This window comes from Pseudochaenichthys georgianus, chromosome 21 (genome assembly GCF_902827115.2).
Source record: "Pseudochaenichthys georgianus chromosome 21, fPseGeo1.2, whole genome shotgun sequence".
NCBI classification, from domain to species: domain Eukaryota; kingdom Metazoa; phylum Chordata; class Actinopteri; order Perciformes; family Channichthyidae; genus Pseudochaenichthys; species Pseudochaenichthys georgianus.
Window position 1 is genome coordinate 5,089,071 of NC_047523.1, and position 72,089 is coordinate 5,161,159.

The following is a 72,089-nucleotide window of genomic DNA, read 5'->3' on the forward strand; positions in this document are numbered from 1 at the left end:
CTGGTTCAGACCCATATCAAATGGTCAACATTCTAATATTATTTTGGTAATCCTGTGGAAGAAAATTCATAATTATCAGAAACGGAATCATTTTATAGACTGACCACAATATCATTTACATTTAATATATAAAATATATACATTTTGTAAGTCAAAAACGATACTTTTCTGACAATGGCAACTCATCACTTCCCATTATTGACCTCATGAAACTGACCTTATTTATTATTTCATAATTACAAGTTACTGTTTTATGATACAGTTAGTCAAATGTGTCACCTAACATTTTGATCAGACATATGGATTTTTCTCATTCTTAATGTTCCATCTTTTGTTTTGCTTCCTGGCAGAATTCGTTTTTTTCATAACCCTGTCATGTTTTGTACAGTAGCATGCCTATCTGATCACATGTTAAAGCTCTATCATGGTTACGCGTGTCCTTTTGCTCCCTTAGTTTATTAATTTTGATTGTTTAAATGTACAAAAACATTATAGTACAGATTTGATGAGAAAATAAATAGCCACAAAATAATGGCCTCAGAGGGGATACGTGCCGTCAAAGAACTGCAATGAAACAACGGCAGAAGGACTTATTTTCCATCAGTTCTGAAGTGCTCTCTGACCCGGTGTCTTTGATGATGGAGACCCTCTTGAGGAGTCCAATCAGTCAATTATCTTCCTCTGATGTGTCCTCCTCCCTGAGCCTCTGAACACCCAGCTGTGCAGCCTCATTACGCAGCACCTGGGCCCTGCAGGACCCAAATGAAGTTATTATAGGTGCCTGTTCACAGCGGAGCACAAATGGAGATAAATCAACCTCGCACAGAATGTGTGTTTCAGGTGGAGCTGCCTAATTAATTCAGTTAATTGTATACACACTTTTACATTTTATGAACATTTAATTAAGGGGAGGTATGTTGTTGTTTTTCTCTGAATTCCAACATCATCCATTCAAAGGTTCAAATGTTTTAATGTCATCTAATACACAGCTACAGTCTAGTTGTTTTATAAATTACTTGAGATGAAACAAGTGTGTCCTGTGTTTCACCGCTCATGTTTTCAAGAACAATACAGTATACTTATTATACATTTACAAAGTCAGAATTGTTAAACAAGAAATGTTTTCTAAAGCAGCAATATCTCTATATTGCAGTGGCAAGCCGTGACTTTTATACCTTGGCACTCTGACCCCCACCCCTTCCCTCGAAAAAAAATTAGAAAGTTAATACGTCACAACGTATACTTCAGCGGAACATCAAAACAATGGCCCGGGGTGCAAAACGCATCAATGAAAGCGACCGTCTACCACACAAAACAACACCTGTAAATAACCCAATTTGTGTTCTTTGAAATTGAAAAGGATTGTGTTTGTTACTTTCGTTACAGTTGTATATGTCTTAAGTGTAATTTGGCTTGGCTTCCTATTTTGTATGGACATGCTTTTATTTTGAAGGCGAGTTTACGCTGTTGACAGAAATGCATGGCCTAGAGGAAGTGTGCGAGTCTGGATGATACCAGTCGCAGTTCTCGGAATAGAAGATCTTAAGTTTGAATCTGCCTAAGAAGGTTTTTCTTCACTATCCTCTCCCTCCAGTCTTCACTGTTTCACCCAGATCCAGATGGTGCTCTGGACAGTGGTGGCACTGAGCGCAGCTGCATTAAAAGCAGTTATTCTGCTTTCCTCTTCAGTGTTTGGCTGCCATCTTTGTTTTTTTTGGGCTGACAGCCCAGGAACACAGCGGAGGACCAGGAAGGGGTCACGGGCGGACGGCCCGAGGGGCAAGGTACAGTCCAAAAAGGGGGATTCGGGCGGACTGCCCGGGGACAAGGCCGAGAACCAGGAAGGGGTCTCGGGCGGACAGCCCGGGGTCAAAACAGAGTCCAAGGTGGGGACCATGGAGGACCGAAGGCAGCGGCAGGAAGAGTCAGGGACCCGGGTCCGAGGGCGAAGGCAACGGCAGGAAGAGTCAGGAGGTCGGGCCCGAGGGCGAAGACCGCAGCTCTCAGGGGGCCAGGCACGAGGGCGAAGACCGCGGCTCTCAGGGGGCCGGGCTCGAGGGTGAAGACCGTGGCTCTCAGGGGGCCGGGCTCGAGGGCGAAGACCGCGGCTCTCAGGGGGCCGGGCTCGAGGGCGAAGACCGCGGCTCTCAGGGGGCCGGGCTCGAGGGCGAAGACCGCGGCTCTCAGAGAGCCGGGCTCGAGGGCGAAGACCGCGGCTCTCAGGGGGCCGGGCTCGAGCCGGTGTCGACCGGACAGGATCAGGAGGCCGGGCAGGAAAGCGCTGATGGGCCAGTTCCGGAGATCGGGCAGGACCCGGTGTCGGCCGGACAGAAACCGGAGCCGGTCGGACAGGCTTCGGCAGGATCCCCCACGGAAAAGGACCAGGAGTTGGCAGGAACCCCGGCGAGACCGGTGATGGACATGGGGCTGGCAGGGCCCCCGGTAGAACCTCCAACGGCACGGGATATAGGGTTGGCAGGACCCCCGGCAGAAGAGTCTTCTGCGGGACCTCCCACGGGACAGGAGAAAAGGTTGGCAGGACCCCCGGCAGGGGAGTAGACGGCGGGACCTCCAACGACACAGGACACAGGATTGGCAGGACCCCCGGGAGGGGGGTATTCTGCGGGACCTCCAACGGCACAGGACACAGGGTTGGCAGGACCCCCGGCAGGGGAGTAGACGGCGGGACCTCCAACAGCACAGGACACAGAGCTGGCAGGACCCCCGGCAGGGGAGTAGACGGCGGGACCTCCAACGGGACAGGACACAGGGTTGGCAGGACCCCCGGCAGGGGAGTAGACGGCGGGACCTCCAACGGCACAGGACACAGAGCTGGCAGGACCCCCGGCAGGGGAGTAGACGGCGGGACCTCCAACGGGACAGGAGAAAGGGTTGGCAGGACCCCCGGCAGAAGAGTATTCTGCGGGACCTCCAACGGCACAGGACACAGAGCTGGCAGGACCCCCGGCAGGGGAGTAGACGGCGGGACCTCCAACGGGACAGGAGAAAGGGTTGGCAGGACCCCCGGCAGAAGAGTATTCTGCGGGACCTCCAACGGGACAGGACACAGGGTTGGCAGGACCCCCGGCAGGGGAGTAGACGGCGGGACCTCCAACGGCACAGGACACAGAGCTGGCAGGACCCCCGGCAGGGGAGTATTCTGCGGGACCTCCAACGGCACAGGACACAGGGTTGTCAGGACCCCCGGCAGGGGAGTAGACGGCGGGACCTCCAATGGCACAGGACACAGAGCTGGCCGGACCCCCGGCAGGGGAGTAGACGGCGGGACCTCCAATGGGACAGGACACAGGGTTGGCAGGACCCCCGGCAGGGGAGTAGACGGCGGGACCTCCAACGGCACAGGACACAGAGCTGGCAGGACCCCCGGCAGGGGAGTAGACGGCGGGACCTCCAACGGGACAGGAGAAAGGGTTGGCAGGACCCCCGGCAGAAGAGTATTCTGCGGGACCTCCAACGGGACAGGAGAAAGGGTTGGCAGGACCCCCGGCAGGGGAGTAGATGGCGGGACCTCCAACGACACAGGACACAGGGTTGGCAGGACCCCCGGCAGGGGAGTAGACGGCGGGACCTCCAACGGCACAGGACACAGGGTTGGCAGGACCCCCGGCAGGGGAGTAGACGGCGGGACCTCCAACGACACTTGCGTAGGGGCTTGAATAGGGAATGGAGAGAGACCTCGAGCGGAGACTTGAGAGGGGACTCGAGAGGAGACTGGAGAGGGGACTCCAGAGGGGACTAGAGAAGGGAACACGAGAGGGGATTTGAGAGGGGAACTAAAGAGGGGACTCGAGGAGGGACCAGAGGAGGGAACTCGAGAGGGAACTCGAGAGGGGACTCGAGAGGGGACTGGAGAGGGGACTCGAGATGGAAACAGAGAGGGAACTCGAGAAGGGACTACAGAGGGGACTAGAGGAGTAACTAGGGAAGGGAACTCGAGAGGGGAACTAGAGAGGGGACCCGAGGAGGGACTAGAGGGCCTAAAGGAGGGACTAAAGGAGGGAACTTGAGAGGGGACTCGAGGGGGAACTGGAGAGGGGACTCGAGATGGAAACAGAGAGGGAACTCGAGAAGGGACTACAGAGGGGACTCGAGGGGGATCTGGAGAGGGAACTTGAGATGGAAACAGAGAGGGGACTCGAACAGAGACTAAAGAGAGGACTAGAGGAGAGACTAGAGGAGGGACTAGAGGAGTAACTAGAGAAGGGAACTCGAGAGGGGAACTAGAGAGGGGACTCGAGGAGGGACTAGAGGAGGGCCTAAAGGAGGGACTAGAGGAGGGAACTCGAGAGGGGACTCGAGGGGGAACTGGAGAGGGAACTTGAGATGGAAACAGAGAGGGGACTCGAACAGAGACTAAAGAGGGGACTAGAGGAGAGACTAGAGGAGGGACTAGAAGAGTAACTAGAGAAGGGAACTCGAGAGGGAAACTAGAGAGGGGACTCGAGGAGGAACCAGAGGAGGGAACCCGAGATGGGACCGTGGCAGCCGGGACCAGATCCGGGTCTGGAACCAAGGCAGCTGGGGTCGGGACCATGGCTGCGGGGACCAGAACTGGGGCCGAAACCCTGGCTGCAGGGACCGGAATAGCAGCCAGAAACATGGCTGCTGAAGCCAGAATCCTGTCTATAAGCTCCAGCTTCGACGCCGGAAACACGGCCGTATAGGGCGCTCCGGGAGCTGGGACCATAGCCGCTGGGGCCGGCCCTGGAGCCGGAAACATGGCTGTATGATCCAGCTCTGGAGCCCGGATCATGACTGTGTGGGGCGGACTCGGAGCCGGAAACATGGCTGCGGGAGCCTGCACTGGGGCAGGAACCATGGCTGCTGGGGCCGGGACTGTGACTGCTGGAGCCGGGACTGGAACCGTGGCTGCTAGTCTGGACTTGCGACTCCCTCTCTTAGGAGCCTTTTGGAGGCTCCGTGGGCCTTCAAAAGCCAGAGTTCCAGAGAACGGCTCCTGGACAGGAGCAGGAACTGGGGAAGAAGCAGAGGTTGACTCCCGACGGAACACGCCGAGACGTATGGTGTCAGGTTGGGAATTGGGAGGTAGGGGACTAGCATGCCTGGAGCTAGCAGGCCGGAAAAAAGGTTTGACCTCAACGCTGCCCAAAAAGTCCTCCACCCACTCGGGGAGCAACTCCCTCAACCAGGGCCTTGAGGTTACCTCCTGGCGTGCCGCAGAAATAACTGACTGCCTCTCTTCAGTACTGGAGGCATATCGAAAGTCATTCCTCAAGCATGTTAACTTGTACTTCACCGCGTACAAACTGTCTGCTGGGTCCATTCCTGGTTGGGTCATTCTGTCACGGATGAGTGAAGGAAGCAGGACCCAAATGCAGATAACTCTTGAGAAACCCTTTATTCCAAGGATAATGACAAATACAGAACAGAACACTCTCCGGTGAACTCCGTCACCAACAAACAATGACCCAACACTGAACACAGACAGAGACAAGACTAAATACAAGAAGGGGTAATCATGACAACGAGAAACAGCCGGGCAGGGGAGGAGAAACACAAGGACAACAGGTGAACACAATCGGGTAATCAGGGAGGGAAACAGACAGAAAGCAGACAGGCAGGAAACGGGGGTGAACACTTAACACAATAAGACAGGAAACCCAAAGACAAGAAAAACACCAACACAGACAAAACTACAAACGTGACATAACATGTGAATTGTGACAGTTTCCGTGAACGGCTGACTGTTGAGTGATGGCAAATGCTGCGGCTGCAAGGCATTGTGGGGTAGCACTTTCTCCTCTCCTCTCGGTGAGGGAGGTCCAGCGGTTCCTAAGCTAAAGGAGGTTATAAAGGAAGTTTGAAACCTCCTTTCCTTTCATTTAGAGAATTGGAACGGCACTTATCATGGCTGCCAGTGAGGGACTTCCGGGTCATTTCACTCCGTTAGGAAGGTTCCTAAGCTAAATGGACTATTCGACTTCAGCCCATGTGAGAAAAGGAGAAGCATGGCTGCGAGTGGGAGTGCAACTGCTGCTGCGCCTCGGCTTGTTGACAAAAAGACGCCAGAAGCGAAATGTGGAAGTATTTGAGCTATAGGCCTATCTCTGACAGTGAGGGCAAGCCTACGGACACCACGAGGCCCGTCTGTGAGACATGTTTTAGATCCCTGCAAACCAAGGGAGCCAACACATCAAACTTCGCTAAGCACCTCGCCGACCGGAATCCAGACAGGTTAGCGAATGTGATAGATAACATCATGCTCAGCCCATGCTCTCAAATCTAAGTCAAACAAGTGTAATTTATTTTGTGACAAATTAACGTTTTCGTAGTTTGACGAGGCAATTAATGGCAATGATAACTGTCTAATATGGCTAACTTACCAATGTGGTTCTGGTGTGAAATAAAGCACAATAATTACGTTTAAGACTGTTTCCCTTTTTTCAAGGAAAGTATCGAAAAATAATCGGAATCGCAATTCTTGACTTGGTATCGGTATCGAAACCAAAATGTTGGTGTTGTGACAACACTAACCCTGACTAAAAAGTAAGATGTTTTAGGTTTTATTCTTTTGGCAGTGGTGAGTTATATTTGTATTCGACAGACGTCATTCTGAGTTGGAACCAAAAATGAAAGTACAGCTTGACCTTAATGGTCTCAGCTTCATATAACATTTGAAATCAAAATGATCAACTACTGTCAGCCATTTCCAAGGAAGACTATTCTTACCTTACTCTAAGGTAAGAATGGTAAGGTAAGACCATGCAGATACCATACAGAGTACAAACCGGTTTTATTGTTTTTTCACAAAAATTGAGGATTAATTAATAGATCCAAAATATAAAAGAAAAATACAAATATATAGTTATACATTGAGTTCAATTGATACATTTCATAGAGGCAGGATTTGTAGGTGAGGTTTGTCACGGCCACTTAAACAGCAGATCTGTCACGCTAATGTGGTTTAATCTTTCTTGAGTTTAGTCAAAATGTAAGACTACCAGTTTATATCCTGGATATAGTTGTACTATCATTATCACTCATATTTAATCTGATTTATTTTTTATATTTCATTATTTATTCATTTTAATTTAAAGGAATACTTCTTGAAAATAAATATGTGTGATTGATATTTACGCAATCAAGTTGAATTGTTACTTTAACTGTAGATGTTCTTCCTGATAACAGTTTGAATCGGAGCACAATCTCTCTCAAAATAGAAACATAATAATTCACAGCTCCTGCAACTGGGAGGTAATCAGCAGAGCACTTTGTTCCCTATTGAATTGTTCATGTGCCTGGAGAGCAAGCACAAAGCTAATGTTCCACCCAGAAGTCATAACGCCCTGCGGATTGAGAGCCACTGTACTGTTGTCTGCGGGGCGAATTAGCGCTTTGACTGCTGTCAGCGCTATTCATCCCGATGGCTCATCTGTCACTGGGAGCTAACGCTAACAGCAGGCAGGTCACCGTGCAGACCGTCCTCTAAAGAACAGAGGAGGCTGCACTTGGTCATTAAAGTGATAGATTTGCTCTCTCCACCTCTTTCTGTTTTTTTAGCTTTTTTCGCACCCTCATCTGTCAATCTGTTGAGCTCTGTCTGACACAATCCTTCTCCTTTTCCATCCCTCTTTTGCTCACTGCCTCCCTCAGCCAGCCCACCCCTCTTGTGACTGTGCTTTCATGTCATTCTCCCTTTCACTGCACCACTTTGCTCCCTTGTTTATGAGCTTGAGTAGCACACAGCCAATGTCATCCTGTCCTAATTATCTATCAGCCGGATAAAGGCATTTATCATATGTTTAATTAAAGCAAGCAACAGGAACGGGGCTCGCCTGGGTCCCCTTGGGTCCCCATTAGCCCGAGTTCAGGGGCCCGAGCCTGGGCAGGGAGGTAGAGGAGGTGGAGGAGGAGGAGCGGGGGTATCTTTGAGTGGACAGAGTCATTAAACGGGCCTTCATTCATTATGAGCTGTAAGGCCGTCTGTTCCAGCATGTAATCCCAGCCCCTCTTTGAAGTGAAAGAAAGGAGAGAGTGAATCAGAGCCCGAGAGACAACTGAGGAGATACAAATGGAGGGAAAGGGATGACGGAAGGAAATAAAGCATGTGCTTGAGAGAGAAACAATTTCTACTTCTGCACCTCTTATGTTTACTGTTCAGCTGCTCCTCTTGTCCCTTGTCCTCTGCACCTTCTTCCTTTTTATTGTGCTTCTGTTAGCCAAGCTAGCAGTGGGACTCTATCGATTGGGTGGTGTGGTGGTTCAAAATAAAAGTAAATATTCATACCACCCAAACTATGAATTACAAAGATTTTCTGTACTGGCAACAACTTTACCTAAACACCACAACAACGCCCAAGTTATTTAGTGAACAAGACTCAGAGTTCACAGCCATGCAGAATGCTAACGCTTGCATGCAACGGAGATGTTACACAGGTGTAATGCGTATAGGGTGACCAGGTGCCAAAAAGCCACATGTGGGACAAATAGGACGTTTTTGCGGGACAATGCAGGACATGTTACTGAGTTGCTAAGAGCTAGATTAGATATATATATATATATAATATCTATCTAACCCTTAATTAAGAAGAACATTTCTATTAAACTATTAGCTTATTAATAACAACGCTTTACTTTGGTTTAATGTTTGCACAAACTAAGCAAGTGAAGGAATTAATTATATTTGTTTTGAATGACCGGATCTAGTTTACTGCCACAGCCTGCTGACCTGTGTGCTAAGCGTCAGCTGCTGTTACCTCATCTCTTTTGGTTTCAGGAGGAATACATCCATACATCGATAACTTCTTTATGAGCCAGCCGTTTTTGAGAGTTTCTGGGAAGCGTCGCTTCAAAACATATTCACCTCAATGCGCAATTAAAAAATAAATCTGGCAAATCTGACAATAACTCTCTGGGAATCGCCCCCCACCGACTACACCCATAAATGAATGCATTTCTCTGTTGATTGATTGACATCTGACACAGTTAATGGTGATAGCCCTCTCATTTTCTACACACCTTTGTATAAAAGCCTTGTTTAAGACGAGCGACTGTCAATGAAATGCGGGACATCGGCTCAATGTGTGGGACAAATTATAAAAATGCTGTGCAGGCCCGCACACAGCGGAACACCTGAGGCCTGTACTACGAAGCCGGATGTTTGCTTAGCGAGCTAACTTCAGGGAAAAGTCTGGGTTTCCGGTCCTACGACGCTGGTTCACTTCTTAGCGGGCTAGATCTCCATGGTAACTTATGCTGAACAGCTAGCGGTGCCGGTTAGGTTCCACGGGGCAGACGGGGCAGTGATATCATAAACCTGTTAATGTACGCATTCAAACACTTGTTCTGTTCCCAGCTGTATTCACCTTGCAGGTGCAGCTCTGTGGCTTTGATCCTGGATCAAGTGTTTAAATCATGGATGTTTAAAGTTTAACTTCTTCATATTTGACTAATGTTAAAGTTCACTTTTCATTCAGGAAGTATGACGCTGCGCTGTCAGTGCGCTTCTCCATGTTTGTGATTGGTCAAATGTTTATGTGAACGCGCACATAACTAGATAGGGCAAAGCTGGCTTGAGTTAACGAGTTGATAACCAGCGTCGTTGGACCGCTTAGCGAGAGCGCGTTTGTTTTGGGATTAGGTAAACCGGGTAACTCAAACATATCCAGGTTAGGTTGAACCGGCTTCGTAGTACAGGCCTCAGGTCACCCTACATGTGAGTCATGTTTACCATCTGAGTTTGTTTGGAAAGTCAGCTAAAAAGAAGGCCATTTGTGTTACATTTAACAAACAGGCAAATCAAGGTGAAATTACTCTCCTGAAAATTGTAAAAATGTCCCCCATGTCCAACTTTCGTTCGTGTTTGCCTGCAGAACAACATCCTACATGACAAAATGGTGGGTTAACTTATCCTTTACGTATGGCATATTGTCCTTTAATGCTTGGATGACACAGTGGACCCATTCAAATGCAGATACAGTCAAATGTGAATGTGTTCCCTAGAAACGGGTGCTTGCATCCAACGGGCACGAGCAGTCCATCTGCAGGAAGGGATTTCATCATTTCTGGATTGAATCTTATTTATTTCTCTGTCTCTGCTGATTGTAGAACTGCCCATGAGCTTTACACTTTAGAATACTTCATAGCGTTCTGAAAGTGAGTCTTTGCTAGTCTTCCCCATGTTGTCCGACACTTAGCAATCTTTGCCAGTTCTTATCAGTGTTTGGACATGATGGAAACGGTGGACTGTTCAACACTTTGTCAAGTACCGTAAATAGGTTTGATCAGACGCATTCTCCAGCACATTGCTCTTTTCTCCTGCTTGCTTTTTTCTCCTATCTCTCTTTAGTTTTTTTTCAATCCCCTCATCTCTCATCATGTAAGAACAAGTAAGGCTCGGTGAAAAGAATACTAGAGGTTCTGGAAAGCAGCACTAGCAGTGAATTATGGGCATTACCTAACTTTAGGACTGTTTAGTGGGCAGAGTGAATAAGGCTGGTGTACAGTGGAGCAATCAGACATTTCACAGGCTCGGGAGAAAATGCTCCAAAGTTAGTTCGTCTCTCATAAAACCTATAGCTGTGTTTCTGTTAGGTGTGTGTGTGTGTGTAGCAGTAGCTTCAAGAAGGGACGCTATTTCCATCAGTGTGTATTGTTCCAGCGCACACTGACAGTTTATTGTCCTCAACAGACCGATTATCCGCACCAACAGGGACATCACACACAAACAGTAAAGCAGCCATAATCAATTGTTTGTGTTGCACATTTGTCATTTTAATGAGCAGCAGAAATAGAATAAGTCGTCAAAGACAAGGGCGACATTACCATTCATCGGAACGCAACACACACACATACCAAATATAAACCTCATTAGGGAAATACCTTTTGACCTAATGCATCTCATGCCTATTCATCTTAACGAATGTGTTGCCAGGAAACAGTACAAATGAGATTCATTGCATGAAACGGATGAAGTTATAAAAAAGTATTTTGCTTCTGCAGAAAATGTTTTATTAAAATCCACCAGGAATCCACGTCTTGATGTTCTGGATATAAGGTCATAATCTGAGGATAATAATACATTAGGTTTATGGAGCAGGTTCTTCTTATAAAGCAGATAAGTTATTTCCTTTCATGGTTTAGTTCCTGCTGACGCAAGCCCATAAAGCCAGCAGCAGACTGGCCGGGCAGAGGAACAGAGAAAGGAGGTAATCCCTATTAGGAGATGACAGTGTTTAAAGCCAGACGGACACAGGATCTATCTGCCTTAATGAACCGACGCAGCACTTTGAGCCTGAACTCGCAATTATTCTCAGTTTCCTCCTTACAATCACTCCTTCCTTTACTTTGCAGCAGTGTTCTCCCTATCTGCCTATTAGCTAGCGTAACCTGTGACCTCCTCTCCCGGTATCGTGTAGACAAAACATGATTTATTCATTGTGGCGTAGAGTTCACAATATCATGGGCATTCGGTTACACATTTCTCAAGTGTTTACTTTCAGGAGGCCAATTTTTGCAAGTAAGAAACGTGATTCTCAGGAAGATGTTGTCATGTGTTCATAACTGACATGTTGACATGTTTACCGAGCTTTCCTTATATATTTTAAAGCCCTGCAGCGATGAACAGATAGAGGTTAGCATAGCTTCCTGTCACGATTCTTATGTCATGTCACGGTTTTAGTTTTGTATGTCTAGGTTTGGGTTTATTTTGCTGTTCTGTTCTCCCTGTTTCATGTTTTCCTCCTTGTGTCTTGTCTGGTCCTCCTCCCTGTGTCTTCCTCCCGTCGTTAGTTTCCCTGGTGTGTCTGATTGTCTGATTGTGTTCACCTGTTGCCCTTGTGTTTCTGCCTCCCCTGCCCGGCTGTATCTCGTCTCGTGATTACCCCTCCCTGTATTTAGTCTCTTCCTGTGTTCCCCTGTTGGTTCATTGTTTGTTTTACCTGTCTCCCTTCATGTTGGTCATGATAATCTTTTGGGTATGTTATCTTCCTGACCTATGGATTATCCTTGCCATGTTTTTTGTTGTCCAGCTTTTTTTTTTTTTAAATAAAGCTCGCTTTAGTTTATAGATCTTTATCTTTTTGTAGTCTGCATTTTGGGTCCTACCTTTTTCCGCGATCTAAACAGTGATCGTAACAGAATGAACCGACCTGAAATGGACCCAGCAGATGATCCATTTGAGGTAGAATTACTTAATGTTACCTTTGTATTGGCTTGCCGCTATGATTGGTACAGTTTGTCTCTGTGAAGTCATGCTGTCTGTTTTTCTGTTTGTCCCTGTACTGTATGTGCACAGTGTGTTAGTCTGCAGCACATTACTGCAGCCTCCTTCACAGTCAAGTTCCTTTTGTCTTGTGCCCCATTCTCATGCGGTAAATCAATCCCACACACAACATCCGGCAGGCGGATCGAACTGTTCCCAAGGTACGCTGAACTCATTCCCTCTGAAAGGGATAGTGTTTCCTGTGATCGGGCTCAGAGATCTCCCAACCCGTCTTTGAAAGGTTCCCCTCCGACAGATCTCCTTCCATCAGATTTACAGATTACCCATATCCTGGTTCTGCCTCTTCCTGGCACCGTCAACAAGTGCCACTAAGGAACAGCTGTGAGGGACTAGATCAATGACATCTGCCTGTTCATCATGATAGTGTGGCTTTCATTTGGCAAAGCATTGTCTGTCACGCATCCTTACCGACTTTAGGACAACATGCATTGTTCAGAGCTTCATCTACTTCTATTAGACTGGTGAAATGTGCATGCATTTTTAACTGTTGTATTATTGAATATTACTATTCACCATTCATCTTTTTGCAACTCACATATTTTTCTGTTATTACAATAAGCAGTATTTATTTCACTGTACAGCATTTCATTTGACATTCTATTTTAAGCTCATCTTAATGTATTGTTCCTGCATATTATTAACTTCTCCTGGATTACTTGCACATTAGTCTTGCAACATTATCTGCACTATTTTACTTCTACTACTTCTTATTTCACACCTTATTTTGTGATTGTATTTGTTTTATGTCTTTTATGTTGCATTGTTCGAGGAGCCTGTGACTTAATATTTCAATTGCATAACTACACTGTAGCTGTGCATGTGACAATAAAGCTTTTGAACTTTTGACATTTTAACTTTATTTAAGGAGACTGCAATGGTGAGGTGTGACTAATAAACTTGCAATGAAGTGTGTGTTAAGGTAGGTACTGATTGTATCTGTTTGAACTACTACAAATACATTTCATCAACATGTTTGTGTATTGCACACATTGTTACTGCAATATGTGTCCAACAAAGCCTGACCCTGGACTCATTCCACTATCACAGACCCGGATCCCTGACCCAACAACGTGCCATGCCACATCTGCAGGAGCACAGTTCAACCCATATCCCTTCCTCTCTTTTCCTCTCTCTCTCTCACTCTCTCACACACACACACACACACACACACACACACACACACACACACACACACACACACACACACACACACACACACACACACACACACACACACACACACACACACACACACACACACACACACACACACACACACACACACACACACTCGCAGAAATGTATTTTGTCGGTGTCTGACGGGAACGTGTAATTGGAAGGGCTCAGGGGTGGTGATGCTCAATTAGCCTTGTTGGTGTGTGTGTCAGGGTGAATTGAGTGACGAGCCACGGTGACCGGATCTCATCAGCAGAGAGAGAAGTCATATACAGCATCAGTGACAAGGCCCACCCCCCAACACCAGCCCCACCACCACCACCACCTGTCTCCCTCCACATTACCGAGCTCTAATCAGACTTTCCCAAACAGGAACACACCACTTTTTGATTAAAGTCGAAACATGCAACTTCCTTGCATCTAAGTAACCGACGTAGGTGATTATACATTAACATGCTGTGGCTAAAGACTGAGCACATGGCTGAAGCCCTTTATTCAACAAAAACAGACATCTCAAATATATAAAGGGTTGTCTAATAGTGGTGCAGTAATGACATGTTTTGGAAGTTCAGTAGGATCAGGGACGTGCACAGACATTTTGGGGGGCGGGAGCTCAAGTGAGAAAAAGGGCGCTTCCCATAATCATTTATTAAAAAAAATGTTAAAACAAAAAGTTAAATATAGTTGCATATCTCTGACTTACTGACCAATTTATTTTAATACCCTTACTCCACATAAGTCTACAAAATAATCAGTTAGCACAGAGACATTAAAGGCAAAAAGATCGTTTTTTTTATGTACTTGTACATTTTGTTATTTTGGTCTATTTTGCTTCCATGTTTTCTTTCACTCTAATGGAAAGAAAACTTAAAAAAACACAGATACAGTAAATGGTGTTCGTTTTACTACCATGTCTGAATTCATCTATAGATTTAAAGCTAATCTACATATGTAATATATATTTCAGGGGAACATACTGACTTGACGTTAGTAACTATCTGGGGAAGTTGTGAGGTGTATCCTTTTCACCTGTAATGCCTTGGTAACTGCATGCAAATTAGCGCATTTTAATTAAGATAAGATAAGATAGTACTTTATTACTAGTGTTTGTACCAGTTAACGCCTACTTTGCATATCAATGTGGTGATTTTGATGACGTTATTAGATACACATTTGAACATTTCCTTGAGTGTCTCCCCTTAAGTACAGTAGGCTACATTAGCCTGTATGCCCATGATAAATGGCCTTAGCTAAACCTTGAGCTAACTTATCCATTAGCTAGTAGCCTACCTAACTTAACTATTTGTTTGTGTCTTTTGGCTAATTAGCTGTAAACTCGAGGCACTGGCAGCTTAGTCATGTGTTCATCACCACTCAGGATCATCTCCACATATTAACACCACTTGTGATGTTCAAAGTGTAAATGCAATCGGCAGAGATAAAGAGCTAACATTACCCCTAGATTCCACCGGGTTTTAGAATAAAACGTGAACATCTACTGTGTGTGCTAACTAGAACAGATGAATTGACTCCACCACGTTAACATTACATAACAGTTTCTCTCAGGGAAATAACAATCATTTCAATTGAATAGTGGGATCAGTGGGAAGACAGTTTCATGTGGGACCTTTAGGTAGACCTAGCTCAGCCTCTAAATAATCCTGCACACATCCAGAGAGGACTCCCTAAAATAAATAAATACATGCTGTCTGACAAACAACCGGATAGAGATCTACAATAGCTTCTTGTGTTTTACGTACTATTCCGTTTTCTTTTTAAACACTGGGACAAGTACTATTAATGAAGAAACCACGCCAGGAGCGTAGACTCAAGGACATTTTTAAATATGGATGGTAAAATGTCAAGGGGACATGGGCACGGTTATATCCCCACTAACAAATGTGAGCTGTGTTTAAAGGGTACCCCGTCTGATGCCATGGAAATGAGCTGTAAATAAGGGCTTTAGATACTGGCAAAGTATTACAGACAGTGCACCAGAGTGAACTTCTTATTTTGTTCATCTGTGTGGCTGTGTAGCAGTAGTCATGCTCGCCTTTGTTAAATTACTTTTATTTAGTCTAATTGCAAAATAACCCCCTTGTTAACTTTTTTAACCTTTCCAAACACTCTATCCATTTTTCTTTATACGTAATACATTAGCACGTCATGTCACAATGTGACATCTATTATTCCTTCTCTTACTAATTACCTGCTTATTGTGATTTGAACAGTCCTGCATGTTAATAATTAGTCTGCACAGTGATGGGAAAAGCTGAATGAAAACGCACACGCACACACACACACACACACACACACACACACACACACACACACACACACACACACACACACACACACACACACACACACACACACACACACACACACACACACACACACACACACACACACACACACACACACACACACACACACACACATACATATTAGCAAGTGTTCCCTTTCATGAGCCATTTGAGAGCTACAGAGTCTATGGATGGTCACATATTCCACACATGGCTCTCCCATCAGTTCTGCCCTGCCTCGCTTTCTCTTCCTCTGATTTTCCAACAATGGTGGCCAAAGATGAGGCCCATCTCCCAGGCCTGGGGTGGCGTGTTGACTGGTGTTTGTTTTCAAGGATAACTTCTTCCGATAAAACTTAATAGGTAGACGAAAGGGAAAAAGAGAACTCAGAGGGGATGGAGGTAGCGTCCGACCCCCAATTCTGTAGCTGCCACGGCCGTGCACACATGGTCAGAGTTAGGGCTCAATATGTCTGGCGGCTGACTCTAAATGGAGGCTGTTCCATAAAGGATTACAGTGTGGTGGAGGAGTGATGCAGCGAGGCAATGCCACTCGTGAAATTGCACGGGGCAAAGGGCTTGAGAAGGTTGCCTTACACATGTAATTTGCCACAGACTACCTGTTAAAGCTCTGTAATATGATTCAGAACCATTGGAAGGAGCTTTGTCCTCTCATATTCATTTAATCTGCAGCTATTGGTGAAGCACCAGCTGTGTCAAGTTTCAATAATAACAAATACCAACTTTGGCATCTGTATATCGAAATGATATGATGAGTTGTAAATATTAAGATGAATGATGGCAGATTTCAGCCACTTCTGTCTCAGTTTGTTGGCTCACACCGTCCTGGATTACTGGGACTTTTGAACAGAATGTAGCTATCGTTAATATTATTAGTGACACCTGTGACAAAATGTCGACTGTGCAAAAGGATTAATGTGCTCACCATTAAATTGGGTTGGCATCTAGTAAAAATTTTATTCAAATCTAGGATTTCATCCACTTACTGAATATGTAACCTTTCCAATCCCTCAGGAAATGTAATAAGGGTCGGTTTATAACATGCGAGAGTAATACCAGTTAAAACTAATAGTCGTAAAAGTCAAAAGCCTCAAATCATGATGTGTTGGCCAAGAAGGCAGAAACACTGCAGTACTGACTTAAAGGTCCCTTATTATACTCCTTTTCAACAATTTATTGTTTAGGGTGCCTTTCACAAAATAGTCTACAACAAACAATTTATAAGTGTGGCTATCTTATGTGCATTATTAACATTTATTAAATGTGTGCGACTGCCAACAAGTGGGAATCATCTGTGGAGCGACTGACCAACGGAGTGATTTATAGAGATGCTAGTCACAGCTGACAATGATAAATTATAGCCCACTAAATATATGTGTAATTTATGTAACCTAATATACGGTAATATATCTATGACATTGAAGTAGCAGGTGTATTTTACTTTCTTATATTTTTTCGATGAGTAACATCCTTCAAAGTCTCTCATGCAGCCTGCAGTCCTCCATAGTTGGCCCAAACACTGTATTCTGTCATTTAGCCGTATCTCCATCATCGAACAGCATTACATATGTATGAGGAAGAGGCTTTTCCAATCACGCTAGTATGTCTTTTAAATGACTTCTCTGTTATCACTGCAGATTACAGCCCACTCCTCTTACTGGAATCAATTGCACTCTCCCATGCTACAGATATTACCTGCCTATTGTGAGCTGCTGTCAGTGGGCCGGAGGGTCTCTGAGTTACTGTAGGCCGGCGCATGTGACGCGTTTTAAATCCCAGCATCTGGCTGAGCTGCTGGATGTCATGAAATGCAAATTGTGCAATATAACACATGTGAGCACCTGCGGACTGCTTTAATGCAGATACACGTTGGGGCTCCATGTGAACACAGAAAGAGAGCAACAGTGTTTATTTGATCTGCATTAGTAATAAGTATTGTTCTTATAAAACATGTACCAGCAACATGTACAGTATGTTTAAAGTGTTGATGTTGCGTTATTCTTCTTGTCTCCCCTGGCAACGAGGTCATCTTGTTTGTTGCAGCTACTTTGTAAAAGATGTAAAACAGTCACTGTGTGCCCTTTATGAGCATTACAGTTTAACTACATAGCTGATGACTATCCATAAAATAACACAACATGGAGGAATCGCCCCTTCAAGCAAGGCAAATGTGTTGGTCACATTTACAGCTCTCACTGACATCACACTAAACCATACAGATCAATACTCTCTCAACAACAAAGATTATTCAGAGATGATTTCCCTTCCCTCTTTAATGGTCGCACACACCGTGCAATGTGTTCTCTGCTTTTAACCCATCCTAGTCTCGTACTAGGAGCAGTGGGCAGCTATTGTACAGCGCCCGGGGAGCAATGGGAGTGGGGGGGAAGGGGGTTGTCCAGTGCCTTGCTCAAGGGCAGCACGGCAGGGAAGGGCCCAGGAGGTGAACTGGGACCTCTCCAAGTAGCAGTCCACACTCCATATTTAGGTGTGGTCAGGGACTTGAACCGGCGACCCTACAGCTATGTATGTGTTGAAATAGCAGAACCATTGTACGTAACTCAAGTGTGTTTTCAGTCGACTGAATATGAGAAAAAAGCTGTATGAATCCTTTTGTCGGGTCTGATTAGTTGCTTCCATTGATGTCAATACAAAATGCAATTGGATTCAGAAGGACATCCTGGTACTTTGAGCATGCTGCCATTATATGTAATCACGATGCTGTATCAATGTTCATCCTTTCTTTCCTTTTGTATGTCCACCATGAGTCCAAAGATATTGCAGAAGCCGTTGTGGTGCTAAATTAAATAGTTTTTAATGACGGCCTTTGACAATTCTGGGGACAGAAAAGGCTGTGAATTGTACTGTATCTTTTCGAGAGCAATTCATTCAATACATTCTATACTTGTCGAATCCAAACATATACGAGTGTTTGTTGGCACGGGCAATTTTGAGAAATATGAAGGAGGAAACCCTCCACCATAATGTTATACTTACTGTATCCAGCCAACACGATCTACAGCACTACAGGCTTGATACACTTCAGAGTGTATGCAGGCTGAGTGTGTGGCACCATTGTGTTCCTCGTGCGGCACAAAGCTCCAGTAGGTTACTGATCACATAGTGAGCTGGAACACAACACTGATGAATTAAGTGGATGTGGTGTGTGTGTTTCTGTGTGTGTCCGACTTCTATCTGCATCATTACGTATGTATGTGTATTTAATGTGCCTGCATGGCATGGTTATCTGTTTGTGTATATGTGTGTTTGTGTGTGTGTGTATTTGTGTGTGTCCTCCCTCCAGGTGATTAATCAGCCATGCAATCAAACTGTAAGGTCAAACAGCAGAAGAAGCAGGAGGAAGCCGAGTAGAGGAAAGGGGATTGTACTCCATATGCACACTTACAGATACATATACATACATGCATATACTATTTGCTGACAACAGTATTGAGAGGATCACATGTACACCGTTACATAGACTGAACTGATGTGTGATTTTAACGTGTAGAGTTATCTATTTTATATTCTTGCCCAGTACATGCAATATATGAATAGACATTGTGGGGTCAAGTTTCATGTATTTATTAATATAGTTGTAACTTGAGTCAAACTTACCCGTCCATTTTTCATCTGTTTGTCCAGGGTTGGTTCACATCCAGTTGGACTTTCAATTATCCTCATTTGACAACCTTTAGGTATCCTTATCTGACGAAAAGTTGAAGTTGACCAACTTTTGTAGGACCATAAGTCATGCAGCAAGGCACTGTGCCGGGCAATCAAGTACGTTAGAGTGTAAGTTATTGGTCTCCTTTGCAATGTTTGTGTGAAAAACTTCAATAATGTGCCAATAACTCTCCGAGTTGTGAAATGCTGTCTTATCTCTCGTATGGTGTTCCGGTCTGTGGGACCGGTTTTCATTAATTAGTTAAGACCACCCACTGCACTGGAAATTGTAGGTCCCGTACACCTGTCTGGGCCTTGTGTGTGTGTGTGTGTGTGTGTGTGTGTGTGTGTGTGTGTGTGTGTGTGTGTGTGTGTGTGTGGCCTAGCATTACTATACTTGTGGGGACCTACATCTGTTTACACAGTCACGTGTGGGGACAAATTGGAGGTCCCCATGAGGGGAATCATTAATTTTAGGGTGAAGACTTGGTTAGCTTTAGGATTAGGATTAAACACTGGCTGAATAACAAAAATATGAACACCACACAAGGGTTACTTGGTATTCTAAACCCCCTGAGCAGTGTTTTGACTGGTCTTTAAACTCAATGATCTATTTCTCAAAGTGAACCGGTACCTGAAAAAACATGGCCCCACTAACGCAGATCCTTCTTAAAGGCCAAAAAATACATTTTTATTTTTAAGTACAGGGTTTGTTTTGTTCAGGACACCTGCTTAGACTAGGAAGTGCTGATTCATTCCAGCCTCTTCATCCCCAACAGCAAATTGCTGTATCCACTGGAGGTCAAACGAGACCAAACAAAATCTCAGTGACTTAAAATACATCAAAAAGTGCATTTTGCATTATAGGTCCCCTTCATTATAGGTCCCCTTCCCTTTAAGGAAACTAGGTGTTGCTAGTAGCAGCAAATATAGCCTCGAGCCTCAGATAAGAATGAGACGTTTTCTTTCTGAACTTCATTTTATCTTATTCAGCATCAACTAATGCTGAACCCCGGAACACAGCTTAAGTTTTCTTATCAGATTTAACTGGCACTTCACAGTACCTGCAAAAAGACTTAGGCCCCGGCCACACCAGGACGATAACGGTTGTTTCCGTTACCGTTTTGTGTCATAGAGACCATTCGGCCACACTAGGACGACAGAATACGGCACTAAACGACTACGGTAACGATAACGGGTCCCAAGGTGGATAGAACGGCATACGCAACGCTCTGGGGGGTCAAACGGCTCCGTGTGTACGCCCTATACGATCATTTTCTGATAATGATGAGGCAATAGCCCCGCCTCTCCCCACCTCTGCTGCTCACCCCCGCGTCAAAGTAAACTTCACACTGAATTCAGATTATTTATCTTTCTCGATATGGACATAAACGCGAGTGAAGTCTAATCTGACTTTCGGCCGGGTCACTCATTACTGGATCAGCTGCTGCATGAAACAGACACTGACGCTGTCCGAAGAGAGGGAGGAAAAAGAGAGGCTCCGTGTATTTTATTATTATATTATATAGAGTCGTTATTCATTTGTTTTAAAGCTCAATAAATAACAAAGAAGACCTTTGACCGGCACTTTTATAATTTTGTCCGGAAGATTTAAACTTTAATACACGTTGACTGGCGATAAACTACGGAGCCCCCTAGGGGACATGGAGAAGAAAAAATAAATTATTTGAAAAAAATAAAAAATAAATTATTTAATTAACTCCTCTCCTCTGAGCGGTCATATTAAAGCGACGTCCATTCATTATTACGTGGCAACAGCTGCATCAGCTGTCGAGTGTTTTGTCATAGCCTGTATTTTATAATCTCTGTTAGATCAGCTGAACATTGTTCCCCCATGTATTTACTTTGAATTCATTGAGAGTGCGGTATAATGAGAAGCTGCTTTTGTGGAGGAAGTTACAGCGCCACGTACAGGCTCCTGCATATGTACTGCAGCTTCTCCAGCAGTTGGAGCTAAACGGAGCGGTCTCGTGTGGACAGACACTAGCCGGTGAATATTGCGTGTGGACGGAAGCTTTTTTGCGATTGCGTTTGCGTTAATCCTATGCGTTTAGCCGTTTTCGTCCTTGTGTGGCCGGGGCCTTATATGTGTAACATTTACTAGAGTTGCATAATCACCTTTTACATATGCAGGCATTGAGATATATATTTAAGCAATAGCTCACGACAACCTGTGGCATATGCTCAGTATATCACAGCTAAGGGCCCAACGCGAAGTATGCAGTTTTCTTTTCAGCCCAATCTGTAAACGTAACTACAATTCTACCCGTGGTATACGCTCAGTATATCACGGCTAAGAACCAATCAGATTGCTTGATTTGACTTGTTCGTTTGATAAATTCATACAACCAGTTACAGGTATACAAAATGAACATTCTAATAATGTTGATTCGACAAAAACAAGTAATCTCTGCTGTTTGGGCCTGTTGTCTATTAACCTGTTTACACCTGAAATTAAAATGGATCGTTTGTGATCCTTTTCCAAATAGACTTCTGTCCATCAGTTCACAGCATGCATCAGTATTTGTCTCCACAGGCGTCTTAAGTGAACACTTGGAATTGAGACTCAAACACAATGCATTGTTTTTATAACATGACGAGGCTATAGTGCAACATCCCTAGTCTGCTTGGAATTAAACGAAATAATTACTGAAGTTTAATGCACTCAATATTTTTCTGTTTGGGCTTTTTGAGACTTTCATACGTGGTGAACAATGCCAGTGTAAATTATTTGATTGAGTTTCAACTAAACAATAATCTTAGTTAATAATAGTTCATCCCAGTTAGCAATGACGCAATGTAAACGTCTAGTACTAATGTGAGGATTTAATAAAGATAAATGAAGCAGTAAAGGTCTTGGTTAAGAGTACGGATCCTCTATGTTATCATCATATTACTTTGAAAAGCAATTAAGAAGCAACTGGAGGTGAGTTAAAGGAGAAACATTACAGCAGCTTTGGTGACGTATTTTCTGTCCTTGTTGAGGACGCATCAGTACACATTAACATTAACACTTCTGAAGGTGGCAGGGACGCGGGAAGGGGGGGTGCTGAGGGGGCTGCAGCAACTCAACTTAAAACTCTCCGCCAACAGATGGGGGATCTGTTGGCAGAGAGTTGTAACTGCAACGCCAAAAAGTTCACTAAACAAATCAATACAAAAGTTTTATTTTGAGTTACTCTTTTTGAGTTAGCATTTTAGTGTAAGCAGTCTATAAAAGCTTCACTATATAAGAGGAAGTGATAATGTGGTGTGCTTCTTCTGTTGCTCTGCTATAGAAAATAAGCTCGTCAGTGCAGACAAGATCAGGGATGGGAGTTTTGTGAAAGGAGGGTTTAACAACTGGCGAAAGGCAGGGGAAACATTTAGGGAGCATGAGAAGTCCCATCAACACACAGGCCGTCAACAAACTGGCAGCATTAAAACGAACACCGATGAATGCACTGCTCTCACAAGCTGTTGCTAAAGACCAAATGACTGCATTTCATATGACGTTATTACACAGGGCCGCCCAGTGGCACGGTTAATATAATACATTAACCGTGCATTACCTGAACCTAATCACAAGGACGGTAGTATTGTAATTTCCTGTGTTCAGTGAATGCAACAGAGGTAAGACACCAGACCAATCAGAGAGTTGAATGGAAATAAACATGTCTTATTGGCTGACAGGTACCTATCCTGTGAGCTGTGACAATGTTTAAACTGTCAGTCGGATGCGGAGTTTCTGAAGATGGACATAAGAAAACAAATTCTTAAAAAAGACGACAATTCTCAAGTGGTGGCTCACACAACAACCCCAGATCCACCACTTGAGCCAGGTAAACAAGGTATGTAAACGTCAGTAAAATTCCAAGTTAGGCGAACATGTAAGCAAAGCATAAATTACAGCTACGTTGACGTTACTTTGAATCGCGGGGGTCAGCTAAACCATTAGCAAGTAGCTATAGCTAGCCAGATATATTAAATAAACACTTTGTCATACAATCTAAATGTAATGTTTTTTTGCGTTACCTGGTGAGTTCAAAGAAAGCTCTCTGGGAAATATTGACTTACTGTTCGACATGAAGCTAGAAGCTATCTAACAGTACACAGTTGATCCTGAGTCCTGTCAGTTAAGGTGTTTCATAGTTAGCTTAGCTAAGCATCAACCTAGCACTGAAATATATGGATGTTATGTGACAGTATTTCTGAGAAAAAGTCAGTTGAAATGGTGGCATGTTTGAATGTATTTGCAGCAGTAAATGTGGCTGTTTGGCCACTGACGTTGCCATAACAACACCTGCATTTACATGTGCAACCTATGTGAACATTCTGAGATGGACAGCCACAGAGAATAAATGAAAAACAGTTATGAAATACTATATGACAAAACAAGAATTCAGTTTAAAAGGGGAGTGATTTGTAAAATATAAGAAAAACAAAATATGTTTACAGTTCTGTTTCATATGAGTGTTGAGAGATGTATTCATAGATCTCTTAATTTTGCTCTCAAAATGCACCAGATTGATGCTTTTGACTTCAATATCTAAAAAAAAAAATCACCCCCAACTCTGACTGACTTCCCGCGTCCCTGATACATGGTCAAAGGCAGACCACCCTGGCTTGTGGTTTGAGTGATGGGATCACATGATGTGTTTTAACGTTACTTTTGCATACTAATGGCATTTATAAATTGATAAGATAACTAAAATAAATGAATAAATACATATATATGTCATCATGGTAGCTGTCATGTATTTCATGTGCGCTTCAATGTCACTGTGCACCATTTAGATGATTGAAGCGGGCATGATGACACTGTTGCCAAGTGTCAAATGTAAAGTGTTGGACAACATGTTAATGCAACCTGACAAGCATGGATCAAAGCCTGCGTTACCTCTGATTGTATTTGTGCCTCTACCTCAGTTTACGCCGTTACTGATCAGACAAAACAAGGAAGGCTCACATATCACGGCCACATTTAACATCACAAGCACCTAGCAGGGGAGGCTTAAACGGACAAGTGTAATGGCCTGCCAGTAGGAGAAATGCTGATGTAAGAGATGCAATATACTTCCTGCTGACTTCAAAAAGCAACAAAATCCATGAGGTATTAGATATAAAACTGTCAAAGGAATGGCAGCAGAGGAAGTGAAGATGTGTTTTAAGAGACATTTAACAGAAGGCTCAACTCAAACTGACACCTATCTGGAAGACGTATTAAACATGCACATCACACATATGATCTGCCCAAAATGTCTCACCCAAAACCTTTATTGACTCGTCTTTTTTCCAGTTGTCACACAGAACGATTTTAAAAGCAATGTATTTTTATTGGTAGTATGTTTCGTGCCTGCAACACGTCTTTTTGTCCAGTCGGGTCTTGAAAGACCGGAAGCTGTGTGGTTCATAAAAACATGTTCTTACTCAATATCAAGCCAGGATTATTGTTTTTATTTTAAATCGTATAATGTCGGACTTTTCTTGCCAACTGTGAGGAAAATAAATGGGGCTCAGAATACTGAAATATGTATTTTTTAAAAAACATTTTATTCCGAGTGTGCTTGCTTTTCTCTTTGAAAGTCATCACATAACGGCATTGTAATACACGGTTCGGCTGCATTAAATATTACATATCTGCCGTAGTTCTCTATTTATAGAGCCCTGATGAGAAGACTTCTAGACAAACAGGAAGAACTGCCACCGAAACTGAATATGTGACGTGGATCATAAATATATCAGCAATTAAACAACATCTTCAATTTCTTTTTACACAATACGTCTCCTTGCAGTATCAACACTAATTCGGTTGACTTTTATATTTGATCCAATTGGTAGATTCACAGATAGGTTATATTTACACCATAACGGTGCACAGCTGATAGAAAAGGACTTGTAGTTTTTAAAGATATTACAGATTTTCTTTGAATATAAGAATGTAAATACTGAGTTGAGAGAATGGTCAGGGGATTTGGGTGATGGGAGACACATCTATGGAATCACAATTTAAATAGCTTACCATTACATGACGAATATACCTTTCTGTCTTTGATGTTTTACAAATCAGATATTAATATGTAGAAGTAAAACATGTCAAATAATATAGCAATATCCTGTACAATTATGTGAAAACATTAATACAACTACACATCTTCAGATGTTATACACACATAAGTGTCCTACACTAATAATAACAGGTATAACTTGTTGTATTAACACTTTAAAGTTGACAGTTTTTTAACCTACACCGCCTAGTGGTTAAAGCACGTTATTTATTTATTTTTGTTGAATATGTTATATTTGATGGAAACAATATTAAGACTACATACAAAATAGGGGGAAAGTAGAAGGTCAATGCTAGAAATATAGAATATAAAATATCAAGAAGATACTGTGATCTCTACAATAAAACAGTTTAGTGCCGGATGTACAAAGATATTAATAGGAGGATGTGCAACACAGAAAAACGAATTTACCTTTATTTAAACATTAAAGAATACTTTAGGTTAAGGTCTTCTTTTGGATAAGCAAAAACCTTTGGGGGTATCTATCTACAGATAAATATTAAGCCTGACATTACATTTAATTTAGCTGACGCTTTTATCCAAAGCGACTTACAATTACCAATTACAGGGACATTCTCCCTAGAGTAACTAAGGGCTAAGTGCCTTACTCAAAGGCACACTAGTGGTGGTGTTCCTGCTGGGATTTGAACTCACAGCCCACCTCACTATCCATGAGACCACCACTACCCCTGACAAAGTACTTAACGTCTAATATATTGCTTTTCCGGTGAGGGTTGGCCTCCGCCAGGGCTGTGCTTTGTCACCAATCCTGTTTGTAATATACATGGATCGGATTTCGAGGCGTAGTCGTGGGGGAGGGGGTCTGCTGTTTGGTGGACTAAGGATTGCACCACTGCTTTTTGCAGATGATGTGGTTCTAATGGCTTCATCGGTCTGCGACCTTCAGCACTCACTGGATCGGTTCGCAACCGAGTGTGAAGCGGCTGGGATGAGGATCAGCACCTCCAAATCTGAGGCCATGGTTCTCAGCAGGAAACCGATGGACTGTCCACTCCAAGTAGGGAATGAGTCCTTACCCCAAGTGAAGGAGTTCAAGTATCTCGGGGTCTTGTTCTCGAGTGAGGGAACAATGGAGCGTGAGATGGGCCGGAGAATCGGAGCAGCGGGAGCGGTACTGCAGTCGCTTTACCGCACCGTTGTGACGAAAAGGGAGCTGAGCCAGAAGGCAAAGCTCTCTGTCTACCTGGCCATTTTCGTTCCTACCCTCACCTATGGTCATGAAGGATGGGTCATGACCGAAAGAACGAGATCGCGGATACAAGCGGCCGAGATGGGTTTTCTCCGCAGGGTGGCTGGTGTCTCCCTTAGGGATAAGGTGAGAGGTTCGGTCATCAGGGAGGGACTCGGAGTTGAGCCGCTCCTCCTTCGCGTCGAAAGGAGCCAGTTGAGGTGGTTCGGACACCTAGTTAGGATGCCACCTGGGCGCCTCCCTAGGGAGGTGTTCCAGGCACGTCCAGCTGGGAAGAGACCAAGGGGTAGACCTAGGACCAGGTGGAGGGATTATATCTCTTCGCTGGCCTGGGAGCGCCTTGGGATCCCCCAGTCAGAGCTGGTTGATGTCGCCAGGGAAAAGAAAGTTTGGGGCTCTCTGCTGGAACTGCTACCCCCGCGACCCGACCACGGATAAGCGGGAGAAGATGGATGGATGGATATTGCTTTTCTGCATGTTGAAGCACTTATTTTAACTGATATTATACATATGAATTATACTCTTATAAGATGTATGTAGATAGTATAAGAAATGTGCAGAATATGACAGTTTAATGGTGGATGTGTACACACATATTGATAGATGTCTTGTAATGCACTGTTGAGGAACCTGCGACCCAAGTTTTTCATTCATTGCATAACTACACCGTAGTTGTGTATATGATATGTCAATAAACCTTAGGAAAATCCCTGTTCGAGTCCAGTTTTGGATAGTCTGCCGTGGTTTTATTTCATTTCATAGAGCTGTTTGGCGCTTGGCGTAACCTTGGCACACTGCCATGCCAACATCCAATCACAGAGCTTGAAGGTTAATCACTGGGTTTGTCAAGAAAAGGCAAGGGACTGTAGTCCCAAACGATAGCTGAGGATTATGGGTAGTGTAGGCCATCCTAAACTCAGAAAAAAGTATCTGTTTCTCCGAATCGAAGGGGGAAAACACAAAAGCATTGTACACAATTTAAACCAATCAATGTTGTGTAATTAACAATGATAATCTGGTGTTTTTAGTTGATGAGTACTGCAGATTACTATGCAAACTTCGAGACCAGAAATACTGTTTTCACCCCAAGCTGTTGCCTGGCAACGCAATTTCATATCGCATTAACACCATATACCAACGTGCATTGCCGCTAAAACATCCAATCACCGAGCTTCAACCATAGCTGAGGATCTTGGGTAATCAGTTCAGTGGGTGTGCATCGCCTTTGCCTACGTCTGTTTCCTGTGACTTTATTTTGAAATTCAGTTCCTGACTGACGGCAAAAAAGCCCAATATTATAGAATCAAACAAATAAATAAAAACAAGTGTGTGTGTTATTGGTGAGTAAATAACAGTGTGTTATTTAGAAAAGAATAACAAATTAGAAGGAAAAAAAGATTTTAAAAAATACAGATTTCAGTATTCTGAGGCTCTGAGCCCCATTTATTTTCCTCACAGACGGCAACAAAAGTCAGACATTATACGATTTAAAATAAAAACAATAATCGTGGCTTGATATTGAGTAAGAACATGTTTTTATGAACCCCACAGCTTCCGGTCTTCCAAGACCCGACAAAAAGACGTGGTGCAGGCACGAAACATACTACCAATAGAAATACATTGCTTTTAATATCATTCTGTGTGACACGAAAAAAAGGGGAAAATCGTGTTGGTGATCATGAATCAATAGATTAAATGTCGTGACTATAACACGAAATGCCGTGAGACTGGGTTGCTTCACGGCGCCGTTAGGATAATTCCATGTTGTCTTGTGCCCATGGGATGATTGGTCTGCTCAAGGGTTTTCTGCTAACTGCGTGAGCAGAGCGACTGTGGTGGCTAGCAGCGGGGGTTAGCATTTAGCTCTGATAGCTCATGTGAACGTGCAATGTCAATGGCTTTCTCTAGCGTTAAGTCTGGACCACGACATAGCAATTTTTCGCACACTCTTTGTGAGTTTGTAGCAAAGACAATCCTGTCTCGAATCATTTCCTCACTGTTTGGGTAGTTGCAGTCTTTACTTAGCAATTTTAGCTTTGTTACAAACTGGTCGAAACTCTCACTGTCTCCTTGGATTGTTTCATGAAACTTATAACGTGCAAATATGGGATTTGCTTTCGGAGTTACATAAGCTTCAAAACCATCATAGTATGTTTTTAGTACCTTGCTTTGGTCTTCTGTGACAGTCCATGTGTTAAAGACGTCTCTGCATTATTCCCCAATCCATCGGAGCAGATAGCTACATTTGTCCTCCTCGTCTTTAGAAAGTAGCGGGCCTGAAAATATTAGCTGAAAATGCTGCCGAAATTTCTCCATGCGTCCGGCAGATCAGACGAGTCCCAGTCCATTCGTGGTGTTGGAACGTCTGTGTTCTCCATCTTCCTCGTCAGGTCGATGATAATCGAACGAACTCTGACACCATGTGATGTTCTGTTCTATGGACATATAATTGTCTACATAAACAGACAAAGCGGACTACTGCTGTGATTCAGTGGGTCCATCTTTATTAAACTGGCACGTCACCTGCATACATGCATTACGTCATCAACGTGAGCTCAGTCATCCAAGATATTGTATCCGCCAAGATGTTACACTAATCTTTAAAGCACAGTGTAGTCAAGGACAAGATGAAACCACAAGGCCAATTAGTCACTTTTCAGCAGGTTGCTATTTATTCCTCCTGATTCACATTCTAGTTATTTTAAGGTCTCAATATGTCAATGCCATCTATGTCACTTAGTTTACTGAAAATACTGCTACTAATTTTAAGCCATGGTTATGCACTTATTTACCTTTCTTTTTTTTACCTGCTATTCACCTTTTCTTGTAACACTGTCAATGTCTCCGCTGTGGGACTAATAAAGGATTTCTGATTCTGATCCTGACATCCCACTATCCCCTTGCTTGCTCACATCTTATGGCAGCATTTTGAGTCTTGCATTATAAAACAAGAGGCAGCCCTGCCCCAGCGCTGAGCGTTACGATATTAAAACCACACAATACAGAGGCCGCTTCAGGGGAGTGACCCGTCAGATCTCATGTCTGGTTCTGTTTATGTCCATTAGCTTCAGTGCCGTACATGTTCCCCGGTGTGTATTTACCCCGCCAGCCTGCTCTCCATTCATTTTAGCAATGCATAACAGCTTTAATAGATTAATTTAATAATCGTCATGCCAAAATCTCCGCACAACAGGTTCATCTTACAAAGCAGAAGCCTTTGAAACCTGAGGAAAGAAGTTGGCCATTAATTTCATTGAGTTTTGGAGCCGCACCTGCACACTCATCAATTAAACATGGAGTCACTGAGGTTAAAGCATTTTGGTGTATAGCTTTGTCTAAAAAAGCCCCTCTTTTAATACAAACAAGGAAGCAATACTGTACTACTTGCTGATTCATCCAATACACTCTTTAGCACATTATGACATATAACGCTGGCATACAGATGCATTCTACTCCAAGACTTACATTAATATGATGCTATATTGTATAGAAGAATGCACCAGACACAATAAACTGTGTCATCAGGAAGTGTGTGGCGTCTCTCAATGATTAAAACATGTCTTATTTAAATCCTGTTCCAATAAATAATGCAGTGTTAAGCTTATTTTCTGTGACTCTCAGAGCCATTTACATCCAATTGCCAAAAGCTCTCTTGGATGAGGGAGTCATGGGTCTAGATGCTAAGCCTTAAAATCTCACTTGGTCACAGGCTGTGAGTAAGCGCCACCGGTCCCCTGCAGCAGGGCCGGCCCAGCAGAGCCTGAGCAGCATGTGCATTAGCATGGGCATTAGCATGGTGAACAAGGTGAGAAAACGCCACCTCTCAGAGTCACAGTGCATTGCATGAATACTGTATGCAAAACCAACACTCTCCTCCGTATTTAAACCAAGTTAACACCAATGACGAGGTGAAAATGGCACGTCCATAGGACTTTAAGAGGAGGAAGTGTGAAAATCATCATATCACCGAGTCTGAGATAAGGCAGCTTTTATAGCATAGGTAAACCAGAAGGGTACTCAAAGAGCACAGACCTCCAGTATGGCCAAATGCACTACTATACGCACAGAGAATAAATGTTAGCTATTATCAATAAATACTCTGTATACCATACATCTGTGTTAGCCTTAACCCTCCTGTAGTGTTCGTTTCTCCCCCCTCTCTTTGGTGTTCCTGTTCACATTCGACCGGTCTGTTTGAACTGCTCATTAACACAAAACCAGTAATCATCACCAAATGTAATTGAACTCCCTTTTAAGCTGTAAACAATCAGAATACTGGTTTACATGAATAACTGCAGAGAATACAAATAATAGACACTGAACATGTATTCCAAAATTACATTTTGTTGATTTGTGGATACTATCTGATGGAAGAACATCATCTAGGCTAGGGTTACCCATTCATTTCCTACAGCGGGGAACAATTTGTGTCGGCACATGCAGTCACACGACGAATACGCCTTTTTTTTTACGAGTGGGAAAAAGTCATTCAGGGCAGCATCCATTACACTATTTATAATCCAGGGGGCGGTATTGCGCCTAAAAGCTGTTTGCCAGACGCCCTGAAACAACAAATGAAGAACAACAAGAAAACACAACAACAAAACGAACAAAATACAAGAAGAAGAAAAGTTAGTATGGCGATGTCAGATAACACACAGGAGCTAGAACCCACCTGCTTCTTTTAAATCAGCTGTGTGGGAACATTTCGGGTTCCCTGTGGACTACAATAACGATGGAGTGCGAGTGGTGGATCGGACGAGGACGGTGTGTCGGCGTTGTTCTACAGCGGTGCGGTATGCCATGTAAACTGTCAACGGGGGGAGCCTCACTGCGGGGAAACGGTGGATCTAGTGTCCCGATCGGAGTGGGAATAATAATAATCATAATCCGTGCATTTTATCCATTAAATTCCATGTTGGTGTACTACAACTACAAAAAGCATCGGTTTGTTTTTTCATCAGGAAATGCAGACCGGCTCAAACAAACGATTTTTAATCATCATCCTCACGATCATTTATGTTTATGTTCGCCGAATTGACATGAAAGCACTGACAAATATGAATATACTGTAGTCAACTTCATTAAAACGTTATTAACGTGCCTAAACTCAGTAATTCACCATTTCTACGCATGACAACACACTTTGTCCGTGTTTGGCTCTCTCGCCGCACAGTGAAGCGTTCCCGCATAGACGTCACTTCCGGCTTCCCCCAAAACTTCAAAATGAGTCGAAGGAATTTCCCCGCGATGTTCGAAATTATTGATATTTATCGGAACGGTATCGCACCTTCTTTTTTAAGCTGACGGTTCGAGATTACTAGTAGCCAAATATTTCATTGCACAACAGTTGTTGGGAGGCTGTCACAGGCTCTTTAAGCTGCTATGTGGAAGTGGGGAGCATCCACGCTTAAAGTGTGCATGTTGAACTGCACAATCTGGCATAGTGTTCTGCTTTTATACTGCGATTGATGTCAAGTAGGATCCAAAACAGCTTGCTTAACGGAGCTTTGTAACTGATCTCATTTTTGTCCCAATCATGGGAGTATAGTGTATAGAATGTGATGATTCATATTTCTCGTGGAACCTACCTTTCCTGAAGGCAACATGAGGAAGGTGCTGTCACTCCTGAGTCCAAGCCCCTCACCGTTAAGGCCTGCGTAATATCAGGGCAGAAAGTGCGAAAATACAAACTGAAAATGAGAGATTAGTTCTGAATCTGAAAGCACAACACATGCAACTAAAAAAAAGTACTCACAAATCATATGAAAGTGAAATATGAAAATAAATGATTGACTCAAAAGAATTACAAAACTGAATCAGAATAATATTCAAACTAAAATACTTATTTTTTGTTTCGGGGTTGGATGCATACCAACTCTCTATAACTATATTGAATTTGGGGTGAAATAAATATAAAGTAAAAGCCACAAGCCTCCGATTTATTCAATCTATTTGACTTGAATCTCTGTTATTATCAAAGCCTCATGTTCTGCACAGACTCTGAGCAGCTTGCAGACAAAAGGCTGATTCATCTGCTTGAACTGCCCCACTTATTATCGCTGCCCTCACTTTCGTTTGAAGACCCAGACCTTTTATGGTGTCAAATTGCAATCAGGAACACACATCCTTCTTTGGCAGACATTCTCATAGCAGACCAACATTATAAATGCTTCTTTTAGGAGTATTCAAAAAGTCTCTGCTGTTTTCCACAAACCATACAGCTCAGTTAGGGCAGAGGCAGGTAGATAAAATAGAGACTGCCATAGATCTAAATAATGAGATGTGTCATCACTCTTGGGAATGATGACATACTTTAGCCATAGAAGACCTGTCAAGATACTTTAATTGTTCTGGAGCTGGGAGTCTTTGTGCCATTAAGTTGGTATCTGGAGAGAGGCGCACATTATCACTATTTCTGTTCCACTATCCTAGTCCTTCAACAAAGCCCATCCCAAGTTCCCTTTTAGTGTTTACTTCCTGTCTATCTTCTTCTGCTGTTCCCTTTAGTGTTTACTTCCTGTATGTCTTCTTCTGCTGTTCCCTTAAGCGTCTTTGGGTTCACGAAAAGCGCTATAGAAATATAATTTATTATTATTATTATTTAGTGTTTACTTCCTGTCTTTATTCATCTGCTGTTCCCTTTAGTGTTTACTTCCTGTCTGTCTTCTTCTGTTGATTGTTCTGATGTGCAGCACTCTTTCACCATATTTATTTCTCTCCCTTGATCCTCCTCGTCATTATTGTAGTTTATTGGCAAGAAAATCACTTTGTACAGTGCAATCAGAGAGATACAGTATGTCCACATGTTTTAGCAAGTCCACGAATCCAGTCTTTGTCAAGTCTGTCACCACCTTCGCGCAGCTGCTGGCGCTACTTCGTCCGGTCCTCCGCCAGCCTCTCCCAGTTGTCCGTCGCAATGTCCAGGGCCTTCATGTCCAGGGCCTTCATGTCACGTTTTACGACATCCTTGAAGCGCAGCAGTGGTCGTCCTCTGCCTCTGGAACCAGCGCTCAGCTCGCTGTATAAGATGTCCTTTGGCTGGTGGCCATCTGGCATTCTGCGAAGGTGACCGAGCCACCGCAGCCTCCTGACCTTCAGTGTTTGGAACATTGACTTGCTAAGCTGTGTAATTAATGGTGTGAAGGCTTTCAGTTGAAATCAAAAAGAGACAAATAAACAGTCAAATGCAGTTAGTTTTAAATTCCATTCATGATATTTCTATTCCATGATGATTGTAACAAAACTGATCCTCCCTTAACAACAGAGAAAAATACTCAAATCTTTGTGACTTTTTGATGACACCGTTACGACAATGAGTCAATGTCAGTAACTTACTCTTGTCCCTATTATACATTTGATTTTTGTATTATTTAAAAAACGTAGTACTTCAAGTATTTTAAGCCTCTGCTCAGGTGACAGTTGAGTTGGAGGCATTATGTTTTAGTTGACTGAACCATTCTCCTCAACACAATATTGTTCATACATTTAATACAAAAATTAGTTATTACTTTTCTAACCTTTAATGTAAATAATATATCTTGTTACATTTTGATTATAAGTTGTTCTATCAAAAAATAACCTGACATCAATATATATCCTCCTGGGACCCAGCCCATTGAAAATGTCCACTATAGTGGACATTTTGTTAAGCCCCAAGGACCCCCTCGGCGGGTACTTTTTTTTTTTTCACGACACTGTGTCTCAGGGGATCTTAATATTTAAGAACCTATTAATGTGTTATACCAGATTAACGGGAATAATCTCAGCTAACTGACGATACAAACCATTCTTACCAAAACAAAACACAAGTCTCATAAGAAGCATCTAAATGACCCTGAGCGAAAAATGCTAACGCACTTTGGCACAGAACTCAAAATAAAAGATACCCTTATTACTTATCGTAGCTGCACATACAAGATATCCAATTAAAGCTGAGGTACCACAGATTTTTTAGGTATATATATCATCACTGAGTGATCCGAACTTGCGACAGGGGAAGCAAACACAAACATCACAACATGTACCTTTACGTAGCTTTTACGGGAGATCGTCTCAATTTAGCTGTCAATCTGATTAAAAGACTTGTTCAATGGCATTAAAGCGAGAAAAAATGCAGCAGAATCGGTTAGTCCATAGGTTGATAATGTTTCTGTGGAATATTCTTTTTAATTTATAATCCATAATTCAATTTTTATGTAAAAATCGGAGAGTAAAAGTTAGCTGCTAATGGTAGCCACCAGAGTTATCACAGCTTCCGGTTTTGGCTATGCGTCAGTCTCACAGACACACATTACCAAATAAGGAGTATGTGGGAGTTCCCCTCGATTCCATTGGCTCTGACGGTTAGAAAGAGATGTCAATCAGCACAATCGAGTAAGGGGGGCCAGAGATAGGTCCACCCAAATGACCCCAGAAGTGTTTTTTTTGTGCTAAATCTCTCTAAAAAGGTCAAATTTCACTTGTTTTGCATAAATCTTGATACAGGGTACTTATTATATGTGCAGAGCTGCCAAGTCTCACCCTTTGAGAGTGAGAGTCACGCAATTTAACCTCTTCACACGCCTCACGCCACACTTGCCATTTCACACGCTTTTCCCCCCCTCTCACTACTTTATAATACATTTTTTATTTAATGATATATTTAACCCATCTCGGGTGCCCGAAAAATAAAAGTTTTAACAACATGTTTATTTATTGACTTTTCATTCCTGTATAATCATTTCTGAAATACAAATTTGTAGATACGGAGTTTCATCTGCAAGTTGCTTTCAAAGTTTCTGAAGCCCGCAGCACTGCAGCACCAGGAATTGCATGACATCCTCTATAAGGACCCATCAAACCAACTGCCAGGTAATCCTCCAAGTTTCACATCAGCAGATGCACGTACGCTTTCCACTCACTGATCTCACTCACATAATACTGTTTGTGTTTGTTAGAGGGCTGCTTGTGCAGACAAGTTATGAGTTTGATAATCTCATCTCATCACACACGACCACAATGGAAACAAGTCCACAGGACTTTCCTATGTTATCCTTTTAGCCCAAATGAGTGACTGTACCTTGTGTCACTGATGTGATGAAGATACTTAAAGGGGTGCTTTCAAGTTAGCTATTGTGGTTGTTGATGATTGCTAAAGTGACTCAACACCGGTCTTATTCCCAGTCTCATACTGACATGTTGGTGTTGGGAATGAGAACATATTGCATCAATCTTTCTCCAGAATCGCATACAGCACCTTAATGAGGTGACGTTGTTGATTTATTGTGTCTCTCGTAGGAGAAAAGCTGGTGATCGGCTTCACTACTCGAGGTACACTCAACAGGCTCCTTGATGCAGGAGACAAGTGCAGAGGTTCCAGCAGGCAGCAATGGCGTTTCTGGTGAGGGCTGTGGAGTATGCCATGAAGAAACTCCCCATGAGAGAGCCCCTCATAAAACATGCCATGTTTCTGGATGTCCAGCAGAGGGTAGAGTGTGGAGTGGAAGACGCCTTGTACTTTGTCCACAGGTTAGTTGGGGTATCAAGTCAAGTACATTTATCTATAGTGCCAAATCACAACACAAGTTATCTCAATATACTTAATAAGTAGAGCAGGTTAAAGACTATTGGCACATTTTCTTAACATTTTCTTAATAGATTGTAAAGTTTAATGACCACATCTGAAAAACAACCTGTTTCAGCTACATTACTTTACCAGATCAGTGCACATTGTGTTCTTTTTAGGTTTCCTGAACTTCTCCCATACAACGGACCTGATGAGCGTGACAAACTGGGTGAGGAGTTTCTGGACTACCAATCCATGGACATTGCCATGCCCGAAGACCCAGCCACGTTCGACATAGAGAACTTTTGGGGGAACATGGCATCAATGAAGAATAAGGTAAGAATTATTCTGCACCCTTTGAAATACCCAACTTAATTCTATACAAAAATACTTGAGAGTAATTAGGCTTCCTACATTTTTCAAAGGTGACCGGGATGAGCAGATTTGGGAGGCTCTCTCGTATTGCCAAGTTGGTGTTGGTACTTCCGCATTCAAATGCTGATGCTGAACGAGTGTTCTCTGTGGTGGGACTGAACAAAACCAAAACAGTTTGGCTCTTGATGAACTCTGTCATCCATCATGACTGTGAAGATGGCAAACCTTGAGCCACAGTGTTTCAAATGGGAGCCCCCTCCCTCTGTCATCAAGGCATCAAAATCAGCCACAAACACCCACAACATGAGACATGTCATGTAAAAGAAAAAAACATAAACAAAGACATGCACTTTATTTTTTTATAATATATATTATATATATATTATTCAGGTTCTAATGTTGTTACACTTAAAGAAAAAATGCACTAAAGGAAAAGGCTGCTATTGGTTCTTAAAAGGCTGCTATTGTTTCATTATATTGACATTTTATAAATAAATGTATTTTATTTGTTAAACTTTTTCTTGTTACAATTGTTTTCATTTCTACTTGTGCTGGTCAATTATTAACACTATATAAGCATGAGAAGGCCGACAGTGCAGGGAGAGCAGCTGGCATGGGGGTGAAGACATCACAACAGTCTTAATGTTAATTTAAATTGAGATATTCCTCTAAATCGACGTTAAAAAAGGCCAAAAAAAAATCGCCGTCGAACGCATCAACCCCAAAAGTCTCACTCCTACTTTTTACTGAAACTTGGCAGCCCTGGTGTGTGTGTGTGTGTGTGTGTGTGTGTGTGTGTGTGTGTGTGTGTGTGTGTGTGTGTGTGTGTGTGTGTGTGTGTGTGTGTGTGTGTGTGTGTGTGTGTGTGTGTGTGTGTGTGTGTGTGTGTGTGTGTGTGTGTGTGTGTGTGTGTGTGTGTGTGTGTGTGTGTGTGTGTGTGTGTGTGTGTGAGCAGTTGAAGTATCACTTTGGTTATCTGATGCCCTCAGTGGAGGGACTCACTTTCTCTAATGACCTAACATGTGCTGGATATCATACAGCATGTGGTGGAAGGGCAGCCCATTACTTTGCAATTACTTAACAATGATGGAACAGGAGACCCCATGGGGTGAAAGAGCGAGTGTCTGTGCGGCCAGGCTTCCTGCGTGCAACACATGCAGATTGCTGCAATATGAATAAATGTATTAATTGTGTAAATTCAGCGATACAAAAATAATATAATATAATATGTAATAATATAGTTTCTATCCTTGGTTATACAAATGTTTGACCCACCATGCTTACTCCATAACAGGAAAAAGCATTTACAGGTGAAAAATTATGTGCAAACAACCAATCAAAGTTAATAACAATCTCGTGTTGGTGCAGGTGAGGCCCCTTCAATCTGTACGCTTCACCTGGTGGTTTTTCCCACAAACGTGTTCATAAATAAGGAGCAGTCCACGGCTGTTTCCTAATATAAGCAGGGGTTGAAGGCCTGGATGATAACAGGCCAGCCAGGCGGATCACAGATCTCAGCGCTGGGCTCTGCCTGTTACTCTTCCTTAAATTCCCATGGGAAGGATTTACTCGGAGGCTTTGCACCCAGAGAGTTCCAAGGAGGACTACCACTTGTAGATGTATCACCCGGTACGCAGCCCTACTGTTCCTTGGAATCCTTTTTTTGTTGCTAACTAGCTGTGTTTTAGCATGCCCGTGTTCCATTCCCACATAGTCCATTTACTTCCACGTAAACTTCCAACAGGTGTATTTTAGATTCCAACATGGCAATGTTCTGTAGGAGAAAGTGGAAGTCAGCTGGAGGGAGGCATGTTGCTGCTAACTAGCTTTAGCTAACTAGCATGCAGTAACAGCAGTCTCGTCATAAAAATGTTGAATTATGGCAAAAGCCCTCTGTCTGTTTCAAGAATATTAGTCCCAGTGATTAATAAATGTCCACGAGCCGCTGCTTGAAGTTTGCAGATGGGAAAAATTGTAAAATCAGCAGGAAAAGTAAGCAGAGGCAAGAGCAAGCAGAAAAACGTCAGAAGACAGGAAGTGGAAGTCTAAATTGTCAGCAGAATAATAACATTTCTTTCTTATGTATCCATGGTGAGGGGGGAATCTCCATGCTATCAGGGATTGATAGGATACCTGACCAGCATCATTTACAACAATCCATGAACACCTGCAGGCATAATAATACGCTTATTTCTCATGATGAGTGAACTGCAGTACGGCTGTCTGTGTCATGTTGAGGCGCTCTGTGTGAATTAGCATCCTTAAAGGGGGTGCAGAAACAGCACAGGTCTCTGTCACCTCACTCTCGGGTGACACAGACATACATAAGTGATGGGGATATTTTTAACCCCCCTCGTGAAATCGGAGATAAATAGATTTTATTCCTGCAAGGCCCGTCAGCGATGCACATCCACCTTTGATTCAGGCTGGCAGACGGTGAAGGTGCTATGAATTTTTCATCGTCTCAAAAAAATGAAACCCCACTTCCCCCCTTCCAGTTTGTCTCCTTCCTTTCTGTCTGCTTCTCTTTCTTCATCTGCTCTCAAAGCCTGCATGTCTGTTGTCTTGCTTCTCTGTGCTGCTCACGTCTCTGCTTCCTCCTACCTGTTTCTTTCACTCCTCCTGATAGCATTGCAGCTTCACCACTTTATATTTCTCTGCATAATTGCTTCTCGTTGACTTTGACTCCCCCAAGTAGCTCAATGTCAGCGCTGACATCTGCATGCCTCTTGAGTGCTTGTTCCCTTATCACTGCAAACTCATTGTCACCGTGGTTATCTTGTAAAGCTAAGTCAACATGACTGCCAGTTTCAGGGAGCGGAGGTCTAATCAGTCTCAGATCAAATAAAAGACTATGATTATAGATAATAATGTCTTCTGAAGGACATCGGCCTTTTAGTTGTGCTCTATCATGGGAAGGTTAGTTTTCATCTGCAAGTTGAGATTGTATGTTATGAACATTATTAGAAGCATGTTTGGGTTAAATAAATAGACTGCATTTGAACATTCTGAATGGAGACGCAGTGCATTCAATACATCAGTCCCCCAGGCCATGACATGGGACCTTTAAAGACTATTGCGTATACAAAAGAAGATCTTACAATTTTAGTCTAATGGTTTCGACCACCAACATTATTTCATCATTTAACTACTTACTGTATATTCAAATAGAGTACTGCAGTGATGATGCATGCTTTGCAGGCCGACCAGGGAGTTAGCATCGCAACGGCTCCCTCGACAAATAGTCAATGCGATGTTTCAATTGGTTTTTGGAATATTGCAAAAACCATCATCAAATATCAACTCTACTTTTATGACTTCACAGCGTACATGCAATAGAGGAAGTAAAAAGCTAACGTTAGGCTATAAATGAACTAGATCACAGTTGCAGGCGCATCGAAACTAGGTTACCTATTACAATGCTAACTAAGGTATAGGACTCATTCCGCAAAACTTTTTTAATGTTCTATACAGAAAAGCGACCAAGTCTATACTTCCTTGAACCCTAAACAATGTTTTCCCTTGGCAAATCTATTGATGTGGGACAAAAGTAGTTACAATGTCTCTAAACATTGTAATTATAAATACACAATTGCACTGGTGCTGAAATGAACTCAAACATAACTCATGGTAACAAAGGATAAGAAAAAGAAACCAAAGTCAAGTTAACAAATGGGACTAGCTTTTTTATAACTAGATATCTGGCATTCACTTAATTTAGAGGCTTTACCAATAGTTTTCCAATCTGTTTGAGCATTAAGGCAGGTTCTGGGTCTGAGCAGTATCTTTTTTTGCAATCATTTTTATTGAGCCTTTGAGGGACATTTGATTTATTGAGGCACAACCTTTAAACCTCCAAAATGACAACAATATTTTATTTAGTTGCAGAAACAAGTATTTGCCCATGTGTGATGCTGGATGACTTAAGAAGGGAGCTATACATCCCTCCGATGTGGAAACTGATTACACAGAGGGATCCACTGTAGCACAAAAGCAGGACACGGACGCTTCAGTCATCCCAAGTCCCAGCATATGTCATCTATCCCACAGTTGCGGTGTCCTCCACTGCGCGGAAACTACAAAAGCAGGGGGAACTGAGCCTTCAAACAGTGGACGAATCAAAGGGAATAAGGATGAAGGGCTTCCACTGCTGATCTTTAAATCAATATATGCCTCATATTCCATTGTGTACACTACCTCTATGAAAATAATGATTGGTGTGCTTCACGCTCTTTGTACTTGCCTGTAAAGGGACAGAGAGCAGAATCATGCATCCACTCAGAATTACAGTGATGTGTTCAAGTTGACTTTAAGCTCTGAGGCCTGTGACCATTCCACAGGCCTATAAACCTCCTGCTAAGTGGAGCTGTTTTTAACAGCTGCTAAAACATGCCCCAGTCTTTGCCTGTTGATATCTGGAACATGTTGACACCGTCTCAGAGGATTACAGACAACATGTGTAGGGTTATACCACGATCAGGTTAGCAGATTAGCACCATTAAAGCATGTGGTCAACAGCTGTTTTGTGTTTTTGAAGTGAAGACATGTTGCCTTTTGAATTTTGTTGAACTTTTTTCCCAGGACATTTTGTGGACCCCGTTAAATGCCAAGTTTTATGATTGAGCTAAGAGTATTCTTAATTGTATTATTGTGATTAGATCGCATTAAAGTACAAGACCAACAATGAGCTGATCCTTTCAACAGGTTTTGTGTATTTTGAGTGGACCTTACACTCTTTATGCAGAAAGTACTTACAACAGTGCCATACATGGAAGCATCCACCACTAAAAATAATCCCTTATAAATGTAGTTATATCCGTTTGAGTAATATCTTCCAAAAACTACAGTGACCAGCTGTAAGAGGAAACTATTGAGCCTTAACATGTGACCAGTTGTTGGCCTAGAACGTTAAGGTTCTAGAATCTAGGCCAAAGTACGATTGTTTTGGCAACATGTTGTTAACTTTCAGTGTCTCAGACCAGTATGAGGTTAAAAGGGCCCTATTCTGCTCATTTCCAGGTTCATATTAGTATGTTGTGCGTCGACTGTGACATGTCTCCATGCTTTATCCATGCTGCAAGATCCAAGATGGCGGCATGCATGGTTGCAGCGGCTCACGGCTCTCCCTGTTTACTCATCTCATTGTACCTGTATAATGACAATATAGACTTATATTCTATTAAATTCTTAATGTTCAAAAAGCTCTTTATTTATCTCATACGGCCATGCCTCTGATTTGTTAGCTGGCCGGCTCTGCTGTCATTGTGCAACCACTATGATGGAACACAGGGTTTTTAGGACCATTTATATGCACACAAAGCTATATAACACACTACTGGAAAGAATAGGGCCTCTTTAAAGACGTTCAGATATTTAAAACTGAAGTAAAAATGACAATCTAACAGTTTATGTGTCTCTTGCACCTCCAAAAACCCACTGGGTCTTTAGTGCCTCCTCAGAGAAACCTCCTTTATTCTCTTACCTTTTCCTCCGTCTGTTGTTCTCCAATAAACACAGCCGCAGTCTGGAAACAGTATAAAACTGATTTGTGGGGAGACTATTTGTAGTTAAGGTTCATAAAAACTACAGACCCAGTATTATGCTCAACCCCGCTCCGCTACAATAAAAACACCTCTCATCAGCATCATAATGGTGAGGTTTAATAGACGGGGACTCCGGAGACGATGCTCTGCATTACCTTTTATTATATCTGCCATTCCTTCAGATGCTGCCGTCTCGTTCTCCATGCACACTCAATAGCAGGTGAAACACTTGGGCCATAACATAACACCCTTGTGTCTTATTAGCTGGCAATGTAATGAGACTCTCAGTGGTGTGGCACTTACACCTCTGGTACACATGAAGCTTGAGGAGGCAGCAAGGTTGGTGCTTACCAAGACTCAAGGTCAATGGGAAGCGGCACTTTCCAGGAGCCAAGGATTATTGGATCTGATTAGAAAACTATGCAACATTGGACTCCAAACTATATCTTAATGAATGTGAGCCCATCCTCCGTCACATCCTGATGCTTGGTCAGTGCCCATCAAGAAGCATCCTTTAACATCTGTGTTAGAAGCACCAGGCTTTAAATGAACTTACAATGTAAACCCATCAATGTCAATGTCACACGGTGATAGCGTTGTTTTCTTATTATGTCCGAGAAACTCCTTAGGGTTGGGGTGGAGGATGGACAGGAACACAAACCAGTGGAATGTGTTGGTGTTCTGCATGAACACAAAAGTCAATGTTGACCTATTTGACCTTACCTTTGCTCGTAGCCTACGTCCATAAAGTCCCATGAAGTATTCCCTCCTGAAAACAAAGTGTTTGACGGACAGTTACATGTCGGAATGTAAAGCAACATTGAGCCACAGAGGACTCTGGCCTTACAAAACACCTCACTGTTGCTAACATTTCAGAATGCTGATGCTTGATGATGGTTGTAATGATAGATTGATTCAAATGTGGTGGCACTAGATTACATTTGGATTTTGATAAATACCTAGAAATTGATTGTTGCATTTCTTTCTTGCATGGGTTGTGAATATACACACTACATTTAAAAAGCATTTTAACACATTATTTAACAAACTTTTGTAACCAAAGTTGCAGTCTTCATTTTAATTGACTATGCATGACGTCTTCATGTTCATGTAATTGTTTAAGCACATTTCATTTCAGCCACACAATGGCCTTCATCAGCTCAACAGCAGGTCTTCATATCAGGTACTGCCGACAAAGAGTTCTGGAGAATTAAACTGCATCACCATGTCAGCAATTAACATGAGCCTTCAAAGTAACACAATTAATGAATGCAATGAACACATATTGTGTGTGATTGAACTCTTTCCTCTGAGTCATGGAGCTGTATTGTTGTTCAAAAAAGTATTTCCAAAATCCAGCAATGAGCCAAACTGATGCACTCAGTGACATGATCCTTCATTACAATAAACACAAACACTGTTGTTTATTTTTGACTCGATTCCAAAATACACTGTCCCAAACACAACAATGTCTGTTACGTGTCGTGAAATATTCCTGATTATTACGGCACTTTCTTTGAGTAATGCTTGCTAAAACTCAGATAGTAACTGAGCCATTTCAAAAATAAACCCATACATACAGTATGTGTCCCATTTTTAAAGATGTAAATCTCCATAGGAACCAATGTGCCACAAAGAGAACTGAGGGACAGGCTAACACCTTGTTGTTCTTTATTTAGTGTTTGTTGACAGCAATGAATAAAATACTACTCAAGAGATTCCAAAAGCCAGACATAAAAAAGCCTTGTTGGTCCTAAAGCAGTTCCTTTGTTTTTAACAAAACTGCATTCCAAAAAGGAAGGTAAGTGCTGCTTCACATTGGATCCAGTATGATCAGCTTTTAAGAGATCGATGAGGGGCCTCTCCACTTTATTCAACGCAAGGGGGATGTCCTTTGGGGCCACTTCAAAACCTGTGGTACTTATTATTTCACAATACTCCGAGTTTAGTCCCTGCAGTAAATTAGACGTGAGTTTTCTTGCGGAGGACAAGTCTCATTAGGTAAACAAAGAGAAAGGAGAGCAGGGGATTCTGGGTGAGAAAGGGAACAGACGAACGCAGAGCTGACCTCTCCAGTTAGTATGATGTTAACCTGTCCCCCGCTTTCCCCCCTCCTCCCCCCATCGCCCCTCAATAAATAAACAAATTCTTTGCCAGGCAAGTAGAAGAGATATGGTTCCCCCCGCCCACCCCTTCCTGTTTCCACCCGGCACAAGGAAAGCTAGCCGGTGATGTCAGCACTGCTGAGAGGTGACTAATCTAATCAGGTAATTAAGCGCCTGCTTGGGTCAACACTGCTTTGGACAGAGGAAACAGGGGCTTGGCCACAACACAGCCCAGAGTGAACTCCAAGTCTGGACAACAGGAAAAACAATTACAGCCAGGGTAATTCAATAGAGAAATCAAAACAAGGCCATTACGGATTAGAAAAGAAAGGAATGCTAGAACAACAGTTTACAGGATGGTGAAAAAAAATCAATAGAAGGGTGGAATGAATATATTTCCCCGAGTAGAAGCGGCACATTTATAAGGAACTACTTAAAATTCAGGGCGTTGCAAGCGTTTATTCATTTTCACTTGGAATTCACCTCACTTTTAGGAGATGAGACGAGTGGTGAAGATCAACAGTCTTTGTGTTATTATAAGTAGGGGTGGAAAATCACTTCAAACCATGTGTTCAGTTCAGTTCAAGGAATTGCAGTCACTGAATATGCGGTTTGTTTACTTTTTTCTTTAGCTCAAAATTGTCAGAACGAATAACTGTTAGTGAACGCATCACAGTTCAGCAGTATGCTTGGATGGTTGCTTGTTCAAACTGTCATATTAAAACTAGCCTATGCAGAACATCAGCACTCACACATTATTTACAATGCTCTTCAGATACTGTCACCTTGTTGTCTTTTAATATGCTTACATACTTATACTTACTGAAGAAGTAACGTACTGTGAATCACAGCTGAGCTAGACATGGTGCTAAAGCTACTGTACTGTTTCAGTCAGTGACCGTTGTGAGTCAGTGACTTCTACTTCTACTAGCCAGGAGTAATACTTGTGTGTACATGTAGTGAATACATCTACTGTACTCACAGCACAGAATCACTAAGACTGTAAAGAAGGAATCAGGCCCACTGAAAAACATGTCAACGAGTACAGGTGAGACAATGGAGTCCAATCTTAGCGATAGATTCCATTTTGAAGGCTTATCGGACGCTAAAATCCTACAAATCCTTTGTGTAACAAACATAATAGCGTGTTGGCAGTAACATTAAGTAAATATTACTAGAATAATGGTTTTACAGTTTCTAATTTGATAAATGGTTGATATCAGTTTATCCTGTGTGGACAAAAACCTGTTAATAATAATAATAATAGGTAACTTAATACATGTTTACATAACCTACCCACTGGTTATGAAGGTAACAAGATAATTGTATCTTGTACACTAGTTTTTAAAGTTGGCTAACTAAACAGTACAATATACTGCTTACAAAGTGATCAGGATAAAAGCTCAACTACACTCTAAAAACAAATGCCTTGGCTCAACAAAGAAAATCAACGCAGCAGTTTGCATCGATGTTTATTGAGTTAAGACAACTTCTAATGAAATTGTCTTAAAGCAACAAAGTTATTTGAGTTAGAGGAGAAGGCTTTTCCTCTACAATCAGGTGTTTTTAATTACTTAATAATTGGTAGCATAAACACAAGTTTTGAAGTTGATTACTCCAAAAATTAAGTTGCTCCAACTAGTTTTACCGTATGATTTAAAAGGATTTTTAAGTTGCATGTACTTAATTACCATCATTGTGAACACACGTTTTTAAGTTGACAACCATTTATACATTAAGTTGCTCCAAATATATTATATAGTTTTTTTTCTTAGCTTTTTCATGTTTTTGCCTTTTAAAGAAATAAATTAATTGATTCCACAACAAAAATATTCGGCAATTCACTTTTTTTTTTGAACTGCAGTTATTTATTTCAACACATGATGTTTCAATCAGGAGAGACTTCATTTAGTTTGAACATGTATTGACACATGCCACACAGTATGATAAGGTGCATGAACACCTGGCGCCTATACTGCGAACCTGGTTCAACCTAACCTGGATATGTTTGAGTTAGCCGGTTGGCCTAATCCAAAACATACGCGCTCTCGCTAAACTGTACTACGACGCTGGTTATCAAGTGGATCGCTCAAGCCAGCCGTGTCCTATCTAGTTAGGTGCGCGTTCACATGAAAGGGGTGGTATCTGGAGCATTCGACCAATCACAAACATGGAGAAGCGTACTGACAGCACAGCGTCATACTTCCTGAATGAAAAGTGAACTTTAATACTAGTCAAAAATGAAGAAGTTAAACTTTAAACATCCATGACTTAAACACTTTATCCAGGATCAAAGCCTCAGAGCTGCACCTGCAAGGTGAATACAGCTGGTAACAGAAAAAGTGTTTTGAATTCGTACATTAACAGGTTTATGATATCACTGCCCGTCTAAAACACGATCTGACTTTAATTACATTTGTCTCGAGTGTTTCGTCAACTTATGTGTTGCTTAAAATAATACTTCTGCATACAGTATGTGACACTGTGAGTGTTGCACGGCCAGATACGGCTCAGCTGACTCAGATAAGGAGATATGTGATACATTATGAAGTGATATGCCGCGGACTGTACTTAATGTACTCTGATCCGGTTACTTATGTTGTGGCAGATATGTAAGTAAGCTTTCTTAACGCTAATGTTATAATAGTCAGATTGCTCTGAAGATGGAGGTGATATTCTATTAATGTCGGTGATTTTTGCCGGCCGTCTTTCCTGCGACGGCAGTTTTTCTGTATTTCCTTTCTCCTGTAATATGACTTGATCGCTTTAAACTCCGCACACTGAGCTCTGATTGGTCAGCAGGCGGTGCTTTCACTGAGTTGAGCTCTTAGCCTGCAACCTAACCTGGTCCCGACCAGGTTAGCTGCTTAGCATTACCATGGAGATCTAGCCTGCTAAAAAGAGAACCAGCTTCGTAGGACCGGAAAGCCGGAGTTTTCCCTGAATTTAGCCGGCTAAGCGAAAATCCTGCTTCGCAGTATACCCCCCTGAACTCACAGCTGACTGCAGGAGAGAGGAGAGCCATTTTATAGTTTGGCTGCAGCACGCTGATTGGCTGCTGGAGAATGAGGTGAAATGTAATAGGTTAAAGAGAACGCCTGTGATGAGCTGGTTATATGCAGCTGCGGAATGAATGTATGTACACTCATACTGAAAGAACTCGCGCTGAGCTTCATTTCAATCTTGAAAAAAAAGATAAACACACATTTAAATTGCCCCACAAATAATACATAAACACATTAGCCATATTACCATGGGACATGGGGACACAGCTAATACATGCTGCCATCACATCGAAGTTAGAGGCCTTTGCATATTTAAAACCAGCGCCAAATATGTCAAATCTGTAAAGTCTTTTTAAAGCTACAGAAACAAACTCTCAATGGCCACCAGTCTGCAGATCACACACATCCATTTGACAAGAGATGTAACAAAGATGTTTACACTGCCGACAGTCATTATTTCAAACAGTATGAACACATTTAACGCAGAATGCTTGCTCATTTGTTTCCCTGGACCACGATGGCTGCATCGTGTGGTCAGACCCTGGGAGGACCGCTCACTGATGAAGGCGATATTCATGTCCTGTTGAAGCACATTAAATAATAGGTTAGCGCATCAGAGATAATGAATTAGGTAACTGCATACTTTCTGTCACTCTTAGCGAATTCAGAGCCATTATTACCAGCTGCTAAAGCAACGCTGCTATTGTTTTCACCTATTGAGTCTGCATGTGTGTCGTCATGGCAATGTGGTCCTGAAGACACACAGAGGTGCTTTTGAGTACTTTGCCTAGTGTTTAAATGCATGTGGACAGATTTAGTCAATCCCAACCGTGCACGTTTCAGTGTCCCTTCTCATCTTGTTTGCAGGTTCCATACGATATGTGAACTGGTTAAGTGAAGAGCAGAAGCCACTTCTCAAATGCTACACAATCCTGTTCCCATGCCATTGCTGTCAACACCTATCCATGCTGAACGCTGCTAAGATATTATTGATTGGGGTGTGGCCAAAAGTGCAATATGCTTCAGAATGTAACTGACAGAGAGCAGTGCTTTTGTCCTGTGTTTTTACACTGTGCCCATGGATTTTATTTTATTTCAAGATTTTTAATTCCGTCGCTAAACTCCGTGAAAAGGTCCTCTTCCTTTTCTCCAAGGTACACGACAAGGCAGCGGATGGCTAGTTCTCTGCGTAATTCAATTGTATGGTGCTATTTTTTAAAAAGGAAAAAAAGAGAAATGACCTAAATGAATATATTCTGAATGGGAGACTGCCAACAACTTGCATTTCAATGACAACTCTGAATAAGGATCCTACCTCAAGAAGCATCCTTGATCTGCTTCACGAGATTCATTTTGAATAAAAAGCGATATCACAATAGTAACCAAAGTATTTGTACTCTCACAGTAGCCTCGACTACTTTGTATCCTCTCACAGAACTATTCACAGTTCAAAGGCTGCTAGTTTTGGTCAAACAGCAATTTGCCATACAGTGCAACTACAAGGCTATCTACTGTATTTCAATGGCAAAAGATGACACTCACCTTAAAATGTCCTTTGTATGTTTCTATTTGTCTTAACTGTGGGAACTTGTCCAGGCATGTTAAGTGGGAGTGGACTTGAAATCCTTAACTCAAGGTGTAGAACAATGAAGTTATCAAGCCAATTGCATAACTTACTACAACTTGAATTTCGTTTGAAGTCACTTAACGCAGAAATCAGAGTTCAAATGACACACAATATTAAGTTGATGTAATTACCAACATTATTACGTCAACACAACTTATAAATTAATGTTTGCAACTTCAAATGTTTATCTAAATCAATTAACTCACATTTTTATCTTGCAACCATGCATATAATTAAGTGGAGGTGAAAGGTCGCCTGAATCCGTTTTTAGAGTGCACCAGTATATCATTGGAGTAGCCTCTGAATAGAGTGGTGCAGGAATGAGTCCTAAACACGAATATTACTTAACCTTTTACCATCCGGTTCCCTCGTCTTGAACTCAATGGTTTGTTGAACGTGTTTTTGGTTAGAAGCCTACAATTAGGGCTTGGGCTAACATAAGCTGAAGAGATCTCCACATGTTTGGTTTTACGACACGAAATACGTCAGTAAATACCCCACTGTCCCAAAGCTTCTATATGTCCAAAAATGTTGGCAGAGGCTAACAAGTGACTAAATAAACTACTAAACGTTATCACACTGACACGACTCCGCCTTTAGCTTAGTGGTGTCGATGTGCGGCCATGATGTCGTTTGTTTATAGCATTACGTGAGCTGTATACTTCTGATGATTGCATTTACACTCCCGATTATCCTGCTGAACAAAACATGTCAAGTATTAAAAACGTGTGTTTGCCACAAAGCGAATTTTGGTGCAATATTCTTCTGCGTTTGCCTTTAAAAATACGTCATCACTGCACCACTCCATTGTGTTGCTCGATACTGTTGGGTTTTGTTGCATAACAAGTTGAGCTTATTAACGTTAGTCAGACCATAAGCTCACAAATATGACACATCAACTACAGTGAATCAGAACATTGATTGGAAAACAATCTTCTACAGTCCTTCACATATGTCGTTGTTGTGATGCCAATGTAGTTCCTACACAGTGGCGGCGCCAGAGTATTTTTGTTGGGTAATCTATGGTAGGGCTAACGGTACCCATACAGTGGTGGGGCTCAAGTCAGTATTTGCAATGTAATTACATACACGCTATATCCAGTGATGCAAACACAGGTATGGTGAACAAAGAGATAACTATTCAAAGCAGTAAAAAAACAGCGTAATATACCATCTGACAAAGGCCTGTGCTATAATGCTTCAATTAGATGACTATTCTTTATAATATACTCAGATCAATAGGAGACAGAGATGTTAAGTTATAAATCAAGGGTTGTTATTATTATTTACAGCAGGGGTGGGGAACCTTTTTCCTTTCAATTTTTACAACATCCTCCAAGGGCCGTACAAATTATTGAACTCAACCTCTGCTTAAAAATACTAAAATCACAGCCCATTCATTTGGCATTTCTTTCATGCTGTGCAAAGAAAAAGCAACCTCTTAATCCAGATATCATGACTCACGTATGCATGCACGTGCACGGTGTGGCATGACCACCAAAAACATAAAGATATGGACACAAGATGTGTGCAAATGTATTAAGTATCCTATCCATGTGAACATGATTTAAGTCGGGGGGACCTAACCTCCTCTAGGGGGGTCCGGGGGCATGCTAAATATTTAAGTTAAAAGCATCAATCTGGTGCACTTTGAGAATAACATGAGGAGATCTATACATCTTTCAATACACATTTGAAACAGAACTGTGAGCAGATTTTTCTTTTTGGATATTTTACAAATCACTCCTCTTTCAAACTCTATTCTTGTTATTTTTAACAACTTTTTTGTTACTGTCATATATTATTTTATACCTGTTTTTCATTTAGTCTCTAATGTCTCATTAATAACTATAATGATCATATTAAGGTGTGCCTTAACCTCACTGAGCTGAGGTTATTTGAGCCTCTCAGGAGAGAGCTCTCTTCCACCTGGTTGTCGAAAAGCTCTTTAAATGTGTTAGCATAGCTAGCTAACCAGATGCTAATAACAATAGATCGCCACTGTGCTTACAACTCAATCAATCAATCAATCAATCAATCAATCAATCAATCAATCAATGTTTATTTAAATAGCCCAATATCACAAATGTTACATTTGTCTCAGTGGTCTTCACAGTTTGTACAGAATATCAGTATGACAATACGACACCCTCTGTCCTTAGACCCTCTGTTATAGTCTGCTCCATCATTCACCAGTAGTTTTCCATTCACCTGTCTCACCTGTTTTCCACACCCACTCTCTTTCTCTTCTGCACCCATTAGCTTCTGCCAGTATTTAAACCCGCACCTACACACACTCTTTGCCAGATTGTACTTTGCCTCATGCTTGTCTTTCCCGCGTTTGATACCAGATTGCCTACCCGGTTCCGACCCTGCCTGTCCTCGATCTGCCTGCTCTGCCTGTTCCCTGATCCTGCCTGTCCCTCGACTATCCTGTCTGGCCTGTTATCCGACCCTGCCTGTATCTACGCTGACCGCCTCGCTTACTCCCTGACTCTCTGCCTGTCCCTGACTCACCTTCTGCCTGCTGTCCTCCGGTGCGTTATACTGCTCGGTTGGTATTCCTCCGATCCAGTGGAATCTCCAATAAAGTTTATTACCAATTCTCCTTGGTTTCTCGAGTGCTGCATTTGGGTTCTCCTTAAGGTTGTGACACCCTCACATCGTACAAGGAAAAACTCCCAGAGAAAACCCACAGTTTAAAGACTAAAGACACAGCCACGCAAACACTGCGGCATGTGTACGGCTCCTTATGGGTACTGCAATATTTGAAGAGCTGGAGCGGCGTTCCGGTGCTCTCCGTCAGCACTCTAGTATACAATCCTTTCAGACGAGACATATACCACGTTAAGACACGTTATGCTGCGTTCACACCGGATGCGATGCGATGTTTGGGGGCGGCGCGATTACATGTAAAGTCAATGCAGAGACGCGCGATTACATGTAAAGTCAATGCAGAGACGCAGACAGACGCAAATTCGCTCCGACGGTGAGCATGAGGCGGTGGACGCTGCGCGAATCACGGGATTGAGGCGATTGAACGGTGCCGCGTCAAACGCGAGAGTTCAATTTTTCAACTCCTGTCAAATTCACGCGTTCTCGCGGAAGCCAATCAGCGGTGAGGATCTCAGCCTGCCGTTACTGACGTTCAACCAGAAAACATCAGCCATTAGCTGTTAGCAGTTAGCACACAGAGATCACAGCTCCTCATATCTGTTCAGAAACTGGACAAAAGTTAAACAAGTACAAACCACAGACTGTCTGTGTCATGGCGAATACAGTCGCTGGTTTATTTATGTCTGTAGGCCGTTGTTATGAGTGTGGAGTGAGCATATACAACGTTAGCTTAGCCTGGTCGACCCAATCTCCATTCAGAAAACAAGCATTTTAAAAGGTTTGTCTGCAGACTTGTCAAGCATTAATTCATGGTTTTTACTAACCGGTATCAGTATGTTGTTACGTCGGCATTATTTAGAAACGTGTATTACAATTTAATCACGGTAAAATATGTTCATTTTGTTGTAGTTGTAGCCCCCGAGCCAGCGCGTCTTGTTTGAATGATGCAAGTAAACACAGCTGGGAGTCGCGGTGAAACTCGAGTGATTAGAGCGAAGCGAATATTCGCATCGCGTCCGGTGTGAACGCAGCATTGCGCTCGTGTTGTGTTCAAGCAACCTGTCCTTGGCCAGGAAAAACAGGCACTCGCTTGTTTAATTATTTAGCGATCTAGATTTCTTCTTCTTGAGAAGTTGTCCGTCAGTTGGACTAACATAAAATACACATTCTGGTACTCTCGAGAAGAAAAATAAATAAATCTATTACTACACGACAAAATGAATGCCATTTTAGTTTGTTGTTACTTTGTTCTGAAAGCGGAACCTGCTGCTCCTCACAGAGAGAAGAGGGAAGAGGCTATGAATTATTTTACATTGTGGATTAGGGTGGATAGCCCCCATTGTTCTGTGTGTCAAAATGAAAGACAGCCCACACATCAATCATCAAACCGTGGGGTCTTATTTCATTACGTGTTGATTTCTATCAACACGTATTGTTGTATCGATGTACTACAGCAAAAGTATTCTCCGTCGGGACTTCCTGCAACAACACCACGCTGTTATCTTGATTCTGATTGGCCAGAAGACATTATCAAAGATGTTCTATTGAGAAGACGATCACTACGTGACAAAAGTTTTCAAAACCGTGGCTACTGAAATCAATCTTACTAACTGCTGTCTGTGCAATTTACTCCGCGAGTTGGCAGACTTTATTTTGCTTACTTTAACATAATTCTTCATGGTGGGGCTAAGGTGGGGCTAAGCCATTTCTTGGTAGCATACCCCAGCCATACCCCGGCGCCGCCACAGTTCCTACATCTCAAGTTTTAGCTGGAAGTGACATGAGAGAGAGAAATAGTCTTGTAATGCTTTAAAGAATGAATTGGACAAAGTTGTTCATTATGCACAGCTACATGTTCTTTCAGCACATTTAGTAGACTGGAATAATCTCACCGTACACAGAGGCAGCGCTGGGAAGATAAAAGTAAGTAAGCAGGACTTGTGATCAAGTCCAAATGCCAACTACAACCTTCATGTCTATTTTAAAAAAAGCACATCTCAGGCCCCCCACTTTATAAAATTGCAGCCCCGTCTTGAAGATGTGAGAAAAACAGTCATTTTGTTAAGAGCTGTGCAGGTAAAACTAAATGGAAGTGTAATTTCGCTGTATTCTCGGCTTCCTTCTTTAAAGCTCTTTAGGTTTCTCCTGCAGTGACTGGCTATGATGTCAAAGGAAGCCACATAAGGGATATTGAATTGTATTTTTGTACTTGTTGACAGCATTGATTTTTCGCCATTCATTTAATTAGAGGGACACTTTAAAGATATCCTTGAAAGTGTAATAAAGAGACACAAACGACTTTTGAGTTCCGTTAGCCTCCAGCATACATAGACTTTATGAGAGAACACAATAAAAAGTTATAGTGGGATTCAACATTGCCACATTGTGTTATGTGTAAGCAGCTCAGAGGCTAACTTATTCCAATGTTTTCCGTCTGCCAGCGCGCTCGGCAGCGCTCGGCAGCGCTCGGCAGCGCTCGGCAGCGCTCGGCAGATGTTTCGGAGGGGCAGTCGTCAAGGCTCCGGCTGTTGCTATGGGACTCTATTAACCATTCAACAGCACAGCATGATTTAGCTGAAGTTGAAATGTTGTTTGGCTTGAGTCTTGCTGAGCTCAATAACATTCACACCTCAGCAATTCTTTCTTATTTAAAAAACGGCTGGTCAGTTGATGGATTGATCTTCATCAAAGCACTTCATCATTTTAACAGTGTTTCAGCTCACAGTGACCTTTACCCAGGAAGAACACTGGAGCACAGTGAAGCCTAAATTAATTATGTAGCTCCAATAAAAGGTTGAACATCGTGTTCATTTATTTATTAACCCTAACACCTCAAATGTAGCACTGACAGATCATTACATTACAGATTTACAGAGAAGTTCACAATAAAAGCAGCAGTTTGTTTATCATTTTGTTGTTAATGTAAATATAAGTTGTTCAATTATTTAAATGTTAGAAACAGTCATTAGTTTTTCTACATATGTTGGTTAGAATGTGAACATTTTTGTGGAGCTCAAAGTCTTTCAATTTATTGTTCTCGGTGTGGTTTGAACACATTCCTATAAGATTCAATTTCCATTTCGATTTTAAGGTTTGCTATTCTATCTTCATGGTCTTACCAGACACCAGAGCAGATTCATTGTATGTTTAAACAAACCTGGCAATTAACCTGATTCTGAAACTTGATTCTGATTATTACTATTTACAATACAATCATGTGACATGCTGACAGCCAACCAATATCTTCAACGTTTCTCTCTGGCTTGCTTCAGACAAATGCTTTAATGGGCGGTGAAGCAGCAATCAAACAGAACCATACGTTTATAAAAACACAACATTTACATTTGAAGCATAATTCGAGAACTTTTTTAGACTGGTGCGGGGAGCACATTTTATAGACTGAGTTAGCATCCAAAAGGCTCCCCGACAATATATATATTGTATATTGCAGAACATTTGCTTTGTGGCAAACACACATTTATGATACCAAACGTGTTTTGTTGGTCGTGTTTAGCAGGATAATTTCCACATATTTCCACCACTTTATGATATTTGTATGAGAAAATGCAATCACCAGAAGTAAAAAGCTAACATTAGGAAACTAACTCATGGCCGAAAATGCTTTGTGTCAACATCGCTAGGTTAAAAGCGGATTATACTGGGTGAAGTAGCTTCTTTAGTCACCCTTTAGTAGCCATTTTTATGAGCTGCAGGCATTCACATGGTTGGTATTTACTGATACATTTTATGTCGTGGAACAAAATGTGAAAATCTTGAATTTATATCAGGCACGTTCAAAAACTTTGACCTAACCCAGTTAAAAACCAGGGTATAAATTGCAACTTGGGGTTATTGGGCTTGAGTGGAATTAATTCCATAAGACGGGCATCTAAAAAAAGAAAACAGACCTACACTGCTGTGGGTCACCTATAGAACCTGAGTAGGTCTGACAAAACATACAGAAATGTCCAACAGGTGTCTCTGGTGTTGACTGTTGCTAGGTGGACCCACACATATAACACACGAGTCACAGCAGCTACAGGACTTTCATAACTCGCCCCCCATCCCATCTCCTCCACTTCTCCTTTTTCACAAGCAGAGCTTTCCTTGGACAGGGTCATGCTTGCCTGACCCCCCCCCCCCCCCCCCCCCCAGCCTCCTGCCCTGTGTTATTGGTCTGCAATGGAGCATGGCGGCAGATGAGGTCCTTTGACACTGAGACAGAAATACAAGAGGATCGGGCACTAATAAAAATCCTGACGCATTCCATTCTGCGGGCCCCCTCCCCGACGCTATCTGGAGGTCTCTCTGACCTGATATGTTTTCAGTCTGCAGACTATAGTGTCTTTGCTCTGAGTAAGGCGATCCTAGCTCTTCTCTTTGTGGTGCTAATGTGTTTGGAGTCCCCCCCGCCCACCCTTGGGCTGCAATTATTTTTTATCAGCCTGTGAAAGTTAGTTAAGTGCTACGGAGTGAGGGTGAACAGGGCAGCAAAGGAAGGGGTGGGGGTTGTTTTGTTGACTAAATCATGGCCCTCAGTGCCCCTCAGTGCACGAGACGACAGAAAGCCCCACCCCACACGCACACCCCCACATCAAGGAACCAGGCGCTATTATTGCTCAAATATTTCCCCAGAGTTGGAGGGGGAGAATTGGAAACAAATGAAGTCATAACGGAAAAGGGGGACAGGCAAGGGGAGGGACAGGAAAGGGATGAGGAAGTAATTGGTATAGACGGGACGATAAGATAACGGGCCTACTAGCTTCTTTATTTAATTAGCTCTCCTCTGAACTCTGCACCTAGCCCCCCCCCTCCCCCCGCTATGTGTGCCGTCTGCTGAGGTTGCTCCGAGCACATAAACGCTTGATCAGTTGCTCTCATTTGCATATTTTAACAGGCTAATTGGTCTAATGTATGCTGCTGTAAGCACATTAGGATAATTGAAGTACATGTGATGCTCGAGCTGTCATGAGATGCTGACCTGTGCTCCTTCCTGGAATCTTTTTTTTTTCAGCAACAGCTGTTTCTGTTACGATTATTGTGTTATGTCTTGTTTTGGGTGTTTTGCTTTGGGTGTTTTGCTGTTCTCCATAGGCGGCGCGTGAGGCTCAGGTTTGGGAAGGCTAAATAACTTGTTTTACCTGACGCTGCCCGCCTCCTGCGCGTCTATAGAAAAGAGATCAGCTCAGTGAAAGCACTGCCTGCTGACCAATCAGAGCTCAGTGTGCGGAGTTTAAATCTATCAAGTCATATCACAGGATAAAGGAAATCCAGTTTAAACTGCCGTATGCAGAGAAGACGCCGACGTGTCGCACTTATCATTCATATAATACCATAATATATCACATTTCCTTATCTGAGTCAGCTTCTCCAGCCGTAGCTGGCCGTGCATCACCTAATGTCACATACTGTATGCAGAGTATTATTTTAAGCAACACATTAAGTTGACGAAACACTCAACTCAAATGTAATTAAAGTCAGATCCACTCGTGTCTTAGACGGGGCAGTATCATAAAACTGTTGTACGCTTTCAAACACTTTGTAGTTGTTGTTTAACCAGTTGTTCTGTATTCTCCTTGCAGGTGCAACTATGTGGCTTCTATCCTGGATTATATGTTTAAGTCATGGATGTTTAAAGTTCAAATTTGTCTAATATTAGTTTACTTTTCATTAATGAAGTATGACGCTGCGCTGTCCCTATTTGTGATTGGTCAAATGTTGCTAACCCCGCCCCTTTCACGTGAACGCGCTCTCAGCTGGAGAGAGAAACCCTGGCTTGATGTACCGACTTGATAACCAGCGTCGTGGACCGCTTAGCGAGGTCTCGTTTGTTAGGGTTAGTTTAGATAACTCAAACATATCCAGGGTCTGTTGAACTGGCTTCGTAGTACAGGGCACAGGTGGCTGCATAGCAGCGCTAATGTCAAACACACAAACATGATACATTATATTTTTATTTTACCAGGATGCAGTTACAAAAATATTTGGGAAGGCTTAGCCTTCCCTAGCCTACAGTACCCGCCGCCCCTGCTGTTCTCCCTGTCATGTTTTCCTCTTGGTTATTGTCTGGTCCCTCTCTGTGTCTTTCCTCCTGTCGGTAGTTTCCCTGGTGTGTCTCGTTGTCTGATTGTGTTCACCTGGTGCCCCTGTGTTTTATCCTCCCTCCTCACCTGTCTCTTGTTTGTTTGATTAGTCCTGGGTGTATTTAGGTTCTGTGTTTTCTGTTAGTCTTTGTGAGTATTTGGACGTTGTTCACGGGGTGAGAGTACTGTTTTGTCGAAGTTTGTTCCAGACCTTGAAATAAAGGTATGTTTTTCTGTTCATCTGCATTTGGGTCCTCTTGCCTCACTCAACCCTGACAGTTTCACTCACAACACTTGCAGATCAGTTACATTTAGTTGGGTACAGTGACTTAACTCAACAGGTGCTGTTCATGAAACTCGTGTTTTGCAGTCAAACATTTATATATATTTATTTTAAGATATTCTTTGAGCCACCAGTGCCTTCATGGCGAGACAGAGTCAAACGGGGATCAGAGGGATAACATGCAGCACATGGGCGCCGGCGGGACTGTGTGGATGAACCCTGGTCATCCACACAGGGACAGAGCACTGGCATCACTAGCAGCAGGAACAAGTGAGCAATGTGGCGTCCCAAAAACGAATAGAAAAGAGAAGGAAAACATTTAGATTTTTAAATATATTGTCAAACATATTTGTATCTTTATGGTTTATTGCACTAAGTCGCTTTAGATAAAGGCGTCAGCTAAATGTAATGTAATGATCAATGAACAAAACAAGTTGACCTGCGGGGATGTTACTACGTTGGTGTCTGATTTAAAAATGAAACAACATGTTGAGCAGGTACTGGATGTAAATTGTTCTACCAAAATAATCCTAATATCTGAAACGGGAATATGTGTTCAATGGCAATCCATCCATTAGTGGAGTCTATATGAGCCTAATGGATGACTTTAAATGTTTATCTGACCAAGTGCATTAGTATCATCATGGTATCAGGTTTCTAACAGACATTTGAAATGGGACCAGTGCACCTGTAGAGTGAAGGGGGGGGGCATGCCAAAGGACAGGTGATAAGAATGCTATTGGAGATGGTGAGAGGGTTGTAACTGAGAGGCACTAAAGGCTCCGTGTGTGTGTGTGTGTGTGTGTGTGTGTGTGTGTGTGTGTGTGTGTGTGTGTGTGTGTGTGTGTGTGTGTGTGTGTGTGTGTGTGTGTGTGTGTGTGTGTGTGTGTGTGTGTGTGTGTGTGTGTGTGTGTGTGTGTGTGTGTGTGTGTGTGTGTGTGAGATTATCACACTGTCAGGGTGCACTGGCGTCACGGGTCTCGAGGATCACACAAAGACTGTGGATGGGGAGAGTTGGGATAGCGTATGTCACTGTATTTTGTTTTCCCTAATAGGCCTTTCCTTACAGCAGACTCCTTTACGAGGCCCTGTTATCCTTATAGGGGGTTTCTCTTTCCTGTAGTGTGTTATAGGATGTAGTGCCTGTGTTCCCTCCAGAGGGAGTTTCTCTCCCCTCCGCCTGAAACTTCACTTCCCGCAACATCATTACATCACTATGTAACACCTGCGCTTCTATTAGTGAGCACTCCAACACATTGTACGAGATAGGCTAAGGGCCGGGACATCTCTAAGTGGGTGACCAATCGCACCAGAGCCGACCAGCTAACCAATCAGAGCAGAGTGGGCTCTGGTTTCAGACGGAGGGTGAAAAGAGGTGCTGCAGCAGTTCAATATGAACCTGACACTGAGCATACGTGCAACATGTACTCCTCAATGTGGACACATTCGGATCGAAATGTGCCTCTTTTTTATGCAATTGAGCTTCACATAAAAGATCAGTGTAGCAATGTCACAACGTAGCAGTGACATCATGGCAACTGAAGCGCGTTTAAAGGGGCGTCTACTCAAACAGATTTACGTTGGATTGCAAGTCCTTAAATGTACAAATTGTCAGGATGCAGACAAATGTGGCCACAATCCGTTCTTTTGAATTATCCCCGCTTTCCTCTTCTCTTTCTCTTTGCTTCCTGTCCTTCCCTCTATTTTTCCAATTCCCACATACAAACAAATCTCCTTCCATCTTTTCAAGTCTCTCATCTTGTCACTTTGTAGGCCTTTGTGCCCTCATCCTCTCTTCTCCCTCCTGCAACAGCTCAATCCCTCTTTATCCCTCCTCCAGTCTCCCTGCTTACTCTGTCTGTCTCTCCTCAGCTCATTGTCTCCTTCCTCTCTTTCTCCTTTCTCCTCTCGCTAAATCCCACTTGTCTCCCTCTCTACTGTACCTCTCACGTGTCCATCTCCCCTTTCTTTGTGTACCTGACTCTGAGCCTTCAGAAACCAAGGGGCTACAGTGGCTTAACTTTAATTGATGCATGGGATAGAGGAGAGGGAGGGGAGGGGGAGGGAGGGGAGGGATGGCTCGGGGCTGACAAGGTTAATTCTGGTTTTCCTGGCTCCCGGTCACCTGGCGGCAATTAAACCCATGGCATGTCTCCCGATGGAAGGAGACACTGACAGAAAGGGAGAGGGGGGGGAGAGATTGGTTCCATGTTCAAAGGAATTTCAGACAAAAGAATGGCATGAAAAAGTGAGGGGGGGGGCTGCGTGAAGCAAATGAGATACATCAGCATGGTCGGATGCTGTGCAGTAATGAAGAATTGGAATTCAGGGGATTATGCTTGTATTAATATTGACAGTTTCTTCAAGGGACGCCTGCATCAAATGCTCTCCTGAAACATTGTGATTGCCGATGAAGTCGACAATGCAGAGATCTGAGCAGTTCTGCACTGAATTCATTAACTTTGTATTATGGAGAAAGACCTGCCAGTGATAGAAACTACAGCTGATAATCCAAATGAAATCCCATTGTTGGAATATGTACATTCCATATGCATTCAGGCTCTCTGTTCATTTAGATGTGAGATACATTGTGTTTCTCGCTGGAGAATAGGCAGAATTAAAGAATGATATACAGGCAGAGACAAAAGCTATTTAATTAGTTCTTCTACTATGGCTGTTTAGTTTAGATGAACACATGTCCCCAAAAGTTGAGATATATAAGGGTTTTACTTTTCACTAGTGTAATGTATATGGAAAAACTAGCGACATATTAAAAGTTTAAATACAAAGTAGAGGACTAAATGTCATCTTCATATCACTGATTTGAATGGAGCAACAACATTGGGCTTTATAGTCACATGTTAAGGTCAGTGTTGTGGTCAAAAGTGTACACTTGTAAAGAACAAGAATGACAGTCTTGACTTTTCAATAATTTCCACAACTCTTTTTCGTTGATAGAGTTATTGGAACACATACCTCTTTGTCACAAAAGAAAATTATTTTATTTATTTAAAATAGTTATTTTATGAATTTAGTATGGGTCTTCTGAAAATGTGATCAAATCTGCTGGATCAAAAATATACATACAGCAACTTGAATTATCAATGTTTCCGATGTAGAAAGTTGTGTCAATCAATTTAGCTTTGTGACATGGGCTCTTCACTTCTTCTGCGTGATCATAATTGACATAATTAGAAGCTGCTGGGACACAGGGGTCAGTGTCCCAAGTCAAGCGTGTTTTACATCGCCATGGGCTGAGAGGCTGCCGTGCAGGAAGGAAGCGCCACATTGAGGCTCGACTGCAGTTTGCTGCTGTTCAAACGGACAAAGAAAAGGCCTCTGGAGTAAAGTTCTGGGGTCAGATGAAGCAGAAAAGGTATCCCTTTGGCCACGATGACCAGACATATCTTTAGAGGAGAGAAGGTGAGGCCTTTAACCCCAACATCACCATGCCTACTGTCAAGCATGGTGGTGGTATGCACCGAGCATGTTCTGCTGCTAATGGAACTGGTGCTTGACAGAAAGTCAATGGATTGTAATGAAGACAGAGGATTACTTCCAGATTCTTCAAGAGAACCTAAAACCATCAGCCAGAAGGTTGGGTCGTGGGCGCAGTTGAGTGTTCCAACAGGACAATGACCACAGACACGTACAAAGTGGTAAAGCAATGGATACATCAGGCTAGAATGAAGGTTTTAGAATGGCTTCCCAAAGTCCTGACTTAAACCCGACCGAGAACATGTGGACAGTGCTGAAGAATCAAGTCCATGTCAGAAAGCCATCACATGTAGCTGAAGTGCACCACTTCTGTTAAGAGGAGTGATCAAAGGTTCAACCAGAAGCTTGCAGGAGCTTGTGGATGGCTACCAAACCAAAAGTGCCTAATTGAGGTGAAAATGACCAAAACACACGTTACCAAATATTAGCATTCCTCTATGTATATTTTTGACCCAGCAGATTTGATCACATTTTCAGAAGACATTATAAAATCATAAAAGAACCAAACTTCATGATTTTTGTTTTGTGACAAAGTAGTATGTGCTCCAATAACTCTATCACAGAAAAATAAGAGATGTAGAAATTGTTGAACAGTCAAGACTGTCGTGAAATACAAGTTATTTGTGTGTGTGTATGTAAACTTTGGACCACAACTACATGTATATTTCTATACTGTGTGTATCATTCAATTAGGATTAATCTTTAATGGATCCAGTCTAATCACTCAACATTTTCAGACAACAGATGGTGAAGTGAAGAGTTAAATAACCCCCTTTTACAAAAAGATAACAGTCTATGGATGTGGACATTCCTACCCCATTTAACCCTATAATCCATTTAACCCTATAATCCCATGGACGTATAATAAGAACTGGATACAGCGTGGGAGGCGGGGTCTCGTTCTTTCCTATGAGAGCTGCTCATTGGCCATGAAGGCAAAATGGCCCAACTTTTGAGAGAGCCAAACATCACAGATTACCCATCATGCCTGGCTAGAGCATGCGCAGTTGAGTTGCCCCTTAAGCCCCGCCCCCCGAGCTCCCACTCTCGGCTCACTAGAATGAATGGAGAGAGAAAATAGTGCATTTTACAACTTTAAGGACAGAATGACTCTAATAAGGGCTATGACATAGTTCATACTGGGTAGTTTATTTAGTTAAAACGCCCCCCCCTTTGGGAAAGACTACATTTTCACTATTCAATAAAGAAACATCAATACAAAAATTCATACATTTTTTTATTTTGTAGCAAAATATGTTTTTACATCCATCCTTTTCAAAAACTAGACATATTGAAGTACTGGAAAAACATGGTTGTGTTTTGTTCTGCTTTGGGTAGGGGTTGCTTTGGGTATCAAATATTTATAAAAAAGGATACAAAAATAATCAAAGATTCATGATCTTCACTTGTCGTGTCTTGCAAAAATATTTTGGATAAAACAAATACCTGTCTCTTGTTTTTGAGTTTTTTTTAAATACGCTCTAAGCCTATCAACAGGGGGTACCCCACATGCAGCCTGCAGGAGGCCTGTCTGGTGGGGGGGGGGGGGAACAAAGGAAGCTTTTTTGTACCAGTGCAGAGAAGAGGTAGAAGTACAGTAGAGGGGGAGGGCTTTACAGAGAGTGTCTGTGATACAAAGAGATATCCAACATGTCGTCTGTACAGAAATGTGAACATGAAACAAAAATTGTGTTCTGGATAGTTATGAATGTGAGCATTTATTTAATGAGATAAAGCCTCATTAGCAAATAAAGAAAATATATTTCAGGAAATGTGTTTTTAAAACAATGAATTGTCTTGATGTACCTTTGTGTCTCAATGTATATCATTAGAAGACATTCACTCATGATGGATATGTTTTACTAATCATTTTAAGAAAAAGCACAGATGTGAACAACTTTGACACATGGCTTTCTTCTGTTCATGTGCCCCCCCTCCTCCCCCCTCCCCCAGGAAGCAGAAGCAACACTCCTCAGACCATGAAATGAAAGTCGCCCAATGTTATTTAAACATTATTTAGTTGAATATTTGTCGTTTTTGTATGTTATTTCTTTATATAATAAATAAAATATATTTATATTGTTATTTTATTAGATAAATTATATTTGTATTATTTATTTATGTCGTTTTTTTGTATCATGTGTCTGACCCAGTTGGTCAGTACACATACGATACGATATTACTTTATTGTCAGATCAAGTCTGAAATTTGACTTACGTCACAGCAGCTCCATGTCCAACATCAACAGACAAATATGCATACATGAAACACAAACATTTAACATAACAGCACAATCAGTGAGAGAAAAACATGCTCAAAGATGCTCAAAGAGCCTTCAGCGTGCATTTGGTCTGGGATTTAGCTCTGTATTTACTGTGAGGACAGACTGATGCACAAAGGAGTGCTTCAGTCTGACTTTATTGAATCGTGGGACAGAATCGTGCTCAGATATTCAATGTGATCCTTCCATGACAGCAGATGGTCAATCATTACACCCAGGTATTTGTATGAAACTCCCTGCTTGATCTCATCTGCATGGATGACAATGGGGACTTTATGGGAGTCAGATGGTGAGTTAAAAATGATCTCCTCAGTTTTCTTGGTGTTGATCTCAAGAGCATTGCTATCAGTCCACTCGACCACCTGATTTACAGCCTGTTGGTGCAGCTCGTCTGTGTTACTGAGCAGAGATATTATTGCAGTATCATCAGAGTACTTAATGATGAATTGATTTAGTGTGTTGGTACGACAATCATCAGTGTAGAGAGTAAAGAGCACAGCTGAACTCACGCAGCCCCTACATTGGTTGTGATGGCAGATGACAGGGTTTTGTTAACCTTCACAAGTTGCTCTCTACTGGTGAGGAAAGCAGCATACCAGTAAATCAGGTATGGATTTACTTCCATTTTGGCCATTTTTGACACCAAGATGTCTGCTTGTATTGTGTTGAATGCTGATGAGAAGTCTAGGAAGAGGGCTCTTGCATAAGTGTACACACGATTTATCAGGGGGAGTTTCAGCTAATGCCTAAATCTATGACATGTTGAACTTTTCTGGTGTTTGTTTCATCAGCATTTGTTCCCAACTTCAAAAGAAAAGAAGAAGGTACTGAAATGTGTCATGTTGGGAACACAATTACCAAGCACACACACAGAGATTATGGTTTGGCTCAGACAAACTATCTGATTTCTTCACACAGACCCAGCCAATCAGCAGCCAGCTCCTATATTTACCCAGCATTCATCATTTCCTGGCATTTTGGCATTCCTCTGTGACACAATTGCGCTGGAGACCTCGTTGTTCTGTGCCCCGAAACAAAACAGAGCACCACCCATCAACAGCGTTCGGGAGGGGGGGGGAGATGTGGTGGTGTCGGCAGAGATAAGGAATGATTAAAGAGCGAGCGAGAGAGCAGACATGCTGAGTTGATCCAGCTAACTGTTCACTCATCAGTCTGCTAATGGTCTGGAGGGGGGGGGGCATTGTTTCAACATGGGTTTCCAGATGTTACAATATGGCCTCCCTTTATATTTATGTCTTTGCTCTCCTTTTTTTCTTTCTTCTCTGCTCACTTTCCTTTTTGAAAACCCCTTCTGTGTTACTGAAGAAAACACAATAGGGGTGTGCACCTTGGATTTCTGAGCATATTAATAGTGTTTTTGTTGTTGTTGTTGTTGTTGTTGTGACCTTGTGTCATTGTGAAAGCCTCTCAGAGATGTTCCTTTTTATTACATTTCATTTCATTTCATTTCAAACCTTTATTTAACCAGATTGGTCCCATTGAGATCATAGATCTCTTTTTCAAGGGAGTCCTGCATTACGTGGACAACATGTTCCAGGCAGTGCTTTGCAGATAGCCCCCACCTGCTATGACTCCAGCATGACACATCGTAATGTCAAACATGATGTTAAATCCCTAACAGCATGATTGGTTGGAGGTAGAAAACACGGGCCTCAATGTGTCATGTATCAACCTATTCCGAATGCCAACGAGAACAAAAAAGAGCTTTTCAGAGCGCTCGGCTTTCTTATGCTCCGTATGCTCTGAGCGCTTTAAGTTGAAAATATTTCACATCTTCAGAAAAGCGCCGGAGACGTCACTGTAGTTAATTGATGGAGAAGCTTGTTTGTCAGACGGAAGCTACCAAAATAAAGACCAACATGTTCATTTATAGCTTTCAATGCAACATGTCAGTGAAGCCCACCACTGTATCCGTCTGGAATCAGAAGCACTGATGGTCTGCCAGAACAAGGCGCTGTGTGGACCCAGGCCCTACATTGGTACCACAGAAACCCATGACGATAGGTTGGTGATGTCTGTGCACTAATCCCATCTGATCACCGTCAGACTGCAGTGTGTCTTAAAGAGTACCCTCACATCTCTCTTCACTCTTCATGTAAGCTCTTACATCGGTTTACAGTCCACATATATTCATATATAATTGCCAATAAGCGGATTGTATTCCACTGTACAGTATTCCATCCTACATTATGTTAACCTCATTAAATTACTTGTAAATAGTTGACAGGCATTTCACTTGTACCATTGCCAAATCGGCATCGTTTTATTGCAATGTTCTTCATGTATTTCCCTTTTAGATCTCAGATCATGTTTGATGCACTGTTGGAGGAGCCTGGGACTTCCGATCTGCATTAATACCAACAAGTACAGCGTGGCTTTTGTGCATATCACAACAAAACCTTTGAATGTTACATCTTGACTTCATTTGTTTAAATCCATGTAATTGTGCATGCAGCCTCTCTCAGTGTTGTGGAAAGAGGTTTTCAGATACAGAGTTGCGTTGGATTAGATTAATGAACATGCCATTTGTTATATCATATTCTATTATTCGCACATTACATTTGAGATACTTGTTTTTTCATTGGAATAAAGAGGTAGACAGTAAAGGAAGGAGAGAAGAGAGAAACCAGATGGTGTGCTGCAAATAGTAGGTTTAGAAATGGAAAGAAAATAAAATAGAATGGAGACTGAAGGAAGCGGGGACTGGAGATAAATGGGGTTAGCTTGTGGAGTACAAGGAAAAGCAAAGAGGGAACATGAGAGAAGCAAACACATTCTCTGCAAACACAGCTGCAACCCCGGCAGAACCTTTAACGGCTGATTCTCCTTGCCAGAACACATCGACCATGTGGTAAATTGCAGATGATTGAATATGTAGGAATTACAAATCAGCCACAGACTCCACTGAGACTGCATTTACATGTTAGGTATTAATCTGCTGTTAGAGTAAGTACAGTTAAGAGGTTCAGTTTCTAAAAGGTTAAACATTTGACAGAAACTATTATTAGGACACATCTAGGGTAAATATTAATTCCAGCCATTACAGCTTCCAAGGTTCACCTCGCTCATACGAAGGTCACACTAAAGTCTCAGGTCTACCGTTGATCCACATGTAGCATTTCAACACTCTCAAAAAGCATCGAGGATAAGCAAAGCATGTCATGAAAGATAATGGCAATTATTTGCATTTGTACTTAACGCAACACTTTCGTGGCACTAATGGATACAAAAAACAAGATGGCAACGGTGAAATACAAAGATTGTGCCAACAAAGTCCAACTTGAGATGGCAGTCAAATAAAGAGAAACAATCAGTGAGTTGCTTAAAACCAAATTGCTAGCAGTCTTGAAACTGAAGTGTTTAAGCTTTTTGTTTAAACCTGATTAGTTACTCAGTTAAGTTAATTACCTTGAACTTGTCAAAGTTGACAGCAAGTTTTAAATCGGCCTGTCACAGTATGTTGGGCGTCAGAGTAACTTGCTAACTCGAGCAATGGGAATGTGGACTGGCTGAAATGCAGGTTGAGCAGCGTCACAATGCTTTCAGTTCAATGCATACATCAGAGCTGCAAACGACCAGTTCCTGGGGTCTGTCTAATGATGTGAAGTGTAACAGTCTGACAGCCTTCCCCGGCATAAGGACACTCAAACATGACAATGCTATAATCTTACAATCTGAAAGAGCTCTTTCGCATGACAACAATGCATTCACAGATCAAGACGGTTAGCTTTGCGATGGACTGGCCTCCAAACCACCAGCACATGCCCTCCGGCCTTTGGGGTTGGTCCAATACGCAATGATTAAACCTCATTATCCCTTTTCTCTTCCACAAATCCACACATTTTGGGTTTAGGTCCTCAATCAAGGAAGCTATTGTTGTGTTCCCACCTGGCTGCTGGAGATAGAGGACTGGGGAGGAATCCAACTTGAGACACGTAAAGCACTTGCTCACACAGACGTTTAGTGGGCTTTCTCTATTGTTGCCAGCTTGTCGGATTAAATGAAGCTAAACGATTAGGACTCGTGCATACAGCATTGCTCTGTAATTGCAGCGTGTATTGTTAAGCTGTAATTGCCCAATACAAATCAGCTGCCAAATGATTTCAAAGTTGAATAACCAACGCAAACAAGAGGATGTCTGTTTAGTGGAGTTACTAAGTCTTTGTATGTCTTTAAATAGTTTTCTGTAATACTTGTTCCCCTTTTCAATTGGTCTCTCTCATAATAGCTGATGTTTCTTTTCCCATTTGTTCAAGATGGAAATAAAAACACTGAGACCGGACATACTGGACTTGTGGCACTCTGGCAGCAAACCATTAATAACATTCTAGGATGCCTCGGATGTCAAGTCCACCTCAAGTTTGATTTAAATTCAAGTGCTGACGAATGTATTCCTCGGGACGAAGATGTGATTGACATCTCATATCATTCCATCCTCAGCCCTATTAAAATACCAAAAGTGTTTTCATTGAGCGTCTATGATGGGAACAGTGAGAGGAAGAGCAGGTCATCTGAGAGGGTTCCCGTGAGGACCGCTAAAGGTGCTGCACACACAGATCATGTCTCTTCATAGTGAAGTCAACCCACTGTGTAGAAAAAGAGATGGGACATTGTAGTTTCTTAACATTCAAAACATAATTATATGACTTCTAGACAAGGGAAGGGGGGAGGCAACGTGTCGTTTCCAGGGAAATGTCCAGCTGTACACTAAGGTTGAATAAGAAGTGTGGTTTCAGTTCTTGGCAGAGACTTGTCTCTAAATCCCAGCAGAAGGTAATTGTGTAATTGAACATGATACATGTCCTGTATGTATGCTCACAAATGTGTATTTCTATGTGATGTTATGCTATCCTAGTGTGTGATCTGGGCGCTATTTCAAGCTTGTCTTCTAGGACGTAACCCACAGAGGAATGCTTCCTTCCTCTCGTGTTTTCTGATGTAGTGTCACAACACACTACCTTAGTAGATTCCAGCACAAACTGCCCTTGGCAGATGTAAAGCAGAGACTGTTACCATTAGCTTCCTCTGGCTGAGCGGCTGGTTCTGTTTGCAGTGTGGCGTCCTGTCACTCTGTGCACGTTATTAGCTTTGTTGTTAAGAGGTCTGTACACATCTCCAGGTGTTGGTTTTGTGCCAAGATACTTGAAGGGGGGGGATTTGAACACTTGAGCAACACAAGTTTAAAGCAGGGAACGTTTAGCCTCCTAAAAGTGCATTGCTTAGTTAAACAATTGGCAACATTAGCTTAACACTCAAGCGTTTGTCATTTTGACAAAACCATTCCAATACTTGTTAGTTTCAACACGACTCAAGGCCCTCGCTCATATAACCTCCTGAAGATTGTCTGGAGATTAACTTTCGAACATTTGGAACAAAACAGTAAATAGTCCGTCAGACGCTCACTTCCTGGAAATACTCCAAATGATTGGACTGCTAACAGAGCACTTATATACTAATAAAGGACTGGCTTATCTAAAGCCAGTTGAGGAGCACTTGACATGCTTGGCTCTATGAAACCTGATGTACTTATATGATTCTGTTTTCTTCAAGGTTGTGTCTTCCTGGTCGAATGCACTTATTGTAAGTCGCTTTGGATAAAAGCGTCGGCTAAATGCAATGTAATGCAATGATTGGGACATTTTTGTTCTGACAGGCAGTTCAGGTAATGTCTAGATCAGCAGTTCCCAACCTTTTTCAACTCAGCGCCCACTTAAGAATCTATAAAAAATGTGCGGCCCACATTCAACCATAAACAATACGGAGGTTAAATAAAGTTCTGATTGGTTAATTCAGTAGTACAGACCCGTTGCTAAGGAGGATCAAGAAACAGAAAGGAAAAGAGTTTCAAATTAAAACAAATCTTAATAGTGAAATATTTCCAAACAAATCATAATGTGTTGCTAATTATTTGGCGGCCCACAGGTTGGGAACTGCTGGTCTAGATCATTTCAGGGTTGCCGTGCAAGTGTGAAAGGGGATAATAGTCAAAGTCTTAATGTCGTAAGCGCCTATTGTTCAGGCCTCAGGCTCCAAAATGACATGCCCAGAATGAATGAGTATATCTTCCCAACTAAAAGGGGTATATGAATAATCTTTGTTCTCAAAGCAATGATACACCTGTGAGTTGGCTGTATGTGTCAGAATCAATATAGATATTTTTATTTTAAAGTAAATTCAGATTGAACATAGTAAAACAATTTAAATTATAATCTCCGCATAAGAAACCCCATTATTTATAGTGAAAACCCCCATTGAATGATGGAATAGTAACCCAGAACCTTTAGGGATCCAAACCACAATATATCATAAGTACCCTGTGTCAAGGTAGATGCCAATGTAGTGAAACTTGATTTTTAGAGAGGTTTAGCAGGTAGGTCCAGGCGGACTCACCTCTGGCTACATTTGGTTACCATCAGTGCCATTTGACCTTTCTCAGGTACTACAGTGTGAAACTCATTGTATTCAATTAAATATCACTATAGGTATTCATTCCATCCAACTACAACTGTTTTGGACCTTTTTGGAAAGTTCACCCAGACCTCTATACCTTTTTTCGCCACAAAGCGTTATGTTGTGCACAGGGTTGTATCTCTGGAACCCATTGGTCAAATTGGGTGACTGACACCTCTTTGTAACCGTTAGAGCCAATATAACCTAGGGGCAGTTCATAAGTCCATGTAAACATTACCATATGTCAGTTAGAATGACTCACACACAGACATGCCCAAAGCAGATGCTCCGGCCGGCTAACCATTATACCCCGTTTATTACAAATACATGTAATTATGGATTATCAGTAATCATTTTAAAATGACACAGAGACATTGGATTAACCCTCAGCAGCGTTTGTATGCCCTTGCACACAACGTTTGATCACAAAACAGCAAAGGTAAGACATAGTATAGTTATGGCTCTGTAAAGTGAAGTTGTTTGTTGCTGATTTAGACGCTTGCCCTTGGAATTGTGTTTCCTTTAGGTAAAGATGGTCGTCATCGTCTGTTAGCTGAGTTTCTTCCCGTTAAGTGGGTATGCCACATTAATAGGTTGTTAAATGTTAACAAGCCTGGGATGGTGTTTCTTACAAGATGCTGCGTGTGGAGCAATCGGGCTCAAGAGGTTAAGAATGTTCTTGGTCAAGAAAGCGAACGCCCCTTGCCCTGTACGTACGCATGTCCACGGTTCTGAAGTCAATGTCAGTTGCTTTGGCTAAGAGCATCAGCTTAATGACATGGAAAATAAAAAAAGTAAACTAATGTGAGCAACTCTGTGCGGGGGTTCTTTTCTGCTGCATGTTAACATGCATGAGAAGGCTAAGACACTGAGGTTTGGCGGTATATTTCTTACCATGTTAACAATGTTTGTGAAGAGTTCTAGCATGCTAACATGTGTTAATAGGACACACAACGTTTTTCTTCTTCCTGATGCAAAGAGTTGAAAGACTGCCAAATGTATTAAAGTTTATTCTGAAATCTAATGGCGTGTCAATCATTGTCATATTGTTGAGCATTTATTCAAAGGGTTGTACTGTATGTGGACTACATTCTACATATAGTAGAACACTCAGGAAGTTGTACATACATTGATTTGTCGCTGACCTAATATCACATCTTCTGTTTGTACAATACAAACACTTCTCTTCCCCTAGGAAGCGTCAACACATTTTTCTTTATGGAGATTTCTGCCATTATTATTGTGGTTTGTCCTCTTCTAGCTTTACACGACACAGCACTATTTTGAGCTGTCTATTATTATGTATTCCACTCTGTAAAACAGCTGTCATCACAACTAACTCAGTTCATAAATCTTATTTAAGTAACATATATGTGATGTTCCATTCATATGATCGTAACGATCACATATTCCATACTGGGTCAGTTAACAGAACTGCAGGCATCACTCCACACAACACAGCTGCAGTCGATACAGCGCCAAACTGGTGATGCATCATCAGCAGTGAAGTTCAGTTCGATTGATCCTAACAACAATGATGAGGAGGAGACATCATCGTATGTCATACATGTCATACATTGATGTACGGAGTTATTGAATGTGACGGACAGCGGGACACAAACAATCTGCATTGTATTCTGACACAGTCTCTTGAATCTCATTGGTCTGAGGCAGCGGATTGGACACGTACACATGTACACACACACACACACACACACACACACACACACACACACACACACACACACACACACACACACACACACTCACGATAACACGCACACTGTTTTTGTTCAATGGTATCATTATATACCTGCATTAAATACAACGCAAGGCAAGTGTATTAATAAAGCACTTTTTAAAAACCAGGCAATTGAAAGTGCTTGACAAAAAGTATAACACTTCATTTAAATACAATTACAAACAGTAAGTAAAAATCTAAA